Below are 72,089 nucleotides of genomic sequence, written 5' to 3' on the forward strand. Positions count from 1 at the left end.
ATTGCTAGCAAATTGTAAGTCTAGAGGACCCCAGGTAAGTCTCGTGACTTCTAGTTTCGAATTGTGGATATTGTGCATGTGTTAAGCTTAGAAGTAGTTAATTTATTTGCAAGCCCTTGTTGAGGCTATATTATTGTTTTAATTTCGTGTTCAAGCATCGGTCCTTGTCGTGGCCATTTATTTCCTATCTTGTTGATAATTGAGGAGAAAGGGATCATTGAATGTGGAGTTGATGATAAAGAATTGTTATATTGATTATGTTGTGTGTTGTTGACGTTTAAGTCCTAGATGGAGGGTAGTTATCTTCCAACTCAATTCTACACACCACATGAGTTTTGTGCATTTTGCTCTAGTAATTCACATCATACAAGAGATTGTCTTCCAACGAGACAATTCTCGGACTTTTATCTAGAGCAACCAAATGAGAATTTCTCTGAACCGGGTAGTGATCTATACTTCAATGGTTATGACTCGGGTAGGGGAGATCACCAAAATTTCTTGTGGCATGACATGGAAAATTCAGCCCCACAATCTCATGGGCAACATTTTAAAGCCAATTTTCAACCCAATGATCATTATTTCTAGCCTTCTTCTCCTTTTCCACCGTCTCCATTGGATGAGCTAATTGTTGCTAACAAACAAATGATGGAGTCTATGCACATGCAAATGATGGACTCCAACAATCAACTATTGGCTTCCCTTGCTAGCATGCAATCCACAGTAGAGTCTATCAATCAAGTGGTACCATATCACCAGTCCCAAGTTAGTGCAATGATAGATGACCAAATATCTCAAATTCAACAAAGGATTAATGCTAAAAATCATGAAGAGGAGGAAACATTTTCATTTGAATTTATGGCCAATCCAAAAGAAAATTCTATGAATGATGAGATTACTCCTAGTAACTTTCATCATGAGAATGATCAAGTTGTTATTACATGTGAAAATGATGAAATGGTGGTTGAAGATCAAATTCTTGCCCCACATCAAAATGAAGCAATTGTGTTTCAAAATGAGGAAATTAATGATGATGAGATTGTATCCTATAAAAATCCAGCACAGCCCCTACATAATCCGTTGCTTGATGCACCTCCTTTAATGGAGGATCCTCTAAAAACATGCTTAGCTCATTTTAATTATGAGGATTTTGATGTTGCCAATTCTGTTTGCGAGGTCAATTCTTTGCTTGATATTCCTCCTATTCATTCTCTTCCTTTGTCAACATCAAATGTATCTCTTTCTTGGGAGCTTGCATCTCATCCCATTCCCTCACTTGAGTTATCTCAAGTTGTTGAGCCCGAACCACCGGATAAGTGTGGGGAGGATGTTGAAAGTTTGAAGGACAATTCTCCAGGCATTCCCGTGCTAAATATGATTTTTCAAAAACCTTTGCTAGGTGTGCCCTCACTTAATCCATCTTCCCATAATCCAAATCAGCCCCATAATCCAAAATTCTTCATTGAGGATGAAGAGTGGATTGAGGTCTTTCCATTACCTATTTCCAACTTTTGTCTTCAAGCTCTTTTTCTTCCGCTTCCAAAAGAACTTTCTTATTTAGGGAAGCTTGAATCTCTTGAGAGACATGGTATAGGGTGATGAGGACTAACCTGATCTCGGTGCGTCTAGCTATCGACGTTAAATTTAGCACCCATGGGGAGCAATTCTTTCGACTTCAATGCCTCCCTAATGTTCAATTGTCTGAACCATGAAATTTTCTAGGAAATGGTTAAGAAATGCCAAAATTTAACTTTCTCTGGAACTATCTTAAGCTGTGTTCCACATTTGTAGACTGGCTTCTTAGACCTTCTCAACTCTTGTTTTCATTCCCAGAAGTGTCCGGCTCTATCAGGCAATTTTCTCAGACTTTCGACATGGCACTCACATGCATAACCTCTCATCTTCAATGCATTGTTGAAATGTTCTTAATCTCATCCATGCATTGAAGAGATGTTCTAAAGTTTGAAAATTTTCTCAAAATCATCCATGCATTGTGTGAGGTTGCAAAAGTTGGGAAATCTTCTTGAAATCATCCATGCACTCATTGAAAAAAAAAAAAAAATTTTGCACAATTTGAAAAATTTTCTAAATTTTCCATGCATTGCAATGAAGTGTAGAGTTTGACAATTTTCCCTCCTTGCATTAGAATGGATTGAAGTTCAAAAGTTGAAAGTTCATCCATGCAATATTGCATTTTTGCATGCATAGACACCTTGCTTGCATGCATTCCATTCATTTCTATGTTGCATGCATTTTTTTTTATGTTGCATGCATTTCTATGTTGCATGCATTCCATGCACTTCTTTGTTGCAATCTTACATGATGGATGGTTGGTTGGAAGCACCATGCATGGCAATCCATCCATGCAAGATCATCCATACATTCAAGTTGGCTGAAACATTCCATCTCCAAGTGCCAATTCATTTCCAAGCTACTGAGCCAATTTCGTGCCCTCCAAATCCCATTCAGATTGCTCCAAATTACCACACCAATTTTGCATGCTCACTGCCCAAGTTTAGAGCGCTCTAGCTTCCATTTGGATTGCTCCAATTGTGAACCAAACTTCCATGAGCCTACTGCCTTCATTTAGAGCACTCTAGCTCCCATTTGGAGTGCTCCAAATTTTCAGCCCAACTTCCGTAACCTTCTGAGCCATTTTAGAGCACTCTAAATTCTGGTTTGAGTGCTCGAACTCCATGCACCAACCAACCCTCACTCTCTGCCAAAATCTCGAGCACTCGCAATACCATTTCGATTGCTCGAAATTGCTTGCACCAAACACTCGAGACACTGCCTTCATTTCGAGTGCTCGCAGGCTCATTTTCGAGCACTCGAAGTTAGCCTCTCACTCTCTTTTAAACTCACCACTCCACCTCTCTCTCTCACCACTCAGCAAACCCAAGACCTCCATGCTTGCAGCAACCACCTCACAACCATCTCATCAACCACTCCATGCACCAACCCTCTCCAACACCATCCACCCTCTCGGCATCATCCTCAACCTTCTCTCTCTCTCTCTGACCACTCTCGGCCACCTCAACTTCAACCCACCAACCTCTCACCATGCATGCCCTCAAGCACACCACCCACACCCATGCACACCTCCATGCATGCACACCATGCAAGCCACCACCATCCCTCATCAACTCTCTCTCATTCCACAACCCACCATCACCAATCTACACCCCTTCAACCTTTCCCTCACTCACTGCCAAGACTTCGAGCACTCGAAGTCCCATTTCGAGTGCTCGAAGTGTGCAGCACAATACACCATCCTCACATTCCGAGCCCTTGCAACCAACCTCCCAACCTCATGCATCTCCTTCCTCTCGGCTTCTCTCCATTCCCTTCCCTCCCTCGGCTTCAAACACCAAACCAACCTTCCTCATCTCATTTCTCTCTCTCCACAGCACAACCACCCCCTCAACACCATGCACACACCACCCCCAAGCAACCAACCTCCATTCCCCAAACCAACCACTCTCGGCATATCTCTCTGCAACCCAAAACACCAACCCCACAACCTTATCTCCATAAACCATGCATGTATTTCAACACCACCCCATCAACCATAAACCAACCTCTCGCAGCCAACCATGCAAACCAACTTCTCTCTCTTCCACCATCCTTCCTCTCAACCCCAACATCAACCAACCAAACCCACAACCCAACACCACCATGCTCGGGCACCCCTCCTGCATGCACACATCTCTCGGCATCTTCCACTATTTGTCATCCTACAGAAATTAATAGTACTAATAATAATAATAATACTAAATAAATAAATAAATTTTTTGGCATTATTTTGTTTTGCATTTTACGCTTATGGCTAATGTCAGCATTTGTCTTTTGTTTGGATTTTTTATCTTGCACTAAAATTTAGGTTAGTGTTATAATTTCTGTTTTGGTTTTTCTTACGAGACCTATGCTTTTACCTGTGTACATTAGTTGTGTTTTGATAGGTCTTCATATCCAAGTTTGTGGGACGCCGTTGCGCACTCACATGGCTGAACATCTACGTCGTCGTCACTCCACTTGGTATTATTGTTCCTTTCCCCCCTTTTTGCTCTTATTTTGATTTACTTGTCTTCTCACATTGAGGACAATGTGACATTCAAGTTTGGGGGTGCATTTATGCATTTTTGGTTTCATAATTTTTGCTAAGCAATGATAGTATAACTTGGAACTTGTCGGAGACAAAGCATATGTTTAATACCTTGTGTATAGAAGCAATGGACATTTTTGAAAATAAAGAAAAATTTGAGTTGAAATGATCATGTAGATTCAAATTAGTCCGTATAAATGTCTCAATTAGATTCTTACTGGATTTACACTCTTATAAGCTTCACAATGCACAGATGCACATTGGAAACTTAACTGTGAGGCATGCAACTTGATCAACCTTGACCTTGGCCTAGTTAATCTGATTTGATGAACCTGATAGATGAATATCTTTGGCATGATTTAAGTTGTCTAAAAAAAAAAAAAAAACTGAGAAAGAAAGAAAAAAATGACCAGTTGACGTTCGTAGCCTTTCCAACTCGAGCTATTAAGCCCTAGGAGTGTCTCTACACTTAACACCCTAAAGCCGTCTGGTTTCGAAGTTGTTGGCCTAACGCTTGCTACAAGGGTTGGTTAGAAAGTTTAAAGGACTTAAACATTGCACGGTCATTCAAAACAAAATTGTAATAAGCATGGTTCGCTGGAGTTCGGAGCCTTTCCAACTCGAGCTATTAAGCCCTATAGAGTGTCTCTACACTTAGCACCCTAAAGTCGTCTGGTTTGGGAGTTGTTGGCCTAACGCTTGCTACAAGGGTTGGTTAGAAAGCTTAAGGGACTTCAACATTACACAACCATTCTATGTTTCGCTTATGAGTTACAATAAATTGTCAACAAGCAACAAAAGTTGTCTTGTAAATAAAATCATGCCTTAGGGACCTCATTTAAAGGGGAATTCAATGATTTGAAAACTTGTGCCTTGGAATTGGAAAAGAAAGTAAAAGCCGCATGTTAAGAATCCAATTCACTTTCACTGAAGTAGAGTTGATTTCCATTCAAGAGATGATAATTGAGTTATTTATATACTCTATGATGTTGATACATACATGTTGAAATGTGTTTAGTATCAATGCTTCATATATGTAAGGTAGTCTTCCCAATGAGCCCATCTCCAGTTCTTTGTTGTTTCAAGTTGTATTTGAGCTATGTATCTATTTTATTTTACCATGGTAGATATTTTTGTAGTAGCAGTCCCATGTTTGTCATTCCATTGAGTTTTACATTTTGGTTTTGCTAAGGGACTAGCAAAATGTAAGTTTGGAGGTGTGATAAGCGCCGAATATTGTATATTCAAGCGCCCTAAATTGCATTAGTAAAGTCCGTTGTATGTTAATTTATGTAGATTATCTTCATTTCTATGTTTTTATGTATTTTCAGGTCCTTTTGCCAAAAAGGAGCAAAAATAAGACTTTGTGGATTTTAAACCATCAAAAGGGCACAAGGCTGAATTTCTGGCAGCAGTGGATCTTGGACTTTGCTCGCCATTATGACCTAGAAAACTCAAGAACTGGACTCCCATCATAACATGACATATTTAGAGCTCTGAATCAGATTTCCAAATCTTCAAGCAGTTCGTCATTCGGAGCTCGGAGCAGAGAGTTATGGCCTTGTTACCAGAGGTGCGCAGAACTGCCTGGCAGCAATGAAATTCTGCCTTGATCTTCATTTTTGACCAACCATCCTTGAGAATTGGATCTCCACCAAAACATTAAGTATTTAAAGCTCTGAATTATCTTTCCAAATATTTAAACGGTTCATCATTCGGAGTTCAGAGCGCAAAGTTATGGCTGTTTAACCGAAGTAGGTCTGGGCGGAGCAAGGCAAGAATGGAGCATTCTGCTCCAATTTCGAGTGCTCGAGCCCTTATTTTGAGTGCTCGAAATTAGGGCAGAATTGCATCCAGAAATGGCCCATTTTCAGCCACTTGCATCTTGGGTTCCTCAATTCTAATTTCCCTCTTTAATGGTTGGTTGGAGATGTTGGTTGGTGGGGGTTTCTAGAGCCTTATCTCTAGAAGAGAAGAGAGGGAAGCCACACAATACATTAAGCTTCATTCTACAAGATTAAAGGAGAGAGAAGAGAGCAAGGGGATAGAGTTCTTCAAGCTTGAAGAAGGGAGCACGAAAATGGAGGAGGTCTTCAAGCTTCTTCCTTCTTCCATTGCTCCTATGGGTAACTAAATCTTCTCTAGGGAGGTGATGAAGCCTCCTCTTTTGATCATGTTCTAGATTAGGCTATACTTTTGGGGACTATAATGTATAATGTATGGTAGTTTCATAGTCTAAGAGCATATTCCTTCTTGTAATGAATTTTAATGTGTAAACGGTTGATGTAAGTTCATTGTCATATCTTTGATGATTCTTGGATCAATCTTATTGCTTTTATTTTCATAGTGACAATGAAAATATAGACTATGAATGTTTTTCAAGGCATGTTGATTTTGAAACTTGATATTCCATTGCTTAGGTACCTCCTTTGATGGGTTATACTTGATTCCTACCTTCATGTGCTTCACCATTTGATTGAAAGCTTGATGGTCTTTTGCTTGAAATAGTGTATTTGATTCTCCACCTTAGTTTAAGTAGTTCAACTATGGTAGCTTTTGATGGATCATTCTTGTTTTGATTAAGTGAACTTCTTGATGATTATTAAGCAACGGAGTTGCTTCATATTTCTTGACCATTGCATGTATGCTATTTATCCCCAAATTTAGACCTAATCTAGCATGTACTTAGGGTGTAGTGTGGATTCATCTCCCTAGTCTTCTCTACTTGCATTTCACCTCTTTACATTCCTTGCAATCTACTAGTTTATGTATCTTTACATTTCTAGTTTAGTGACAAACAAACAAACCCTTATTACCCCTTATCATTCTAAGAATGATTCTAGACATTTAGGTTGCCTTAGACTAGCGCAGTCCCAGTGGTTCGACTTACCCGACCAATAGCCCTATTTTACAATGATTCGTGCTATTGCGAAGGTTGATGTTTAATTAACCAACCGATCATAGAGGCCTACATAGGAATACGTGGGATGTTGATTTCATTGTGTATTCACTATTTGCTACTTGCTTATTACTTGAACAAGCATGCTTAACTGCTTATGTGCTTACGTGCTTAAATGTCTACGGTAAAATGTTTCTTGCATGGTTTTGCATGCTAAGTGTCATTACGACATCATTTCACGTTGAGTTGTCTATAGTAGACTTTAGTGTTATGTCATTGAACCGTTTTCTCATTTTGTAGCACGATGTCATAGCGTGAGGAACAAAGGGAAGTTGGCTCCAGGCCGACTAAGGGTGATGTTGGTGAGAGCTCCAGCTCCAATCCAGAGGAGCTAAATGATAAGGACACACTTCTTAGGGACTTGATTCCCTCAAGAGTTATCCCCACAAAGAGGGATAATGTTGAAACACCCGTAGAAGTAGGTGAAGGTTCTGTGGCACTAGAGTTGAATCGTTTATTACAAAATGCCGTGAGGGCAACGATTGCTGCTCAGTCACGGTCGGCACCATAACCTATAGTTCAAGTTGAGGAGACGCTAGCTCAGAAGCGTCTCAAGATTATTAAGGGGTTTTCTCAGCTGATGCCGGTTATGTTTGAGGGCGGTGCGGATCCAATGATAGCAAATGACTACATGGAGCAAGTTGAAACTCAATTGATTTTAATGGATGTGATGGAGGATCATTTGAAGATCATCCTAGCTACTTCTAAGTTTGCTAAGGATGCCAAATTATGGTGGAAATCGGTTACGAGCCGGTACAAGGTGGAGGAGATGAGTTGGGATAAGTTCAAGGAATTGTTTTATGAAAAGTACTTTCCACTTTCCAAAAGATAGGAGTTACAAAACCAGTTTCATAACCTTATTCAAGGGACCATGTCAGTGGCGGAATATGAGAACAAGTTCACTTCACTTTCTCACTTTGCTCCAGAAATGGTGAGAGATGAAGTTAACAAGACTTAGAAGTTTGTTTCTGGTCTTAATGATCGGATGAGGCCGTTGATCACGGCACAGTTCATTAAGGTTTATTCTGAAGCAGTGGAAAGGGCTTTGATGCTGGAGGCTGATAATAAAGAGAAGGATGCAAGAAGAGAGCAGTTGAAGCAAAAGAGGGGTGTAGGACCATCTTCAGAGAGATATTCTTGGAAGAGAAACAAGAGTGGTTCATTTCAATTTCAGGAGCAGCAGTCTACACGATCTGCTTCTACCATTCCGTTGTCAGCTGGGTCTGATAGGAGTGCAATTGTTTGCTTTCAGTGCCAGCAGCTTGGACATTATAAGTCCAATTGTCCCATGAGATTGACTTCAGTTTCTTCAGCTCCGAAGGCTTGTTATGGGTGTGGCCAGCAGGGCCATTTGATTTGGAACTGTCCGAGTCAAGGAGCAGGCACCACAAGTGGCAGAGGCCGTCACAGTCGGCTAGGGTTCAATCAGGTTTTAGACCACCGCCACCACCACAGCCTACCTTGTCTTCTCAGGGTTCACGACCAGCTAGGAGGGATACTCCTACTGTGTCGGCACAACAGTCTGGTGTTCAGATTAGTAGTTCACAGGCACAGGCACCGCAGGGGAGTGTCTTTGCCCTTGCACCGACTGATACATCTCCTGGATCTTCAATTCTCCGAGGTATATATCCAGTGTTTGGTTCTTGGGCCCGTGTTTTGTGTTGATTCTGGTGTATCTCATTCTTTCATTTCATCATCATTTGCACTTGCATCGAGGTTAGAGGTCGATTTTATGGATCGGGCGTTGTATGTTGAGACGCCAATTGGAGTTTTAGTGTCTTTGAGCCGAGTCGTGAGGGACTGTTCCATTATGATAAAAGGGCGGACTTTTGTGTTTGACCTTATCCTCTTGGAGATGACTAGCTTTGATGTCATTCTCGGGATAGATTCGTTAGCTTCCTTTCATGCCACGATCGACTGTTACAGAGGAAGGGTTACAGTTTATACTCCCGAGGGGGACTGTTTCTTTTTCGTGGGAGATCGAAGTGATTCCCACATTTCATCGTTTTATGGAATTCGTGGACGGAGTCGTGGTGATTACTTTTTGGCTAGCCTTATAGCCGAAGAGGATGATGTTGTGGAAGAAGATTATCTTGCAGTTGTTCGTGATTTTCTAGATGTGTTTCAGAAGGATTTGCTAGAGTTGCCTCCACACCGAGAAGTGGAGTTCTCTATTGAGTTAATGCCAGGTACCGCGCCGATTTCTATGGCACCGTATCGTATGGTACCAATTGAATTAGAAGAATTAAAAAGGCAGCTTGATGATTTGAGGATGAAGGGTTTCATCCGACCGAGTGTGTCACCATGGGGCGCACCGGTCTTGTTTGCTAAGAAGAAAGATGGTTCTTTGAGGTTGTGCATTGATTACCGGAAGTTGAATCATGCCACCATCAAGAATAAGTATCCTTTGCCAAGGATAGATGATTTATTTGATTAGTTGAGGGGAGCCAGTTGTTTTTCGAAGATTGACTTGAGGTCTGGCTATTATCAGTTGCGGGTTAGGGATGAGGATATCCCGAAGACAGCATTCCGTACACGGTATGGAAACTATGAGTTCCTTGTTATGCCTTTTGGCTTGACTAATGCTCCAGCAGCATTCATGGACTAAATGAACCACGTCTTTCACGATTACTTGGAACAGTTTGTCGTAGTTTTCGTGGATGACATTCTTGTGTATTCACGATCTTGGGAGGAGCACGAGATCCATTTAAGTATTGTTTTACAGATTTTGCGGGAGCACCGGTTGTATGCCAAATATGAGAAATGTGAGTTTTGGCTACAAGAGGTGAAGTTTTTGGGACATGTTGTTTCAGAAGGCGGAGTGTCAGTTGATCCATCAAAGGTTGAAGCAGTTTTGAATTGGGAGCAACCCAAGAATGTGTTTGAGATCCGTAGTTTTCTTAGTCTAGCGGGTTACTACCGGAGATTTGTGAAAGATTTCTCCCGTTTGGCAGCGTCTATGACCTGTTTAACCCGGAAAGGGATTAAGTTTGCATGGAATGAAGCCTGTGAGTCATCTTTCTAGGAATTGAAGACAAGGTTGACTATGGCTCCAGTGTTGGTGATACCTGAGCGTGGCTTGGGTTATGTGATCTATTGTGATGTTTCCCGTGATGGTTTAGGGTATGTGTTGATGCATGATGGCAGAGTAGTGGCTTATGGGTCTCGGCAATTGAAGACTCACGAGCTTAACTACCATACTCATGATTTGGAGTTAGCAGCAGTTGTATTTGCCTTGAAATGTTGGAGACATTACTTGTATGGTAAAAGATTCGAGGTCTACTAGGATCATAAAAGTCTCAAGTACCTTTTCTCCCAAAAGGACTTGAACAATAGACAGAGAAGATGGGTTGAATTCTTAGAGGACTACAATTTTGACTTACAATATCATCCAGGCAAGGCAAATGTGGTAGCAGATGCCTTAAGCCGGAAATCCCATGGAACTTTGGCTAGTCTGGCTATTCGGAAGTGGAAGATGCTTAAGGATTTGGTAGAGATGGGATTGTATTGTTTTGATGATGATGTTGACAGTGAGCCAGCATTCTTGTTTAGTCTTGTGGCTCAGCCTACTCTTATTGTACGAGTGATTGAGTCACAGAGATAGGACCCGGATTTAGATGCCATTCACGCTTTGATCTCCAGTGGTGAGACAGTGAAAGATTGGGCCTTGCATGCAAATGGGGGTCTACGATTCAGGGGTTTGTTGGTGGTTCCTACGGTTTGTCGTGAGGACATCTTACGGGAGTTTCACACTTCCCGCTTTGCAGTTCATCCAGGTGGTACCAAGATGTATCAAAATTTGAGACGTCAATATTGGTGGAACGGGATGAAGAAAGATGTTGCATAGTTTATGGCTAGATGCCTTACCTGTCAACAGGTGAAGGCCAAGCATCAGAGACCAGCCGTTTTTTACAACCATTGCCTGTAGCGTAGTGGAAATGGGAACATATCGCTATGGATTTTGTGACAGGTCTTCCAAGGTCACGGAGGGGCAATGAAACCGTATGGGTCATCATTGACAAGTTGACCAAGACGGCTCACTTTTTGCCTATTAAGGCAACAGATGATGCAGAGAAGCTTGGTCTACTTTATGTGAAGGAGATTGTAAGGTTGCATGGAGTTCCAGTAACCATTGTTTCAGATAGGGATGCCAAGTTCACTTCGAAGTTCTGGGAAGGACTTCAAGCAGTGTTTGGCTCAGCGTTGCATCTGAGTACGGCATTCCATCCACAGACTAATGGTCAGTCGAAGCGTACTATCCAGATTTTGGAGGATATGCTTCGAGCATGTATGCTTGATTTTGGTGGTAGTTGGGAGGATCACCTTCCACTTATTGAATTTGCCTATAACAACAGTTATCAGGCAAGCATTCAGATGGCTCCATTTGAGGCATTGTATGGTAGACCTTGTAGGTCTCCTGTTTGTTGGACTGAGATAGGCGAGACAGCCGCCTTAGGACCCGACATTGTACTCGAGACTACTGAGAGGATTAAGTTGATAAGACAGAGGTTACTTACAGCTCAGAGCCGACAGAAGAGTTATGCGGATAAGCGGAGACGGCCTTTATCCTTTAAGATGGAAGACCATGTTTTTCTACGAGTTTTTCCATGGAAAGGATTGATGAGATTTGGGAAAAGTGGCAAGTTGTCATCACGATTCATTGGACCGTTTGAGATTTTGGACCGTGTAGGAGAGGTTGCCTACAGACTTGTTTTGCCGCCACAATTGGACAGGGTCCACAATGTTTTCCATGTATCGATGTTACGGAAGTACGAGCCAGATCCATCTCACATTTTGAGTTGGGTTGATGTAGACATTGATGAGGATGTTTCCTACGAGGAAGGACCAGTTTAGATTCTTGACACATAACAGAAGGTATTGAGGAACAAGACGATACCAATGGTGAAAGTTCTTTGGAGACACCATGGAGTCGAAGAGGCTACTTGGGAGCTTGAACAGGAGGTTCGCTCCAAGTACCCAGCGTTGTTTTCTTCCTCAGGTATGTCTTGATTTCAGGGACGAAATCTTTTTAAGTTGGGGAAAATTTAATGTTTATTAATATGTATATAATTAGTAAACAATGACTTTTTTCCACTGTGGGGCCCACCTGTGATATAAGGGTCATTACAGACCCATTTATTTTTCAATCTGCTCTCTCTCGGCTAGCTTTAGTCACTCTCTCTCGCTGCCTCTGTATTTTCTTTTTTCTTTTTCTTTTACAACTTCAAATCTTGATTTCTCTCTCAATTCTTGGCGGATTAAGGTGCCGTTTGAGGCAAAACGAAGCCCACTACGAGCTCTACGCATCCATACGAACAATTCCAGATTTGGTGCCCTCCTTAGAGTTCAAAATTCAAGACCCATTTTAAGGGTTTTGTGCAAATTTGAGGTAGGGACACCTTAATCCACTACCTTCTTGTTCCATTGTGAGTTATACTCCTTTGTTGTGCCAAGCATGCTTAATTAGAAGTTAATTGTATCAATGATTATTTTAAATGTTGTCTAGAGAAATTTATGTGTATGAATGTGAGTTGTTTTATGTGTAAAGCATGCTTAAATATATTTTATTATATCTTAATGTGTTAATAATTACTTGGGAGATGTTGAATGTTTAATTTTATAGTGTAGAATTTCAAATGCCATGACATTGAATGTATGGAACATATATACATGCACATACCATTAGGTTTGCATGAAATGAGAGAAATTGTTCTTGAAATAAATATGGGGAATTTTAGGGAAGTGTTTTTGATGAAATGGTTTTATGTGAAACACGGTCGCTGCGGGGTTACCAACGGGCCAAAGGTTTATATAGCGTAGAGGGGACTAGGGAGTCGCCCTAGCGTGGTTGAGCTAGCTGGCCCATAATGACGCCGCGGGGTTACCAAGGGTCAGGGACACTAGTCAATCCTCCTCTCGTGTCACGGCGGGACTACCAAAGGGCGGGCTATATTAACAGTTTAGAAACGATGTTTTGGATTATGAAAATGGGGAGCAACACTAGCATGCATTGCATCTCATTGCATTGCATTGGATATACTTGAGATTAAATCGTTATGCTGTATTATTTCCTGATATTGTATGATCCCCATTTCCCATTGGCCTATGCTTTGTTTGGATTCACAATGACACAAGATGTGTGTCTTAAGTGTCACCTGCTGAGCTTTATGCTCACCCTACTATTTATATTATTTTTTTTCAGGTCTTGGAAATGAACTGGTGGACGACAATCCACCTCAAGTTTGAAAGTTGTTAGAAGGTTGTTTGCTATTTTGTATTTTGACCATGCTATGTATATTCATAGTTGTGGAAATGTAACTAAGTTAGTATTCATGGCCTTATAACTTAAGAACGAACTTATCTTTTGTTTGATGTAAATGAAACTAATGGAATTATGGTATATATTTCCATGCAATTATATCATGTAACGTTGTAAGACAGAGACTTTAAATCTTAACCATGTATTTTGGGACTGTAATTATGATAATTTAGATTAATTGGTGTGTGGATGTTCCACCATGAGAGGAATTATGTTGAGGTATAATGAACGGATGAATGGGATGCTGGAGTATATTATGTGTTTTGTGTATTGGGACAGGTTATTGAAGGACCATTTTTAGGGGAGGTTATGCCGATTTCTTTTAAAAATTTTGGCATCAGCTTGGGTCGTTACAGCAGCGTTTGTAGATCCGCCATAGTCACATACGACGACCGCTACGCAAGATCCTATTGATATTAGAGCTCCTCCGAACCCGTGTCCCTGTGATGCACCTCCCTTCAGCTAGTACTTGGCATGCTCAACCTTGCGAGTGCCGTGAGAAGGGTACTGAAAAGAGTTCGGCGAGCCCGCGGCGGTGTATCTCGTGACCGCCTGCATTGGCCAGTAACTCGCCTTACCTCGGCTGATGATGAGAACTCATGTCGTGCCAAGTAATCTGGGGTCGCATGCCCCCTAGTGAGCTCATCAAAGGGGTCACCGATCGTATCTGCACCTGGCCGAGGTACCCCTCGGTCAACAATCTCCCGCGGCAAAGTCACCACCTCTCTCTGTGTGCCTTCCAGCTGTTCCATTCTGTGCGATAGCGCGTTATGGGCCTCGAATAAGGCATCAGGATAGATAATCCTAGTTCCGGGAAAGTACGACCCAGGCATACTCACAGATCCATCATAGCCCTCGCCTAGGGCAGGCTAGTTTAAGAGGGTGAACTGATCTCTCGTATGCTTGACATACGTGAAGCGCTCTTCCCCAGTGAAGTCGCCAAAATGTTGAAGGTGGTTCGTGAGTAGGATTAGAAGATTGTTCCACGTAAGCCAAGAATCTTGAGACCAGTATCTAAGTGGAGATCCAAGTAACACAAGGGATTCTCTGGGTATGGAGATTAAGAAAGGGAAGGCCGACCTCGGTACCGTATGAGCTTGAGTTTGTCAGAGAATAGCTATTAATGTGGGTAGTTGTTGTCTTAAAGGCTGATTAACACCCCTATTTATAGTGTTTACCTCCTCGGTCAATGTCTTTTAATCCTTTGGGTGAGCCTGCTCTTACCCAAGGATTCGAGGGTCTCTTCTTCTAAGGGATGAGAAATTGATGGATGGGTTGCAATGCTTTGCCCTCCAATCAAAAGAGGTAATGGCGCTCCCTAATTAATATAGGTCTTATCAAACGTCTTTTGCAATTAATGCATTTTGTATCCTTCCTTGTTCGAGCTTAGGTACCGAGTATCATTTCCCCCTTGTGTTGGCCTCGGGATGAGGAGAGCCCCTTGGATTTCAGCCACCTATCCACATGTCCTCAGATTCCTGAACTTCAGAGAGAATAGATCCCTTTCGAGGTCCTACCTTCATGACCTCGCAGGACTCTATCCCAATTTTATCCCAAGGCTTCCTTAGCCAAGAAGGGAAGCGCGTAAAGCAGGTTAGCCGAGGTCGCTCTTTCAGAGAACACCCTCGAGCGAGCCAGGGGGGAGTAGCCCATCCGACTAGAGCGGGGCACGTCCACAGTAGAGGAAGGGTAGCAACCCCTTCCTCGACCAGTGAGTTCAGTTATTGGATAGGTAGTTCGAGAATACCTAATCCACCATGGACACGCTAGGTAAATGCTGGCCAGTTGTGCCTATGTTGCAGAGGTGGCGCCACTTAATCAACTATCGTGGCGCGGTTATCAACAACAACAAACACAAATTTTGGACTCAATGGGGTCAAGACTCAACTCATACGAGGTAGAGATATCTGGGAAATTGACATACCTCAATCCTACTCTTGGAACTGGAGGAAGATGCTTCAATTGAGATACTGATCAAACACAAGGTGGGCGATGGCAGCTAACTCCATTATACAATCAACTTGAATTTCCCAAAAAATATCTGATAAATTGTCCTTTTAAACCCAAGTTATCAAATTTCAAACAAAAAAATTTCAGATTGGATTCAAATTAGCCAACTTGAATTGCAGCCCTTCCTGACTCAAATGCCAGTCGTTTTACTTTTTTAGAGTGAGACTTATATATGTGTGTGTTTTGTCATGTGCATAAAGATGGTATGAGTGAAACAAATAGACTAATCCTACCTCCAGTGTGAGTTGAGGCATTCTTGGATTGAGTACATTTTTAAAAATATATATATATTTTTGAATCATTATTTATACCCTGACAAAAAATTCACACACTTACTTTATTTATATATATATTTTTTAATCATTATTTATACCCTGACAAAAAATTCACGCACTTACTTTATTTTTATAGATAAATAAATTCTCAATCTTATTCTTATATATTAAATCACGAAAAAGACATAAAAACGTTTACATATTAAAGATATATGATGGATATAACGTATAAAAAGCTAAAGAGCATAAGAAGCCTGGACCCTCGTCTTTGGTATCATAATGGTATTGGACACTTTCAAAGCATTGATTTTCTAATCATTGTCTAAAAGAATTAGATTTAATACAATTTAATATAAAATAACAAATATCTTACGAATTATTTATATATATAATAATATATTACTATATTATTATTTTTTAAAAAAAAAATAGTATACAAACGATTATTTTTACTGGACTATACAATCAACTTAATGTGATAATTAATAATTACTATAAACATATAGAAAAATGCTTCTATTTTTTAAAAAGTTGACTAGAGTTTTAAAATTTCTATATGAAATAACTACAAAAATCATATTTTTTAAACGTATCCACACTCCTACCTACCTGCATCAAATTAAGAAAGTAAAGAAACTCAATAATAATGCTTAATTAAATACCACTTACAGCACACCCAAAAACGAAGGAACCGGAGGCAGCAACAAAGATGCTGAGGACCACCACCCCTGTGGTGGCGGAGGAACCACTCACTTCTTTGCTGCCGCCACGGCCAATACCGCCAACTTCAGGCTTTGCTTCAAGAATCAAAGACCTGCTTAGTAGTGCTTCTTCCATGCTTAATTGCTCAGTTCATAAGCTGCTCTGCTTCAGGACAGGACAGAAGAGTTGGGGAAGTTGAGAAAAAAAGTGTTAGTAGTTGAGAGAGAGAAAGAGAGAGTCTGCATTTGAACAAACAAGTGAAACCAGGAAACTTAGTTGAGATTTGAGATTTGAGAGAGGTAGTTAATTATTTTATTATTATTGTTTAATGCTTTTTTATTTATTTATGGGCATGTGAGGCACCTCTGATGAAGTTTTTTATTGATAATATTATATTATTTGTCACCAACCATGTGGGGGGTGTGAATGTAATATTCAATTAATTGCAGAAGATCAATGTACATTAGTTTTAATGGCATGCAGGATGAAAGTGATACTTTGAAATTACAATCGTAGAAAATTAATCTAAATTTTGAATTATTTTTCTTTACTTTTAATTTCAAGACACCAAGTTTCTTTCTACCATTCATAATATTAGTACTTTTTGTCAACTAAATTAGATTGATGATTAGTACCGGTAAAAAATGTCCATTAAATTTAAGAAATTATATCATTCTTGTTCTTTTTTGAGGTTATGATTTTGGAAAATTATATCCAGTGAGAGAAACCTACGAACCCATCTAATTGGTGAAATTTATCACCATCAATGGTAACTCGTGATACCAAAATGGTGTGAAATGGTGAAATTTGTTACCATTTGCTTCCGGATGCATTTCACACCATTATAATAGCCTGAATTACCATTGATGATTTTAGAGTTTTTTTATCCCATGATTTAAGCCAACAGAAACATGATTGCGAGGGAAGGTCTAATCCCACGTTATGTAAGTTCTTGATGCTAGCCCAAAAATAACGGAAAATATTAAAGGTCTTCTTAGTTTTTTTAAAAATAAAAAAATTGTTTAAAAATTTTGTTTGGTTTAATTTTCTAAAAACTTGGTTATAAAAAATATGAAGTCTTTTATAATTTTAAAAAATTAATTTTTTTTTTATTTTCTAATTTCTTAAAAACTGATTTGTAAGTGAGAAAATAAGAAGACCCTAGTGGGCCTAGTCTTCTTTATATTTTAAATCCAATGCAATATCAAGTCTTGTAACAACCAATCACTCTCTATCTCTCTAATTACAACTAGAGGGGGATATTATATAGGAAAATGCAAACCATGTGAACACACACATACCACTCCTTGCACAATTACAATTAAATTAATTTAATCAATACATTTGTTTCAATCAATTAATAAATTGTATTAAGAAATGTTAGGATCTTGCTTAAGCCTTTAAAAGTTTAAAATGGATATTGGGTATCTTTTTAAATAAGGGTAAAGTACATAAAATATTCCTATTGAGTTTATATTTTGTGCGCACAACATGATTTGTCTTAAAATGTTGCAACAAAGGGCCTTCCGTCAGACGGTGCAATATTTTTTAGATACCTTCACATATTTTATATATATATATATATACACCCACTAATATCTGTTGTCTCTAGTCGAAGGACCCCACAAATCTCTTGCTTGTTCAACTCTTCTTCTTCTTCTTCTTCTTCTTTATTTTTTTTATTTTTTTTTGTATTGAATATTTCTGTTGTTGTGCTGTTGCATTTGGATTTTTATTGGGCCTGAGATCTTTCAAGTGGCTGGCTCGGTCCAGTCATTTGGTTTTAAGAGACGAAAGTTAAATGATGTAACGTAGCCCAATGATGCATGCTGATTAAAAATAAATGACTCATCACATTAGAAACTAGAAAGTAAACAAGAACAATACTAACATAAATAATAATAATAAATAAAATGAAAAACAAAGAAATTGATGTTATTAGAAAGTAAACAAAAACAATACTAACAAATAATAATAATAATAATAATAAATAAAATGAAAAACAAAAAAAGCTGATTTTATTGTTCTAAGCTTGATTCCAGTGATTTTTCTTCAGCAAGGCCCCTGGGTAAACACAGAACAGTATCTGCAGATATATGCAAATAAAAAAAAATAAAAAAAAAAAGATCTGGATTGTAATATAACTTCAACAAAACAAGTATATGCCAACCCAAAGACAATTCTGAAAATGAGAACAAATTTTTTGAAACAATTTTTGCTGTTGAAAAGGCTGTCTGTAAAGAGGTTGTCTTATAAGAATTAAAAGCAAGACTTGCACAATTTCTACTACTTTCGGCTTCAAAGCCGAAGGCCACCAATGGCCATAAAAATGGCAAGAATGTTGCACAATTTCTACAAGTTTTGGGGTTGTCTCCTTATCTAATTAAGGTTAACCCTCCTACTTAGTATTGGTAGAAGATTGGTGGAAGCAAATATTTTACATTTTGAAATAAAGTGTTGAAAAGTGAATGACTGACAAAATATCAATGTGCTTTATGAACAAGAGTTGTATTCATTTCTCAGGTGTGCTTGTATTTTATTTCCAAAACAGTATTTCAGTGGAGAAGATCAATCATGGATGCTTGTATTTCTTCTAGTGTTCTTCCTTTTGTCTCTGGCACCAGGATTGCAACAAATACGATGACTAAACCGGAAAATATTGTGTAGATGAAGAATACTCCTGAAGCAGTGTGGCCTTATTAGTACCATATAGAAAATACACAGATACCATATATATATATATATATATATATAGAGAGAGAGAGAGAGAGGCATCACCTGCTGAGCTCCATTCAAATAAGAAGTTAGGAAACAACCCAAGAACCAAGCCAGTTGGTCAAAGTCACCAAGCTTCCAGCTGAACCCTTAATGTTAATAGGGAATATCTGAAATGGCAACACATAAATGTATTCACATTCATGCCATATTAGACTCTAGTTTGCAATTTATAAGTATAATATATATATATATATATATATATATATATACACACACACACACACACACTTTTACGACCAGTAAATAAACTACCTCTGACATGATAACCCATGGTGTACCACCCACGCCGGTTGAAAAACCAACAGAAAACACCTGGTTTCAGAATCAGGACACACACAAAACAAGAAATAAATAAATGATTAACAAGCTTTGGGCTATTTTACTTTAAATTTGACATAGTTGAAAAAGAAAAGCGCACACAAACACACAAGAATTTAAATGAATGGCCATGGGAGTAACTACGGCCATTCAAAGGTTTACAAAATCAGCACAGAGCAGTGCATATTGTCACGGGCCTAGAGATTCGGCGCAGCGGCACGGCCCGTGCGGCACCAAAGCGTTGCTTCAGCTCGCGCAAGCGCCCTGATCAGCCACCACGACCTGCCCTCCCAAGGATACATGCTGACTGGTTTCGGCCTGCCATGGCCTCGTCAGGGGAACGGCTCCAGCTCCCGACCAGTTTGTGCAGGGATGGCCAACTCCCTTCTTCATAGTCAAGTCCACGACTAGCGACAAGCACCTCGAACTGAACCGAGTCGACCTGCCTGAACTCTGAAGAGGTACCATCCTGTGGTCCTGCACGCCCCTTCCCTGGAACCATTCCCAGTCAATGAATGTTCTTAGCCAACCAGCATGCGTATCTTCTATGCTCATGGCGTCGTTAGGAATCGGATCGTGACATTCTCCCCCACCCAAATCCTGCGACGCCCTCGTCGCAGTGCGGCGCTGACTCCGCTGCGTCCAACAATCCAAAGCCTGTCTCCTCCAAGTGGTATGCTCGCCTGCCCACCATCGCTTTCTCGTACAACCCCTGGCTGCACTCGCCCAATGATAGGGTTTCGGGCTAAAGGGACGCCCACTTCTTCGGGACGCAACCCCACGTTATGCCGCCTCCGCGACACCCCGAGCAAACAAGCGCCCTCCGGCTGACTTGATACCCGCCCTTCACAACGGTTTGCACGCCTCTTGAACTTGCAAGAACTTTGGTGCGCGCGGCCCTCCCGCCATCCGATGCGCGCAGCCCTCCGGCTTAAAGGACGCGTCTTCATGGGGAGATGGAGGCTCTCCTCCAACAGCATTGATTGCCCACCGACGCTTTTCAGTGCACCGTCTTCATTCTCAAGACCCCCGGATCGACAAGGGGGCACACCTTTGTGTTTTTCCCCAAGTCCTGCTCTGATACCATTTGTCACGGGCCTAGAGATTCGGCGCAGCGGCACAGCCCGTGCGGCACCAAGGCGTTGCTTCAGCTCGCGCAAGCGCCCTGATCAGCCACCACGACCTGCCCTCCCAAGGATACATGCTGACTGGTTTCGGCCTGCCATGGCCTCGTCAGGGGAACGGCTCCAGCTCCCGACCAGTTTGTGCAGGGATGGCCAACTCCCTTCTTCATAGTCAAGTCCACGACCAGCGACAAGCACCTCGAACTGAACCGAGTCGACCTGCCTGAACTCTGAAGAGGTACCATCCTGTGGTCCTGCACGCCCCTTCCCTGGAACCATTCCCAGTCAATGAATGTTCTTAGCCAACCAGCATGCGTATCTTCTATGCTCATGGCGTCGTTAGGAATCGGATCGTGACAATATGCTCGTTTAGGCCCCCACATTATATTCATGGGGAGGCTGTAATTTTTTTCCCCTTGGCAAGAAACTCACATGCCCATTTGCCTATACGGGGACTTAAACCCTCGCCTCTCACCTTCGGAGGTTGAGAAAATACAAATAGGCTAGAAACCTTGGTGGTATGGATGTTGTAAGTGAATGTGAGAAAATAAAAAAAAATAAAAAAATAAACATATTTTTGGTAGGTAAAGAGAACACAAACATAAGACCAATATCTTAAATTAGATCTTTTTCACTTTCATAATATCAAGACAGAGGATAGAACTATTGTTTGGTTAGACATGGTACCAGTATGCCACTCAGAACCAATGTGGCAGTGAGCTCCTTCCGTTGTTGAAAATCCTGGTCGCGGTGAATTAATGTTTTAGAACATAATTATTTTCCGAACATAGAAATGTAAAGATATATAGTTTAAAAGAAACCTGCAAGAGGAATGCCAATCCTACAAGAAAGGCTCCCAAGCATGTTACTGCTGCAGTAACCTACAAAGACTTCAGTTACTGGCTCATCTATCAACTAAATCAAAATTCCCAACAAAAAACAAAAAACAAAAAACAAAAAAACAAAAAAAACTAAACAAAAAATGTCGTTCACATTCTAACCATCAGAAGTGGCCGTCGTCCAATTTTATCCATCAAGTATAAACCCAAAAAGGAGAATGGAATCTGCAAAAGAATGTCAATATCATCTAGGAAGTGCCTTGAATAAAATCCCACATTAAAGTTACACTTAAAAGAGTTAAGAACCTGAATAATAGCCATTGCTGTAGTGCCAACACTAGCCGAGCTACCTGCCATATGTAAGATACAAATTCAGATATTCATTACTCAAATAGCTCTTTCAATTCATTAGTTACTTACTGACATTTCTAAAGATATTTAACTTACCAGCAGCTTCAAAAATAGAGCTTGCATAAAATGCAATTCAACTGTTCCCTCCAAATTGTCCCAGTAACATTAGCCCACTCCAACCTTGTGCAATTTGTTGTATTCGTTAGAGGTCAGAGAAGTTATGGAAAAAGTAACAAGCCACAAATAATTAGGATTAATGTTGAGGCATACAATGAGTGAGTGAGCATATCTCCGCTCAAACAAGTCTAAAATTCTGGATTGTGAGAGTCTTTGAAGAATTTCTGTGCATTCCTGGAAAACAACAAGGACTTATTTTCTTCTTCTAGACAGTGAGTTTTGAATTGACTTGTGAAGTTCAAATGTTACCTTGATTTCAGCTGCTTCTTGAGAAATATCACATTTTTCACCCCTCAGACGTTGCAAAGTCGCTTCTGACTCTTTTTCTTTACCAATCATTGTCTGCAAAGTGCAAACGAAATTGCATTTTAAATGATGAGTCATTTAAAAACCTAAAAATAATTCCGTTAAACAAAAATTGGAGCACTCCATTTTTCTTTTCAATTTTACTTCACTCTTTTAGACTAAAAACATTCCTTGTAACGCTCACCTAAATAACAAGATTAAATTTTGAATCAAACCCACCAACCATCTTGGAGACTCTGGTATGAAGAACAAACCAACAACTTGAACCAGACATGGTACAATTCCTAACATTGAAACAAAAAAATGCAAACTCGTATTAATGGAACCGCCTTCAGACTGTACTAAACAACACAAAAGTGAAGCAAGGTACCTATTACAGCCAAGAAGCGCCAAGTGATGAAATTTCCAACGAAAAACACCAGTGACATGCCAAATAATTGTGACAACTGTAGAATTGCCAAAACATATAACAGAAGAGTTGATCCTTTAATCCAAATTTATGATAATTTTGATCTATTTTAATTTTGGTTTACCAGATTAAATGATGAACATTGTCCTCGAATATTCTTAGGAGTGATTTCTGCTATATACACGCCTGCCTGTTTGGCCATGGGAATGTAAGCCAGATATGCTGATACAAGGACAGAGAAAACAATAATCTGCAACACTTACCACATAATAATTAATCCCAACTCCAATTCCCAATGATAGTCTTCCAATGTCAAGCCACCAAGCTCCCTTTTGACAAGCACCGAACAATTAATATCAATCATGCAATCCAAAAAAATGAAAAAGAATATTCTACTGACTTGATTAAGATTGAGTAATCTGTCACTTTCTTTCTTTCTTTCTTTCTTTCTTCTTTTATTTTATTTTATTATTTTATTATTATTATTATTTTTTTTTTTGATGCTATTATGAACAGTAAAAACACATATATAACTTAGTATCTTTCTCGAGCAGCTTCATAAAAAGTTACGTTTAATGCTGCTATTTTTTAGTGCTGTCATCTTATTAAAATGAAAATCAAGTTGAAGAGTGATCCCAGCTTGTAAGTTGAACAAAAGAAAAATGAAAATAGGTTCACTTGGAAGTTTTTCGTAATTGCACTTGGTTTCTCTAGGAAGTAAATTCTTATAAAGTTGCTTTATGGGCACCTTAAAAGCCCCTTGATTGCTAAGATGTGTGAAAACATATAACATTGCAGTATGAATAGTTCCTCTTGGCAGTTTAATGAAGTATAAATGAATTAAATTATAGTTGTGGGAAGGCAAGTGTAGTAAACCTTTGCGAAAATTATTGAAAGCCACCCCATGATGCAAAATATTTGCAGGAACCACATAGCCTGCATAACAACATCAACCAAAATTCAAGAACGGTATAGTGATTGGACCAAGAATTTATACTATGCTGCCGAGAAACATCCAAAGGGTAAGACGAAAAAGAAAGGGGAAAAAAAAAAACTTACACCTCTCCGACCAATGAGATCTGCAACTTTTCCACTTATTACTGCACCTAACATTCCTCCAATTGTCATTATTGAAATGAAAACTGAGTACTGGACAAAGAGGAAACAGAATAAACAAAATCAATGAAACAGAAAAGCATATGACTCCTATTGACTGGAAACAATCTAGTGCACTGCTTGACTCCATTGTCTCAACGAGTGTATTCAATATCAATTGGCTATGTACATTCAAATTCAAGTAGTGGTGATAAATAGAGCTCAGCCGTTTAGTAAATTCACTTTATTCAGTGTAATTTTTCTGTTCCAAAGCCTTGACTATATTCTTGTTCTGTAGACATTAAACATATCTTATCCTTACCAACAAAAAAAAAAAAAAAATTTCCCCACCGAAAAAGACATGAACAATTCTATAGCCCCTTCGCTTCCTATCAACTGAAAGGCATGAACAATAATTCTATAGCCCCTTTGCTTCCCATCACAAATGACATACATTTTTTATTTAAATTCGGCAATGTGACAGGAATGCTTACAGTCCTGAAACAATGCATGGTCACAACCTTCACAAACAAAACCATTTTCACAAGTACTTTGAGACTGCCATTCATGTATGTGCAACCCATTTAAGTAATACTACCATGTTTCCTAAAACAAGAGATTGGTACACCCCAATTATTTTAAATAAGAAAAGGCAAATGATAAGTAGTTACCTCTGCAGTAGAGAGGCCTAGGTCATTCATGATACCAGACTCAGCAGGAGATGAATATCCGACCTACAAAGCAAACATAAACTACTGACCAGTTAGATTTCAACTTATCAAACAACCAGTGCCAGTTCCATGAACATATACAATCATCGATTGTTAATTAGGTTATCCAAATTGATGGGCTCTATTGTTTTCTATTTCCTTTTTCCTTTTTGGTGTTGATAAACAAGAGGGAACAGAAAAAAAAAAGAAAAAAAAAAGGGCAAATGTAACAAATTAGAGTAGTTAGACAGAACAACCATCAAGAGTCAAATGGGTGTGCTTGTGTGACTTATTACCGAAAAAGAAAAATAAATAAAGACAGAAAATAGTTTTCTTTAAGCAGAACTCCTACTCAAGTGGGACTAAATACATTCTAGCAAAAATCAATTTTCTTCCGTGAAAATCTGAGGCCATTCAGTGAGATAAAACAGTTTTACAACCATGCCAACGAAAGAAAGAATTTTCAAGAAATTAAGTAGGAAAAGGACGATATTTGAAATTGAAAGTGGAGTTTCTTTCTCTTTTTTTTTAAGTCTGTTTTTTTTCATACAACAGTTTTGTGTTATATAATTAATGTGAACAACCATGCCAGCACCATACTTCATCACGATTTACTCAATATGCAAACAATACAAATATCACAAATTACCTATCAAGATGCAAGCAATACAAATATATATACCAGGATCCTCTCCTGTGCATAATGAAACAACTAGATGTGCTAAATTGTCAATTTAATGGTGTTATAATGTTGCAACGCGAAGTTGCATTTTGTGACATAGCTATGTTGTGGCTAACCTGTTTGTACGGGTTGAAGGCAAGGATAATAATGATGAGCTGTGTTGCATTATGATATAACCGTGTTGCCCTATAATTGACCTCAACCAATTTTCTTTTGTTCATGGTAAAAGGATCAGTGACAACATATTGCTTGCCCAAGAAATTATGCGTGGATACCACAAAGACTCTCTCACTCCTAAATGTGCTTTAAAGGTCGATATTAGGAAAGGTTTTGATACTATTAGGTTGGACTTTATTATTGCTTCTCTGTCCCTCTTTGGTTTCCCTCCCACATTGATCATCCAGTGGGTTCAAGCTCGTTGAACATTTCCATCATTCACTATCGATTTAAATGTTAATTCTATGGCAGTCGTTAAAGAAGCTTTGGATCAGTTCTCTTCATTGTCTGATCTTTCTATAAACCACTCCAAGAGCCTGCTTTTTTGCTCGGGAGTTGATACGAGCACTGAATTGTCTTTACTGAATCTACTTGGGGTTGAAAAGTGTTATCCACCTATCAAGCACTTGGGCATTCCTCTCATCACCACCAGAATCAAAGCTACAGACTACAGAATCCTTGTGGAGAGGATCACACAAAGGATTGGGCACAAGACCTCAAAAGCTTTATCCTATGTTGCAAGGCTTCGATTCATCAACTTAAAACTCTCATTTTCATTCAAAGTTTCTAACTTTATACATTAAAACACTCTCGTGACTTCAAATGTACCTTGAATAAAGTCATTTTTAACTCAAAACTCTCATTTTCGTTCAAAGTTTCTAAACTTCATACATTAAAACAATCTTTTGACTTCTAACGTACCTTGAATAAGGTCATTTTTAACTCAAAACTCTCATTTTCATTCGAAGTTTTTTAACTTTATACATTAAAACACTGTCATGACTTCAAAGGTACCTTGAATTAGGTCATTGTTAACTCAAAACTCTCATTTTCATTCAAAGTTATTCTAACTTTATACATTAAAACACTCTCGTGACTTCACTTGAAGTGACAAATAAGGTTGGGACACTCAAGACACATATGAAATATTGTCTCCGACAACAAACACAGATTATGGACTCAATGGGGTCAAGACTCAACTCACACGAGGTAGAGATCTCTGGGAAATTAACATACCTCGGTCCTGCTCTTGGAACTAGAGAAAGATGCTTCTTCAATTGAGATGCATTGCAAGACAATTGATCAAACACAGGGTGGGCGATGGCAGCTAACTCCATTATACAATCAACTTGAATTTCCGAAAAAATATCTGATAAATTGTCCTTTTCATCCCAAGTTATCAAATTTCAAACAAAAAATTTTCAGATTGGATTCAAATTAGCCAACTTGAATTGTAGCCCCTCCTGACTCAAATGCCAGTCATTTTACTTTTTTAGAGTCAGACTTCTTAAGAGCATAAGAAGCATGGACTCTCGTCCTTGGTATCATAATGGTATCGGACACTTTCAAGACACTGATTTAATAATAACTCTAGTCATCAAATTAAGAGAGTAAATAAACTCAATAATAATGCTTAATTGAATACCACTCACAGCACACCCAAAAACGAAGGAACCGGCGGCAGCAACAAAGATGCTGAGGACCACCACCCCTGTGGTAGCGGAGGAACCACTCACTTCTTTGCCGCCGCCACGGCCAATACCGTCAACTTCAGGCTTTGCTTCAAGAATCAAAGACCTGCTTAGTAGTGCTTCTTCCATGCTTAATTGCTCAGTTCATAAGCTGCTCTGCTTCAGGACAGGACAGAAGAGTTGGGGAAGTTGAGAAAAAAAGTCTTTGAGAAGTTAGAGAGTGTTCAAACAAGTGAAACTAGGAAACTTAGTTGAGACTCGTAGTTAATTACTTTTTATTATTGTTTAATGCTTTTTTTATGGGCATGTGAGGCACCTCTAATGAAGTTTTTTATTGATAATATTATATTATTTGTCACCGACAATGGGTGGGGGGTTTAATGTAATATTCAATTAATTGCAGAAGATCAATGTACATTTGTTTTAATGGCATGCACGATGAATGTGATACTTTGAAATTAGAATGGTAGAATATTAATCTAAAATTTGAATTATTTTTCTTCACTTTTAATTTCAAAACACCAAGTTCATTTTACCAAACATAATATTAGTATTTTTTGTCAACTAAAATAGATTGATGATAAGTAATGGCAAAAAATGTACATTAAATTTCAGAAATGTATATCAATCTTGTTTTTTCTTGAGATCCTGATTTTGAAAAATCATATCCAGTGGGAGAAACCTACAAACCCATCCAATTGGTGAAATTTATCACCATTAATAATAACTCGCGGTTCCAAAATAGTGTGTAACGGTAAAATTTGTTACCATTTACTTTCGGGTGCATTTCACACTATTACAATAACGTGAGTTACCATAGATGGTTTTAAACTTTACCAATTGGATGGATTGCGGATTATTTTATCTCATGATTTAAGCCAACAGAAACATGACTGCGAAGGAAATGTATGTAGTCCATGATGTTGGTCCAAAAAAAGTCTCTTAGTTTCTCACTTAGAAAACAGTATTTTTAAATAACTGAAAATAAAAAAACTACTTAAAAATTTTGCTTGGTTTGATTTTCTAAAAATTCAGTTATAAAAAATATGTTTTAAGTTATCAACTGTCTTTTATAATTCTAAAAAATTATTATTTTTTTATTTTTCAAATTCTTAAAAACTGTTTTGTAAGTGAGAAAATAAGAAGACCCTAGACTTCTTTATATTATAAATCCAATGTAATACAAGTCTTGTAACAACCAATCACTCTCTATCTCTCTAACTGCAACTAGAGGGGATATTATATAGGAAAATGCAAACCATGTGAACACACGCATACCACTCGTTGCACAATTACAATTAAATTAATTTAATCAATACATTTGTTTTAATCAATTAATAAATTGTATTAAGGATTGTTTGGATCTTGCTTAAGTCTTTAAAAATTAAAAAATGGATATTGAGTATTTTTTAAATAAGGGTAAAGTACATAAAATACCCCTATTGGTTTTTTTTTTTTTTTTTAAATCTGAAAATTCAAAAATGCCCTTCACATATTCTATATATATATATATATATATATATATATATCTCTCTCTCTCTCTCTACCTCCCACTTCTCTATGTTGTCCCTAGTCGAAGGACCCCACAAATCTATTGCTTGTTCAACTCCTTTTTAGCACATATTTTTTGTATTGAATATTTCTTCTGTTGTTGTGCTGTTTGCATTTGGATTTCAAGTGGCTGGTTCGGCCCAGCTCATTTGGTTTGAAGAGACGAAAGTGAAATGATGCAATGTAGCCCAATGATGCATGCTGAACAAAATGACTCATCACATTAGAAAGTAAACAAGAACAATACTAACAAATAATAATAATAAATAAAATGAAAAGCAAAGAATCTTATGTTATTGTTCTAAGCTTGATTCCAGTGATTTTTCTTCAGTAAGGCCCCTGGGTAAACACAGAACAATATCTGAAGATAAAAAAATAAAAATAATAAATAATAAATAAATGATTTGGATTATAAAATAACTTCAACAAAACAAGTATATGCCAACCCAAAGACAATTCTGAAAATGAGAACAAATTTTTTAAAACAATTTTTGCTGATGAAAAGGCTGTCTGTAAAGAGGTTGTCTTATAAGAATTAGAAGCAAGACTTGCACAATTTCTACTACTTTCGGCTTCAAAGCCGAAGGCCATCAATGGCCATAAAAATGGCACGAATGTTGCACAATTTCTACAAGTTTTGGGGTTGTTTCCTTATCTAATTAAGGTTAACCCTCTTACTTAGTACTGGTAGAAGATTGGTGGAAGCAAATATTTTACATTTTGAAATAAAGTGTTGAAAAGTGAATGCCTGACAAAATATCAATATGCTTTGTGAACAAGAGAGGTATTCATTTCTCAGGTGTGCTTGTATTTTATTTCCAAAACAGTATTTCAGTGGAGAAGATCAATCATGGATGCTTGTATTTCTTCTAGGGTTTTTCCTTTTGTCTCTGGCACCAGGATTGCAACAAATACGATGACTAAACCGGAAAAAATTGTGTAGATGAAGAATACTCCTGAAGCAGTGTGGCCTAATTAGTACCATGCAGAAAATACACAGATATAATATATATATATACATATACATATATATAGAGAGAGAGAGAGGCATCACCTGCTGAGCTCCATTCAAATAAGAAGTTATAAGTATAGGACACTATCCAAGAACCAAACCAGTTGGTCAAAGTCACCAAGCTTCCAGCTGAACTCTTAATGTTTATAGGGAATATCTGAAATAGCAACACATAAATGTATTCACATTCATGCCATAGTAGACTCTGGTTTGCAATTCTATAAATATATATGTATAGTTAAGGCCAGTAAACAAACTACCTCTGACATGATAATCCATGGTGTACCACCCACTCCCGTGTAAAAACCAGCAGAAAATACCTGGTTGCAGAATCAAGGCGCGCACACATATAACTCAACATGTTAAAATTTAGTAAACACACACATACATCCAAGAAATTACATGAATGACCATGGGAGTAACTACAGCCATTCACAGTTGAAAAACTCAGCACAGTGCACAGCACAAATTCATTTAGACCCCCACATTATATTCATGGGGAGTTTGTGTGAGAATGTGAGAGATGTTGAAAAACATTTTTTTGGTAGGTAGGGCGAACACAAACATAAGACCAATTTCTTCAGTTAGATGTTTTTCACTTTCATAATATCAAGACAGAAAATAGAAATATTGTTTGCTAGACATGGTACCAATAAGCCACTCAGAATCAATGCGGCACTGAGCTCCTTCCATTGATCAAAATCCTGGTCACGGTGAATTAATGTTTTAGAAGATAATTATTTTTTGAACATAGAAATGTAAAGATATATACTTTCAAAGAAACCTGCAACAAGAATGCCAATCCTGCAAGAAAGGTTCCCAAGCATGTTAAAGCTGCAGTGACCTACAAAGACATAATAGAACTGTCTCATCTATCAACTACATCAAATAGCCAAAATAAGAGAAATGTCTTTCACATTCTAACCATCAGAAGTGGTCGTCTTCCAAATTTATCCATCGAGTATACACCAAGAATGGAGAATGGAATCTGCAAAAGAATATTAATTTCATCTAAGAAGTGCCTTAAATAAAATCCCACATTCACATTACACTTGAGAGTTAAGAACCTGAATAATAGCCATTGCTGTAGTGCCAACACTAGCCGAGCAACCTGCCATATGTAAAATACAAATTCAGACATTCATTCCTCAAATAGCTCCTTCAATTCATTAGTTATTTGTTGACATTACTAAAGATCTTTAACTTACCAGCAGCTTCAAGAATAGAGCTTGCATAAAACGCAATTGCACAGTTCCCTCCAAATTGTATCAGTAACATTAGCCCAACTCCAACCTTGTGCAATTTGTTATATTCGACAGAGGTCAGGGATGTTGTGGAGAAGGTAACAAGCCACAATTAATTAGGATTAATGATGAGGCTTACAATGAGTGAGTGAGCATATCTCCGCTCAAACAAGTCTAAAATTCTGGACTGTGAGAGTCCTTGAAGAATTTCAGTGTAATCCTGTAAAACAACAAGGAATTATTTTGTTTATCGTTACTGTTCTTGGAAATAGGCAAAAGGGAAAAAGGAAAGCATAAATTTTCTTCTTCTAGACAGCGACTTTTGAATTAACACATGAAGTTCAAATGTTACCCTGATTTCAGCTGCCTCTTGAGAAATATCGCATTTTTCCCCCCTCAGACGTTGCAGAGTTGCTTCTGACTCTTTTTCTTTACCAATCATTGCCTGCAAAGTGCAAACAAAATTGCACTCATCAGTTTAACATTCAAAGATGTGTTTCTTTTATGTGTTTTGCAGAATTGGCTCAAATTGAAAAATAGAAAAATAAGAAAAATGATATGTCTAAAATTGTAGGTTTCTTTGTTTTATCATGCTTTAGTTCAAACTAAAAGCACTTTTAAATGATGATTCACTAAACGAAACCTAAAAATAATTCCGTTTAACAAAAATTGAGTACTCCATTTTTCTATTCAATTTTACTTCGCTCTTTTGAACTAAAAACACTCCATGTAACACTACCTAAAAAACGAGATTAAATTTTGAATCAAACTCACCAACCATCTTGGAGACTCTGGTATGAAGAACAAACCAACAACTTGCACCAGACATGGTACAATTCCTAAAATTGAAACAAAAAATGCAAGCTCATATTAATGGAAACACCTTCAGACTGTACTAAACAATACGAAAGTGAAGCAAGGTACCTATTAAAGCCAAGAAGCGCCAATTAATGACATTTCCAACAAAAAACATCACTGACATGCCAAAATATAGAGACAGCTGTAGATTCGCCAAAACATATTACAGAAGAGTTGATTCTTTAATCCAAATTTATGATAATTTGGATTTTTTTTTAATTTTGATTTACCGGATTAAATGATGAACATCCTCCTCGAATATTTTTAGGTGTGATTTCTGCTACATATATGCTTGCCTGTTTGGCCATAGGAATGTAAGTCAGATTATGCTGATACATGGACAAAGAAATCAATAATCTGCAACACTTACCACATAATAATTAATCCCAAATCCAACTCCCAATAATAGTCTTCCAACATCAAGCCACCAAGCTCCCTTTTGATAAGCACTGAACATTTAATATCAATCATCCTTCCAAAAAAATTAAAAACAAAATTCCACTGACTTGATTTAGATCGACCAATTTTTCACTTTCTCTTTTATGACCCGCTTTTAAAATGAAAATCAAGTTGACGAGTGATTACAGCATGTGAGTTGAACAAAAATGAAAATAGATTGACTTAGAAATTTTTAGTAATTGCACTTGGTTTCCCTTGGAAGTCAATTCTTATAAATTTGAATTATGGATACCTTAAAGGACCCTTGATTGCAAAGATGAGTGAAAATATATAACATTTGCAGTATGAATAGTTCCTCTTGGCTGTTTAATGAAGTATAAATGAATTAAACTACGGTTGTGGGAAGGAAACAAGTGTAATAAACCTTTGCAAAAATTATTGAAAGCCATCCCATGATGCAAAATATTTGCGAGAACCACATAGCCTGTATAACAGCACCAACTAAAATTCAAGAATTAGTATAGTAATTGGAATCATTGGATCAAGAATTTATGCTATCCTGACGAGAAACATCCGAAGGGTAGGAGGAAAAAGAAAAAAAACTTACACCTCTCCGACCAACGAGATCTGCAACTTTTCCAGTTATTACTGCACCTATCATTCCTCCAATTGTCGTTATTGAACTGAAGACTGAATACTGCGCAAAGAGGAAAGAAAATAAACAAAATCGATCAAACAGAAAATCGTATAACTCCTATTGAGTGGAAACAACATAATGCTCTGCTTGATTCCATTGTCTCAACGAGTGTCTTCAAATAGAGCTTGAACTTTTAGTGAATTCACTTTAAGTCTTTAGTGAATTCACTTTAAGTTTTAAACATATTTTATCCTTACCAACAAATTTTTTTCCCGAAAAAGACATGAACAATTCTGTAGCCCCTTTGCTTCCTATCAATTGAAATGCTGGACCTCTAATGGCATAAAAAATACATAACATTGGATTTTCTTTAAACCCCAACTTAAAACTTGTTTTTCATTATACAGTTGTTAAGTATTAGTTAAATTTGGGATCTGCTGTTTATATGGTGACAATGTTCAGCTGAAATGTATTACATTGCATTTCACAGTCTCACTCTCATGTGTTCAGCTGAAAGGTAATGAAATCTTTTCCTCACAAATGAAACACATTTTTTATTTAATTCGGCAATGCGACAGGAATTTTTACAGTCCTTAAACAATGCATGGTCACAAACTTCACACACAACCATTTTCACCAGTATTATAGAACTGCCACGCACACGTGTGGAACCCATTTAACTAATACCATGTTTCCTAAATCAAGAGATTGTTACACCCCAATTCTTTTAGATAAGAAAAAGCAAATGACAAGTACTTACCTCTGCAGTAGAGAGGCCTAGGTCATTCACCAGTATTATAGAACTGCCGCGCATGTGTGTGGAACCCATTAAACTAATACCATGTTTCCTAAATCAAGAGATTGGTACACCCCAATCCTTTTAGACAAGAAAAAGCAAATGACAAGTACTTACCTCTGCAGTAGATAGGCCTAGGTCATTCATAATACCAGACTCAGCAGGAGATGAATATCCAACCTACAAAGCAAACATAAACCACTGACTAGTTAGATATCAACTGGTCAAACAACCAGTGCCAGCTCCATGAACATATACAATCATCAACTGGTAATTAGGTTATCCAAATTGATGGGCTCTTTTGTTTTCTATTTCCTTTTTGATGTTAATAAACAAAAGGGAGGGGGGGTGTCAAATGGGTATTAAGAGTATTAAGACAAATGGGTGTGCTTGTGTGAATTATTACCAAAAAAGAAAAATAAATAAAGACAGAAAAAAGTTTGCTTTGAGCAGAACTCCTACTCAAGTAGGACTAAAGACATTCTACCAAAAATCAATTTTCTTCTCTACAAAGCAGAGGCCATTCAGTGAGACAAACAGTTTTAAGACCATTTCAACGAAAGAGAGAATTTTCAAGAAATTAAGTAGGACGAGGACGATCTTTGAAATTGGAATTGCAGCATATGTTTTTTTAGGTCTGTTTTCACATAACAGTTTGTGTTAACATAATTAATGTGAAACAACCATGCCAGCACCATACTTCATCGCAACAATTGACAAAAATACTGAGCTCAATATGCAAACAATCCAAATATCACAGATTACCTATCAATACAAATATATATACCAGGATCCTCTCCTGTGTCATTTTCCTTTTGTGCCTAATGAAAACAACTAATTGTGTTAACTTCTCCATTTAATGGTGTTATGACGTTGCATGCATTGGTGTTGCATTTTGTGATGTAGCTGTGTTGCATTGTGGCCAATCCCATTTGTACAGGATGAAGGCAAGGATGATGATGCGCTGTGTTGCATTGTGATATAACTGTGTTGCACTATAATTGTGCTGTATAGGATGAGTGCACAGGATCTCCTAAACAAGAGGGGACCCGAGTTCATACATACATATATACATACACATATAAAATGACTTATTATGAGCCTAGTATATAATCAAAATGAGGGCATCAATGTAATATAAAAAAGAATCCAAAATAGCAATGCCATAATTTTAGGAAACAAGGATGGTTCCTATTCGAATATTCTTAAGTGAAGAACACGTTCACTGAATCTAGCCGAATAAATGTCTTAGTTTTTCCCTCTCTATATAGGAACAGGTATTAAGTACCCCATAGTATCTCAGCCAATGAACAATTGTCCTTTATGTTGCAAATTTAAACAGAAAACACAAGAAAGATATCAAACACACACACACAACAAGAACACATAGATTTTACTTGGTTCACCCAAATTTCAGGGCAACGTCCAAGGGTTGCAGGGATTTCACTATGATGATTAAAACAACTGCGAATACAGAGAGTTCAGAATGAATAAATACCCTCGCACTAGGGTAACATAACAAGTGCGGAAATTACCGAAATACCCCTCAAAAAATTCGGGATCTGCGAAGTTGGGCCTTGGTGTACAGTATCTATTAGGCTACACACTACCCATCACTTTACTATTATCAAGGGAAATGGGGACTCTTTCATTGGTAGGAGCACATGGTAGTTACCCGGAGAATTTTTTTTTTTTTGGGATAAGTGTAGTTACCCAGAGATATTAATATATATATATATTCCTAGTCCAGTGCATATTGGGCACGGGTTCAGATTGGGCCTCGAGTTGCCTGACACATGAACTTGAGTCCGAATCGAAGTGAATTTCCTCCTTTTCAGCCCAATTACTGATTTTTTTTTTTTTTTTTGATAAGTCAGCCCAATTACCGAATTTCAAACAGAATTTTCGGATTGGATTCAAATTAACCAACTTGAAGTGCAGCCTTTTGTAAATGAGCCAATGTGAGTCGTTTACTTAGAGTCTAAGTGATATATATATACACACACATATATATGGTATACAATGTATTTATTTTTGTAATGTACATGACACGGTATGAGTGAAATAAATAGAGTAATTCTACCTCTTAGTGTGAGTACACACATTCATCCATTGGATAGAGTAAATATCTATAGTGATTGATCATCAAATGATGACAACACTAAGCCCCCTCTTTATAGTAGTATATACATATATATACACACACATATATTTGTTTTCATTGAGAAATAACACCTCAATCTTATGAGCCCGGATCCTTTGTTGTAATTTTCGGTGGTGTTGTGGTGTTGTATGGTTTTTCAACACCATTATATTTGTTTACATGATTACATCTATTTATTTCAACCAGATTTAATGCGTTGAAAAATAGGTGTAATGTGTTGAAAAACAAATGTAAAGTTGTTGAAAATCACGAGTAATGGTGTTGAAAAATTACACCACCACTATAGCAGGGGATTTCAAGCAGGGACACTTCTCCTCGGTGCCGCGGTGGTATTGGATGCATGTCGAACATTCGGACAGAGCCTAACATATGTCAGACACAACTAGAAATGTCCAGAAATTTGAATATTTTATTTTCTAGTTGAACATGACAAGGGCACGTTTTGGACAGTTTCAAGAGAAGGTGGGGTGATTTGGTAATTATTTTTTTAATAAAAAATGGATTTAATGCAATTTAAAATATATTATGGGCTAATTAAAAAAAATGATATAAAATTTTCAAAAACAAAAATGACAAACATCTAACTCTAAACTCCAAATTAGTGATTTCATTCACGATTTCATGAATAAAATGACTAAAATTTATTATTTACATATATAACAATATATACATATTAATGCCGTAATTGTGTCCTATTTTTTTTTAGATTTGTGGCCATATCATGTAGTATTCGTGTCCGTGCTTCCTATGTTCAAACCACAAGAATATCCCTATATGCATCAAATTAAGAATGTATACAAACTCAGTAATGCATAATTAAATACCACTTACGGAGCAACCATATGCGAAGGAACCGGAGGCAGCCACAAAGATGCTGAGGACAACCACTGCTGTGATGGCGGAGGAACCACTCACTTCTTTGCTGCAACCACCACCATTAATGCTGCTAACTTCAGGCTTTTCTTCAGGAATCAAAGAACTGTTTAGTAGTCCCTCTTCCATGCTTGCTTTGTTCATAAGCTGCTCTGCTTCAGGACAGGACAGAAGAGTTGGGGAAGTTGAGAAAAAGAGTTTTGAGTAGTTGTGTGTGTGTGTGTGTGTGTGTGTGAGAGAGAGAGAGAGAGAGAGAGAGAGATTCTGCATTTGAACAGAAATGAAACTAGGAAACTTACTTGAGACTTGAGACGGGCAGTTAATTACTTTTTTTTTTCTTCATTTTGTATTTCATTTGCAAGAAACTCACACCCCCATTTGCTCCTATGAGGACTCCCCTCGCCTCTCAAATTGGGAGGTAGAGGAAGAACAACTAGGCCACGGCCTTTGGTAGGTAGTTAATTACTTAAATGTTTTTTAATGCGTTTTTCTGGGCATATGAGGCACCTCAAATGAGGTTTTCTATTGATATAATATTTGTCACCAACCCAGTGGGGGTGTGAATGTGAAATTCAATTAACTGCAGAATACCAATCGACATTAGTCTAAATGGTATGATCTCTTTTTCTCAATCGAATGAGAAGTTGGGTGTTCGAATTGTGTGTGTGTTTGCATACACCGGGTCGTATAACCAAGAATTTCATTTCGAAAACAATGATCAAGCTCATCTCAACTACACCTGTCAAGCAACTATATTCAATAACAAGTCTTGCATATTCCTATATCATATGCACCTTTAGTTGCAATTAGAGAGAGAGGGAGAGAGAGAGAATGATGGGTTGTTACAAGACTTGTTATCGAATTGGATTAAAATATAAAGAAGTCTAATATTTTTCTTTCTTTTTTGGCCAACATGAACTACACAATCTGGGACCAGACCTTTCCCCTCTCAATCATGTCTCTGTGGGCTTAAATAATGACCTCTCCAAGAAGGAACAAGATCAACAATATACATTTCTGAAATTTTGTGGGCATTTTATGCCATTATTGATCACCAGGCTGATCTGTTTGGTAAAATGGGCTATTAATTCAAATTTTAGATGAATTTTTCTACAATTCCAATTTCAGAGTGTCATTTTCATCCTTCCAAAAAAGAAATAGCTACTTTAATAGCTAAATTAATGAGGTACTGTTCAACTATTTTAATAGCTAAATAAGTATAAAAATCAATGATTATATATAGTTATGTAAGAGAAAATTTACCCAAAAGAGTTTGATCCTTTCTCGCTCTCTGTGTGTGGCTGTTTGTCGTTCAGGGGAGGTGGCAAAGGTATGTAATGGAGATGTAGTGGTGAAGAGCTGCAGAAGTAGGAATGGCCGGACGTGAAGCGTCGTAGTCCAGTGTCAGAATCAGATAGCCGCCCCTTTCTCTCTTTATGCAGCCTCGTGGACAGACGAAAGAAGGGTAGTTACAGAACGTGCAGTGAAGGCCACCGGTTTTTTCGTCAAATTTTATAATTTTTAAATTCTAATTCTATTATTATAAGAGGTGAGGACCACAAAATCTTGTGACAGGTTGCTGTTTTTATTTGTGGGGACAATTAATATGGTGAGTACATTCTTGTAATTTTAATAATTTTTTTTTATAAATTTTTTAAAAATTAGAGTATAAAATGTTTAAAAAAATAAAATAAAATAAAATTAATGGGGACAAAATGTAATTTTAGTGGGGCATTTTCATAAATTCTTAAACATTTGAAGTATAAAATATATAAAAAAAAATTTAATGGGAGCAAATTGTAATTTTAGTAAGATCATCTTCATAAATTTTTATAAAAATGAGTTATAAAATAAATATATAAAAAATCCACCCCACTCGTTGCTGCGTGATTAGAAGGCATGTTTATTGTAATTATACTAATATATACGTATCATAAAGATAAAAACATAATTATATCAAAATCGTCATCCACCTAATAAAGCTGAGGTGAGTGTAATTTGACAAACAATAAGAGAAGTTAGTGTATATTGACGAAGCCTTAGGTGAGATCGGTGTTATTAAAAAAAAAAAAAATCATCTCACAACTTTTACAATTCCATAAAAAACTTCTTTGAGGTTTTTAATGTTGTACAAAACTCCCTTATACTATTCCAAAAATATACAATCAATATTTTTTAACTTAAAATTTTTATAATACCTTTATTTGTTTATCAAAATGGTCTTGAATCATTCTTAGATCCATAAATCAACTCATAATGTGAATGAATTATATATATTACCCGTCAAATATATATATAGATTTATTTGTATTTATTTATTTTTGTCATTACGAGTTCTTTTAAGTATCATTTTACGACTTGTTTTTTATTTATTGAGAGATAAAATAGATTTTTCCCATAAAAGTACTTGATTATATTGAAAAGATGACGTATTTTTACTTGCTTAGATCCTTTTAGATTAATATTAATGTTCTGATGTTCACAAATCTTTTTTTAATAAAATTCGGACATAGTGGTTAATATGGGTTATATGTGACTTTCACGTGGGTTTTTTTTTTTTTTTTTGTTTTCGTTTTCTTCACCTTTCACGTGGCTTTCGCCCCATCAATTTTGGACTTATACTCATTAAGAAAAGAAAATTGACTAAAGACCAACTTATAACAACTTGTGAGTATCATTTTTTTTGGTGTGACCCTCATTTTCATTCTTTGTCATTTTGCAATGACGATGTACAAATATTAAGAAGTAAATTTAATCATTTAAAAAAAATTATATAAGAATTATATAATCAAAATTCATACTAAAATTCATTAAGTCACACAAGTCCATCAAAATTTTACATACTCCTTTTGACCAAATTACACCATTAACTTTGACTGTCTTGTATGATTTTATTTTATAATATTTTGAATTGAATTTTTTATATTTTTTTACAATGTGATCATTTTAATATTGGGAACATGATGATATATTTTTTGCATATATATATATATTTTTCCAAAAAATTAATATTTTGAAGGAAAGCTCATAAAAAGTGTAACCTTGTAGCAGCGATACTCTAAAATAAAATAAAAACCATGGGCCAGAAAAAGACATGTGAGGCTCCTTTTTGAAAGTCCAAATGATGAATACTGAAAGATGTTATCCAGATGAAGGGTGGAAAATAATAATAAATAAATAAAAAGTGAAATGATGTAATCTAGCCAGATGATGAATACTGAAAGATGTCCTCCAGATAAAAATGAACCATCACACTAGAAAGTAAACAAGAATAATATTTAAAAAAAAAAAAAATTTGAAAAACAAAGAAACTGGAGCTTAAAGATAATATGTGAGTACCCAAAAAAAATGGAAACATTGTAGCATTGATTTTATTTTCAAAACAGTATCTCAGTGGAAGAGATCAATCATGGATGCTTGTATTTCTTCTAATGTTCTTCCTTTTGTCTCTGGCACCAGGATTGCAACAAATACAACGATTAATCCGGAAACAATTGTGTACATGAAGAATACTCCTGAAACAGTGTGGCATTATTAGTACCATGTAAAAAATACACAGATATCATATATATATATATATAGAGAGAGAGAGAGAGAGAGAGAGAGAGAGAGGCATCACCTGCTGAGCTCCATTCAAATAAGAAGTTATAAGAATAGGAAACAACCCAAGAACCAAACCAGTTGGTTAAATTTGCCAAGCTTCCAGCTGAACCCTTGATGTTTATAGGGAATATCTGAAATAGCAACACATAAAATGTATTCACATTCATGCCATATTAGACTCTGGTTTGCAATTTGATAAATATATGCACACACATGACACATACAAACACACATAGTTAAGGCCAGTAAATAAGCTACCTCTGACATGATAACAAATGGTGTACCACCCACGCCCGTTGAAAAACCAGCAGCATATACCTGGATGCAGAATCAGAACACAAACACACACACACACACACACACTCACATTACTCAGTTTGTTCCATCAATATGTTAAAATTTGGCTAAGACAAAACAAGAAAGAACTTAATGACTAACCAGCTTTGGGCTATTTTACTTTATATTTGACATACTAGACTAAGAAATACACACACAAACACACACGCACACAAAAGAATTTATATGAATGGCCAAAACATGTTAAAAATGGCCATCCATATGAAGATAATTGCTCAAAGGATGTTACAAATAGCCCCACATTATATTAATGGGAAGGTTTTGTGGGAATGTGAGAAAATTTGAAGAATCATTTTCTTTGGTAGGTAAAGAGAACACAAACAGATGACCAATATCTTCAATTATATCTTTTTCACTTTCACTTTCATAATATCAAGACAGAGGATAGAACTATTGTTTGGTTAGACATGGTACCAGTATGCCACTCAGAATCAATGCGGCAGAGAGCTCCTTTGGTTGATCAAAATCCTGGTCGCGGTGAATTAATGTTTTAGAAGATAATTATTTTTGGAACATAGAAATGTAAAGATATATAGTTTCAAAGAAACCTGCAAGAGGAATGCCAATCCTGCAAGAAAGGCTCCCAAGCATGTTACAGCTGCAGTAACCTACAAAGAATTTAGTACTGGCTCATCTATCAACTACATCAAAAAAACCCTAAGAATAAATAAATAAAAAGCAAAAGAAATGTCGTTCACATTCTAACCATCAAAAGTGTTCGTCGTCCACATTTATCCATCAAGTATACACCCAAAATGGAGCATGGAATCTGCAAAATAATGTCAATATCATCTAGGAAGTGCCTTAAATAAAATCCCGCGTTCAAATTACACTAGTCAGAACCTGAATAATAGCCATTGCTGTAGTGCCAACACTAGCCGAGGAACCTGCCATATGTAAGATACAGATTCAGATATTCATTCCTCGGACTTGCTCTTTCGATTCATTAGTTACTTGTTGACATTACAAGAGATCTTCAACTTACCACCAGCTTCAAAAATAGAGCTTGCATAAAATGCAATTCCACCGTTCCCTCCCAATTGTACCAGTAACATTAGCCCGACTCCAACCTTGTGGAATTTGTTGTATTCATTAGAGGTCGGAGAAGTTGTGGAAAGGCAACAACCCACATTCAGGATTAATGAGAAGGCTTACAATGAGTGCATGAGCATATTTCCGATGAAACAAGTCTAAAATTCTGGATTGTGGGAGTAATCGAAGAGCTTCTGTGTAATCCTGTAAAACAGAAAGGATTTAAATTTTTTGTCGTCGCTGTTCTTAGAAATAGGGGAAAGAAAAGGCATAACTTTTTTTTAATCTAGACAGTGACTTGTGAATTAACATGTGGAGTTAAAGATGTTACCCTGATTTCAGCTGCTTCTTGAGAAATATCGCATTTTGCTCCCCTCAGACGTTGTAGTGTTGCTTCGAACTCTTTCACTTTACCAATCTTTGCCTGCAAATGCAAACAAAAATTGAACTCATAGCTCATATGTTTAGCATTCAATGATTTGTTTCTTTTACATGTTTTACTGAATTAGCTCAACTTAAAAAAAAAAGAAAGAGAAAAAAAAAAAAAATTATAGGACTCAAATTGTTTTGTTAAATTAGTTTTTTATTGTTGGCTTGTTGCAACACTCCAATTTTCTCTTTTGGACTAAAAATATTCCATGGAACAACACCTAAATAACAAGATTAGATTTTGAACCGAACTCACCAACCATCTCGGAGACTCTGGTATGAAGAACAAACCGATAACTTGTACCAGACTTGGTGCAGTTCCTAAAATTGAAATCAAAGCAAATCCATTATAATGCAACTACCTTCAGGTTGTGCTAAACAACAGAAAACTTGAGAAAGGTACCTATTACAGCCAAGACGCGCCAAGTAACGACATTTCCAACGAAAAACATCAGTGATATGCCATAACATATGGATAACTGTAGAATTGCCAAAAATAAATAAAAGAAAAGTTGATTCTTTGATCCAAATTTATGATAATTTTAATGGTTATTACCTGATTAAAGACTGTACATCCTCCGCGAATTCTCTTAGGTGTGATTTCAGCGATATATACATTTGCCTGTTTGGCCATGGCAATGCAAGCCAAATTATGCTGATATATGGACAAAGAAATCAAAAAGACATGTAAATCTACAAAACTTACCACATAACAATTCATCCCAGCTCCAATTCCCAATGATAGTCTACCAATGTCAAGCGACCAAGCTCCCTTTCGACAAACACAGAGCATTTATTATCAAGCCAACCAAATAAATGAAAAACAAAATTCTATAGACTTGATTTAGATTAAGTGATCTCTCTCTCTCTCTCTCTCTCTCTTCTTTTTTCATTTTGATGTTCTTATGAACAGTCAATATATATATATATAGGCATATGTGTGTGTGTGTGTCTGGAGCAACTTCACATAAGAGTTTATAATAATGCTGCTACAATGGTCCCTATTTTCTAGTCTTGTCATATTTAAAATGGAAATCAAGGCGAAGAGTGAACGAGCATATAATCACTTAAAAGTTCTTCATATATCACGCTAGTAGTTTCCATAGGAAGTTGTTTAATGAACACCTCAAAAGCCACTTGATTGCTAAGATGTGTGAAAGCAGACAAGAAGTTCCAGTATGAATAATTGTTCTGGAGTGTTGAATGAATTAAATTATGGTTGTGGAAGGGAAACAAGTGGAATAAACCTTCGCGAAAATTATTGAAAGCCACCCTGTGATGAAAAATATTTGCAAGAACCACATAGCCTGCATTACAAGATCAACCAAAATTAAAGAATTTGTGTAGCGTTTGCAACAAGAATTTATGCTTTGCAAGGTAGGAGGAAAAAGAAATAAAAGACTTACTCCTCTCCGGCCAATGAGATCTGCAATTTTTCCACTTACTGCTGCACCTAGCATTCCTCCAATTGTCAATGCTGAACCAAAAAGTGAGTACTGCACAAAATGAAAAGGGAATAAACAAAATCGATCAAACAGAAAAGCAAATACATTCTATTGACATGACACAATCTAATGTGCTGCTTGACTCGATCAGTTGTCTCAACAAGTGTCTTCAATATCAATTGGCTGCGAACAAGTATTCAAATTCAAGTAGCAGTGATAAATAGTGTTTGAAATTTCAGTAAATCCATTTAACATGGAAATGGTGTAGCCTAGTTGTTCTGTTCCAAACCCTCAACTATGTTAATGGGCAAAAGACATTAAAAACATCGAAAAGAACACAACATTGTATTATTTTCTATGAAACCCGAAAATTGTTTTTCTTCATCATCAGACAGTTGTTATAATTAAATTACACAAATTTGACATCTGCTGTTCAAATGGTTAAAATGTTCATCTGAAGTGTGTTACATTGCTTTTCAGTCTCTCTCACCTTGACAAGCGATCAATAACGAAATTTTATTCTCACAAATGACTTACATTCTTATTCAATTTCAGCAATGCACAAGAATTGATTAGAGTTCTCAAAGAAAGCATGGTCAGAAACTTCACACCACCATTTTCACAAGTATTATAGAAATTCTATTCAATGCATTCATGCATGTTCAACCCTCTTAATCAATACCATGTTTCTTAAAACAAGAGATTGGTTACACCCCAAACACCCTAAGAAAGGAAAATGGAAAGTACTTACATCTGCAGTAGAGAGGCCCAGGTCAGTCATGATACCAGACTCAGCAGGAGATGAAAATCCAGACTACAAAGCAAACATAAACCACAGACTAGTTTAGATGTCAATTGATCAAACACCTGGTGCTCAGCTCCATCAACATATACAATCATCATTTTTTAATTAGATTATTCAAATTTATGGGGTCTTTTCCTTTATTTATTTTTCTCTTTGTTACTGTGTGCACATTTGGTTGAATTTGAAATTTAATCTGAAGTTGTCAATTCAAAGTCAAACCCAACTTGAATTCTCATACGTGAAATTCAAATTCAATCTGAAATATTAAACATGGGATACATAATTCAAGTTCAAGAGTCAAGACCATACTCGGTTTGACTTGGATTGCTGATTTCATAACGAGTTAAAACTTTTTGCAACTGGCTACTGAATTTGAAACTTTACAACAAACCAGCAATCTGGTAACCCAGCCCAATTTATGGGCCTTAATCCAAGGACAAACCTGGCCCAAACCAAACAATACAAACAAGTTAAACAACCTAGATTAACGGACTAATTTTTGGCCGTTAAACCAAAAATATTCGTTTTGGATTTTCATTTTAATAAAGAATATATTTCACTTTCCTCTCTTCTACTTAGGGTTATTACACTCACTTCTCTTATGTTTTTGTTAATCATAATTACTTTCTTCTAGTCACATATGTGTAATTCATTCATTGAGAGATGATCAATTTTGATGTAATAATTTTTTTAGTTTTATATGATAAATATGCCTTTCAAACTATTGTGAAGACACTTTTATCCATAAAAAGACAATTATAAATCGCATATTTGTCCGATAAAGTAAAAAAACTTATAACATTAGCGTTGAAAAAAATGGTAATTATAATTATTTAAAACACAAAGGAGATAAACTGTATTAGTGTAATTTATTCTTTTTAGTAATAAATTAGTGACGTGACATATTTTGTCTGCTATGTACATTAGTTTCTATTTTGATGGTGATCGGTAAGGATGGCAATTAATTTTCCCAACCCGTTGGGTTGGTGGAAAATTTAAATATTCAAAATAAGTATGCCTTTTTATTTTGCTAAAATTGAAAGTAAATATATTAATATTTATTATTTAGTAATTTAAAAATCAGATTAACTTATTTATCAGTTCGATTTGAATATATTGAACTATTTTTATTTATTACATAATAACAGTGACAAAATCTACCCGCAATTAAATATACACCAAATGAAATCGATACTTTAACTACTTAAATAAAAACAAAAATAATATACTAATTAAAAACTCGTCCTGAAATAACAACAACGTGGCCTGATAAATTTTGTGAAATAGGTTTAGGCAAACCCGTTGTCATCCCTGTTGATTGGTCCGAATTAGGACACCATCATTTTTCACATATATGACATTTTTGTCTCGTCTACACGATATGACAGATGACCAGTTGCCTCTCCCTTGATACGAGCGCGTGACTTTATCCCATTCGAGCAATTATTATACATACTTTAATTATCTATAAGGATACGAGATCTTGAATGAAAATGACGGCATCATACAGCTACAATAAAAAATCTAAACCCTAGGACATAATATTTATTTTAAATTAAAAGCTATATAAATAAATAAAATAAATAAGGTGGAAATTATTATTTTTTATTTTTTATTTCAATGACAAAAACACACACCTATATGAACTTTCGTTAAAATAATAATAAAAATACAAAATCAAAAACTCAAACCACGTATAGAAACTCAACACTGGTTTAAAACACTTACAGCACACCCATAAGCGAAGGAACCGGAGGCGGCGACAAAGATGCTGAGGAGAACCACCCTTGTGGGGGCGGAGGAACCGCTAGCTTCATTGGCAATGCCGTCAAGTTGAGGGTTTTCTTCAAGAGTCAAAGACCTGTTTAGTAGTACTTCTTCCATGATTGGTTAGTTCTATGCTTTCTCGATCTGCTTGAAAAAAAGACAGAAGAGTTATGAAGTTTGAGAGTTTGAGAAAAGGAGTTGATCAGTAGTTATGCAAGGTGGTGGTAGCAGTAGTAGGAAAGAGAGAGACGAGAGAGAGAGAGAGAGAGAGAGTCAGGTTTTGGACACGTGAAATTAGTTAGTTGAGAATTATCGAAAAAAAAAAAAAATTAGTTGGTTGAGACTAGACAGTGAGAAAGTTGGTTAAAATGACGTTAAATGCCTTTTTTGGGCCTACAATTATTCAACTTCAATATCCATATGGAAGAATGGAACATGAAAAAAACATGTCACTTTGATCAATTGTTTTCCCCCTTTTTTTTTTTTTTTATATTTATTTTATTCAAAGTTCCCCTCTTTCATACATAGTAACTTTCTATATAAATGATTATTTTCCGGTGGTAAGTGCAAAAAAATCTTGAAATATATTTTTTATATCATTTTTATTCTCTATTAATTAAAAAGGTATGTAAAAAATATTCTTATTTTTTTTAATTTGCATAAAAATACCTCTCAATTACCAATTTGACTCTTCCAAAAATGCCCCTACCAGAGGGAGAGGTGGAAGTTACGGGCGATCAGGAAGAGGCTGCTGGAGAGGTAAGTGTTCACAAGGTTGATGGCGTTTTGGAGCTTGTGGTCGGGGAAGAAAAAGAAAGACGTGGGTTTCTCGGTGAACAACAGTAATCAAACCCGACTGTTCACAGCAATCAAACCAATATATTGTTCATCCATCTGAAAACCATAGCCACTGCTAACCAAACCAAAGTCCTCAAACACCAAAATCTAGCCAACAAAGCGAACCACCAAAAGCTGTAAGACCCATTCGCAAACCCCACATCACCATAATCTATCACCACCGTTCGCCTGCCTTACCATCACCAAAACCTAAACAAACCCACCTAATCTGAACCCCAATGAATAATATAGCAAATCCCATAGCGGCGTTGATCCGGTGGCGCCGCTGACGTGCGCCGACCTCTCGCTTCTCATCAACCTCAACTACTGCGGCCGCCTCGATTGCGTGCCTGTTCAGATCGACGCCAACACCGCCGTCTTGGCGGCTTACGAATCAGCGGAGTGAAGAATTGTGTTGCTGCATGAGGCTCTTTGGTGGACTCCGGCGTTGTAATTTTTGGTGCGGTCTTTTTCTCTGAGGATTTGACGAAGCTCTACCTCTTCTTTGCCGGGTTTGGTTCTCAGTGAGTTAAGCTGCTCATATGGGGTTGTGGGTCAGTTTGGAGCATAAAGGGTTATGAGATTGTGGTGGTGGTGGTGGTGGTGATTGGTGAACGCTGTTGTGGAGCATCGGGGGTCATAGAGGGCGGCCGCCGTTCCGAGCTCGCCCCGTTGTGGTGGTCTTCTCTCTGTTCTCTTTTATATATATACGTGTGTGTGTATATATATATATAGAATATAATACTACCTCTGTGTGTGTGCAAATGTATGTGTACTGTATATGTGATGGAAGAGGGAAGCAACAGTGGTGGCGTCGTCGGCGACCATGAACACAATCATCAGTGCCCTAAAAAAATTATGGACATTTGGGGTTGCGAATTGGTGGTCGGTTATTGTTTGGTTGATCAATTTGTTTCTTGATTGCAGTAAGCCGAATTGGTAAATTAGGTTGTCATCTTCTCTTCCTCCGGCGAACTGGGCATGGTGTATAGATTGTGAGTTTTTCTTAGCGACTTTTTTTTTTTAGTCATTTCACAAAATATTATTTTTTTATATATATTATTAAATGTGTAGTTAAATGCATTTTAGTCTATTTACACAAATGTCATATATTTTTTACACGTAAGGAATGCTACACATATTATAATGGTGTTTTTGATATGTACTTGACCCTTATTTTCAGATACATAGTATAAATGAATATTTTTAGATTTATTTATTCCAGAAAAGAGTTTGAAGGCAATACAAACATGAGACATGTGATAATGCCAATTGTTACTTGGGGAAGCAAATTTGAACGAATTTTCTTTTAATTTTAACTCCAAAACAACGTGTGGCTGAATGTAGGGTTATTATTATTTTTTGGGTGACAAAATTGGATACAAATAGTCAATACGACTCGAAATTAATAAAAAGTTTGTAAGTTTATATTCACTTTAATCGTGTTTGTTTTATAATCGTGCCAATTCGATTAACCCATTTAGTTAATTATATTGTATTTGTGTTTTGAAACTCAATCCGTTTAACTTGATTAGACTCATTTAATCAATGTGTCACCCAATTAACTCTCAACCTGTTTAACACAATTACTATCAAAGTATAAATTCAATATGAATATTATTGTATTTAGCATTTTTTTGTCATTTAAAATGAGTTTCGTTTTCGATTATTTAATTTTTTTATTATATTTTTATTTTTAAAACTTAAATTAATAAATTAGTTACATGACTCATTTAAATCAAAGGATTTAAACAGATTACTTGTTTAATTATTTAATAAACAAATATTTGAATTGACCTGTTTAACATGACCGAATCTGCTGTCACATTTAGTTTTTTTTGGTTAACTAAATTAAATTGATGTTCATTCAAATGCATACTGTCCACAAAAGTTGAAACAACGGATTTCTTAAATATGCACTTTATAACTCACTTTATATATATATATATATTTATTGTGTTTCTCAGTTGTGAGGTCAGGGTTGAATTGAGATGGATAGTCCTCTTTTAGAGTATCGTATGGTTGACTGGTGAGTAATTGCACATGGAGAATGACAGTTCAATAATAAAAATAAATAATAAGTTGCTTCTCATTTATTTAGTTGCCTATGCCCTCGGGTTGTGAGTATATTCTAGTAGTGTTCCATTTCCGGATTTATATTAAGTGAGTGATAATTTTGTTCCTTTCTTTATATCTTCTTGAGAGATTGGTGGTGTGTCTCGACTCTTAAACCTACTTGTAATGTCATTTTTTATTAATTTTTTTATTTTTTATTTTTATTACTTCTTTTTTCTTTACCTACCAAAAAGAGAAAAAAATAAAATATGAAGGCTTGGTTCAATAGAGGCTATAAAAGTGATCCAGCAAATGAACGCTGGATTTGAATAGATTTTAGACACTTCTAATCTAACCATTAAGAATCATAAGAGTTTAAAATGTTACTTCATATTTAAGTGCTCTAAATACATATTTTTACTTGCGATTGCGATTGTTTTCAATCTTAAACATGCTTTCTAACTTCAAAGTCACCAATAATTAAAATTAAAAATACTTATTGAATTAAAAGAAGGTTACACTAAGAGAGGGTGTGTTAGAGTATTTAAATATTAAAATTACACATTCTATAGCTTTTAAGCCTAATTTAGTAGGCATGAAAGGAATAAAATGGAATGGATTAAGCATTCCATTCCAACCATTCCCTTATTTGATATGACATTTAGAATGAGAATGAAAATTCATTCAACTTCTAAACGTATGGAATGAAGTTCTTGACTATCATCACCCCCACCACAACCACCGCCACCACAAATCCATATTCCACCATCACCACCACCTTCTTCTCCCCACAACCACTGCCTTCCACCATCATTGCCTTTTTTCACCACCACCACCTTCCCCCACAGCTACTGCCGCCTTCCACCGCCATCGTCCTTGCCACCGACGCCACCCTCCACCACCACCACCATCACCACCACCACTACTTAGAATAGTGATTTTTATTTCATTCTAACATCATTTCATATTTGCAATCAAATAAGAGAATGTGAAGATCATTCTATTCTATTCCATTCCATTCACATTCTCACTTCATTCCCAACTTTATTCCAAACTAGGCCTAGAGTCATGATTGTTAACACTGGCCACATGATGAAGACCGAAAAATGTCATCCCGATAAAAATTGACACATCATACTGAAATTTGCACAAGAAAAAGAAAATTGGAAAAACACATGCATCTGAATAATGAAGATTTCGGCCATACATGTTGCTCCCACAAAACCTTATGGTTTCAAATAATTTGTCCTACCTAATTCAAAAGTTTTGCATGTATATGTATACATGTGCCTAAAATGATCTCCTGCCTTAAACCTCATAACATATAATTGCCACAGGTGGTATTGGCCACTAATTTTCCAAGTTTAAGAACTGATTAAATCATTAATAGAAACCAAAAAAGAAAATTTTAAAGGAGCACTCTACACCAAGAAATCCAAATTTTCTCAAACTTACAATGAACAAATGTTGTTTTCCATCATTTTACTTTATATACTGGAGAGACCAATACACTGTAAAATTAATAAGCAGTCTAGAGTTAGCATACCAGAATGTTCAGTGTAAGGGTTAAAAGACGTATAAACAAATTTTATCATTTCTATTGTTATTATTTTTTTTTTTTTGGTCTAGGCTCCCTAATTATAGAAATTTTGCCAACTTTATCATTTCTTTTAAATGTTCAGTGTAAGGCTTAAAAGACATATACACTAATGGTTGCTTTTACTCCAAGGTAACTACTTAATCACCTGAACATTCCACCACTATAAGATGCACTATCTTAACAAATGGACTTTTAACAGTCCTTATTAAACGACCTTTATTGATAATATTTGGATGCTCACAACTATCCCAAGTAGGTTTATCATGGAAATCACAAAAAAGAAGAAGATGGATACATTAGAACATTTATTTAGTTTTCGTAACAGTATCGATCTCATTGGATGAGATCAATCATGGATGCTTGTATTTCTTCCAATGTCCGTCCTTTTGTCTCTGGCACCACTCTTGCAACAAATAGAACAACTAAACCGCAAATGGTTGCGAACAAGAAGAATACTCCTAAAGCAATGTGGCCTTATTAGTACCCTGTGAAGAATACACAACACACACAAACATACAGACAGAGGCCTCACCTGCTGAGCTCCACTCAAATAAAAAGTTAGAAGTGTAGGTAACAATCCAAGCAACGAACCAGTTGACCAAAGTCACCAAGCTTCCAGCTGAACCCTTAATGTTGATAGGAAATATCTGAAATAGCAACAAATATTTAAGCTATATCTGTACTTTCTTTCCATTTCAAACTCCGTTTAGAAATTCTTTAAAAATGTGAGTTCAGGCCAACGAAAATAAACTACCTCTGACATGATAACCCATGGTGTACCACCTTGGCCCATCGAAAAAGCAGCAGAAAATATCTTGTTGCAGAATCAGGAGACATATGCACATAAACACATACACATATCTCAATTTGTTCCATCAACATGTTTTAATTTGGCTAAGACAAAACAAAGGTAAATCAATGACTAACAAGCGTTGGGCTATTTTACTTTAAATTCGACATGGTGCAAAAAAAAAAAAAAAAAAAAAATCAGAAGAATTTATTTGAATGACTATAGGAGTAACTGTTACATACACTCATTTGTACCCCAACATTATATTCATGGGGAGATTGTGTAGGAATGTCAAAAAAAAAGTGATAAAAACGTTTACAGTGTTTTTTTTGGGCTAGGTATTAACACAGACATAAAACCGAATCTTCAATTAGAATTTTTCTGCTTTGATATATATCGAAACAGAGGATAGAACTATCATTTGATTAGACATCGTACCAGTATGCCACTCAGAATCAATATGGCAGTGAGTTCCTTCTGTTGGTGAAAGTCCTGGTGGTGGTAAATCAATGTTTTAGGAGATAATTATCTTTGAACATAGAAATATAAAGACATATAGTTTCAAAGAAACCTGCAAGAGGAATGCAAGTCCTGCAAGAAAGGTTCCCAAGCATGCTGCAGCTGCAGTAACCTACAAAGACTTCAGTGCTGCTCATCTATCAACTACATTAAAATACCCAAAAAATAAAAAAGAATGGAATATCAACATCATCATCATCGAGAGTACACCCAAAATGGAAAATGGAATCTGCAAAGAATATCAACATCATCTATGAAGTCAAATAAAATCCCACATTCAAATTACACTTACGAACCTGAATGGTAGCCATTGCTCTAGTGCCAACACTAGCCGAACAACCTGCCATATATGAGACATAGGTTCAGACATTCATTCTTCAAACTAGCTATTTCAATTCAGTAATTACTTAATGACATCACTACAGATCCTTAATTTACCAGCAGCTTCAAAAATAGAACTTGCATAAGATGAAATTGCACTATTCCCTCCAAATTGTACTAGTAACATTAGCCCCACTCCAACCTTGTGCAATTTGTTGTATTCGTCAGAGGATCGAGAAGTTGTGGAAAAGGTAACAAGACAGAATTAATTATGATTAATGTCGAGGCTTACAATGAGTGAGTGAGCATATCTCCGCTCTAACAAGTCTAAAATTCTGGATTGCGGGAGTCCTTGAAGAATTTCTGTGTATTCCTGTAAAACAAGGACTTTTAGTTCATCGTTGCTGTTCTTGGAAATAGGGATAAGAAGAAAAGGAAAGCATAAATTTCCTTCTTCTAGACAGGGACTTTTGGATTAACATGTGAATTTCAAATGTTACCTTGATTTCAGCTGCTTCTTGAGAAATATCACAATTTTCCCCCCTCAGATGTTGCAAAGTCGCTTTTGATTCTCTTTCTTTACCAATCATTGCCTGAAAACAAAATTGCACTCATCAGTTTAGCTTCAAAGAAAATTTTCAATTAGCTCAAATTGAAAAGTAGGAAGAGAAGAAAAATGATATGTTTAAAACTGATTTGTTAAATTATGTTTCATTGTTTTAACATGCTTTGGTTCAAAAGAAGCAGAAAAACATGTATGTAAATATATATATATATAACCATTAATGTTCAAACAAAGAATACTCCACTACTAGAACTTTTAAATGACGAGTCATTTAACAAAACCTTAAAATAATTCCGTTTAACAAAAATTTTAGTAATCCATTTTTCTTTTCAATTTTAGTTCACTCTTTTAGACTAAAAACACTCCATGTAACACCACCTAAATAACAAGATCAAATTTTGAATCGAACTCACCAACCATCTTGGAGACTCTGGTATGAAGAACAAACCAACTACTTCCACCAGACATGGTACAATTCCTAAAATTGAAACAAAAAATGCAAGCTCTTATTAATGGAACTATTTCAGACCATACTAAACAATACAACAGTGAAGAAAGGTACCTATTAAAGCCAAAGAGCGCCAAGTAATGACATTTCCAATGCAAAACATCAATGACATGCCAAAACTTATTGACAACTGTAGAATTGCCAAAACATAAAACAGAAGAGTTGATTATTCAATCCAAATTTATCATAATTTTGATCTATGTTAATTTTGATTTACCATATTAAATGATGAACATCCTCCTCAAATATTCTTGGGTGTGATTTCCGCTATATATACGCCTGCCTGTTTGGGCATGGGAATGTAAGCCAGGTACGCTAATACATGGACAAAGAGATCAATAATCTGCAAAACTTACCACATAACAATTAATCCCAACTCCAAATCCCAATGATAATCTTCCAATGTCAAGCCACCAAGCTCCCTTTTGACAAACACTGAACAATTAATATCAATCATGGCATCCAAAAAAATGAAAATCAAAATTCTACTGACTTGATGTAGATTGACTGTCACTCTCTTTCTTCTTCTTTTTTTTCGGTTTTGATGCTCTTATGAACAGTCAAAATACATATAACTTAATATCTTTCTCAAGCAGCTTCATAAAAAGTTACGTTTAATGCTGAAATTTTTTAGTTCTGTCATATTTTAAAATGAAAATCAAGTGGAAGAGTGATCCCAGCATGTAACTTGAACAAAACAAAAATGAAAATAGGTTCACTTAGAAGTTTTTCGTAATTGCACTTGGTTTCCCTGGGAAGTCAATTCTTATAAAGTTGCTTTATGGACACCTTAAAAGTCCCTTGATTGCTAGGATGTGTGAAAACATATAATATTTGCAGTATGAATAGTTGCTCTTGGCTGTAGAATGAAGTATAAAGGAATGCAACGGTCGTGGGAAGGAAACAAGTTTAATAAACCTTTGTGAAAATTATTGAGAGCCACCCCATGATGCAAAATATTTGCAAGAACCACATAGCCTGTATAACAACATCAACCAAAATAAAGGTATTTGTATAGTGATTGCAACAAGAATTTATACTATGCCCAGAGGCATCTGAAGGGTAGGAGGAAAAAGAAATAAAAAACTTACACCTCTCTGGCCAATGAGATCTGCAACTTTTCCACTTATTACTGCACCTAACATTCCTCCAATTGCCAATATTGATCCGAAAACTGAGTACTACACAAAATGGAAAGACAGTAAACAAAATCGATCACACAGAAAAGCATGTAGCTTGACTCCGTTGTCTCAACGAGTGACTTCAATGTCAATTGGCTCCGTACAAGTATTCAAATTCAAGTAATACTGATAAGTAGAGCTTGAACTTTTAGTAAATTCACTTATGACTTAACATGGAAATGGTGTGCTATGGACATTAAACAGCACATTTCTTATCCTTAGCCTCACTCCCCACCCCAAAAAAAAAAAACCATAGTTTAATTTGGGATCTGCTGTTTATATGGTTACAATGTTCATCTGAAATGTGTTACATTGCTTTTCACAGTCTCACTCTACCTTGACAAGTGAATGGTAATGAATTCTTTTCCTCATGATTGACATACATTCACATTTAAATTCAACAACGCGCTAGGAATGCTTACATGGTCACAAACTTCATAAACAAACCACTCTCACAAGTAGTATAACACTGCCTTTCAATGCATTCATGCATGTTCAAGCCCAAACAAGAGATTGGTTCACCCCAAACACCCTAAGAAAAGGAAAATGATTAGTACTTACTTCTGCAGTTGAGAGGCCCAGGTCACTCATGATACCAGCCTCAGCAGGAGATGAAAATCCAGTCTACAAAGCAAACATAAACCACTAACTAGTTAGAAGTCAACTGAACAAACACCTAGTGCCAGCTCCATGAACATATGCAATCATCAACTATTAATTAGGTTATCCAAATAAATAGGCTCTTTTGTTTTTAAATTCTCTTTCTTCTGGTGTCAAAAAACAAGAGGGGAAAAGAAAAACAAAAGCAAAGGAAAAGAGTTTAAGACACTAAAAAACTTGCTTCAAGCAGAAACTCCAAATCAAAAGGGACAGACATTCTACCAGAAATCAGTATATATATACATATATATATATATTAAAATAAATAAAACAGAAGTACGCACTCACACATCCCACTGACGCATGTAGGGCTCAAACCAGCCCCTTCCCTTTAGGGAGGAGAGCTCGTATCACCTGGATCAAGGGTCTAATGGTACAAGGAATCAATATTATTCTGTAAATTCAATGAGACCGTCAATAAGTTTTAAGAACTACAACAACAACCAAAAAGAAAATCAATAAATTAAACTCGGGGTCAGGCTTATATTTAAAGGTCCAAATTCATATTGAATTCTGTTTTGGTTTGGATTGAGGTATTGGTCAAATACAAATCCAATCAGTAGTTGTAAATTCAAACTCATCTTGAATTTATAGATATATATATATTAACACACTATAATGTGAACATTTATTAATATAAGGAAATAATTAAAGAGTTTATATGTTTTCTTAATAATATAATTAGTATTTTAAAACAGTTTTAATTACTGTATACTTTTTAAGTAGAATGATCTTTAGTATACTCTCCTAGAATCAACCAAAAATTTTGAATCTGTATTTTCCAATCCGACCCTATTTTCAACCTTTGTTTTCCAATCTAAGCTCAAATATTTAACATGGGATAGATAATTCAAGTTCAAGGCCATACTCAGTTTGACTTGGACTGAAGATTTCATAATGATCTCAAATTAGTTCATCAATTGAAGAAGAGAGCTTGTGGCTGTCGTCAAGAGAGGCTCTCTTGATAGCATTACACTCTCTCTCCAGCAAAGTACATAGCAGTTCTGCTCATCCTCTTTCCCCAAACGATACTGCTTTGGCCACACACACCATCCGCTTCTCCAACCCATCTCATTATCTTCTTATATTCCTCCTCTCATACCCTAACCCTAACGCTGAAGCTATCGTCGCTCTCACCCGAGACGATAATGGTCCATTCTTCATCTAACTCGTCCCATGTAATTGTTATATATTAAATGTAATGTATATATATTTGTGTTAACAGGTCTGACTAGAGTGAATGTTCGTGTCACCGGTAAAAAAGCAATAAATATATTTTACTTGTAATCGTTTTTATCTATTATATATATATATATTCTTTTTTCATGACTTTAAAACGCGGGTAGTTTTTCTTAAGTCTGAATCTTCTGCACTTAAACTCATTTTAATACATTTGTTATGGATTTCAACCCATAGAACTAATAAGTTAAAATACGATTTAAGTATTTTGAAACTTGAAATAATGATGCTAAAAAGGAGATTTCAACACATGGTAGGAATTCGGTACAGTACACATTCAAACATGTATTAAATCCCTAGGATCATGTGTTGTAGTGGGTCGCTCTTATACCTTGTTCTAGAGATGTTCAACCCAATTAATCCTAGTCAGGATCCTCTATTTACTGTAGCAACTATCAGGCAATGACAATTTGTATTTGCGAGTTATAATCGTGTCGTGTGGATGTAAGAGAATTCGATAATTAATCGTTCAGCCCGAACACGACCCATTTTGTAGGAAGGAAGAAAATTGGATGGAAAGGAGAGAAGAAGAGAAGAATGAGACTTCCCTAGGAAAGAGATTTTCTCTCTCTCTCTTTTTATTTGGTTTGATAAAAGAGAAGAGAATGAAATAATGTCTTATTTTGTTTACTATGATACAAAAGAAAAGAAACAATTAATTAACCAAAAAAAAAAATTATAATTTAAAATATTTTATAATAATATATATATATATTTTTCTTACGTATAACATTTAGGACCCTCTATCACTTTTCTTAACATATAACATTTTCGTCCTGACATGGACACACTGCCTCTCAACATGAGTCATGCGACCGAAACGAAAGCATTACAGTGCCTCACAACATGAAGCAATGCTAGCTCACATACACAGTATGAGCTCGTGGCTTTATCCATTCGATCGAGTACGATAGATTCTCTCCTTTCGTTAGTTTGTTAGAATTATTGTATTAGCCTTTTCTTGAAACCATCTCGTCAATAAAAAAAAGAAAAAGGAAAAGAAAAATCTATTAATTTTATTTAAATTCTTGCATGTCAAGTTATAATACAACAGAAGTAGGTATAAAATCCCAAAGTCATGAGAATATCTGCATCAAATAAGTATAGAAACACAACAATGGCCGGTATGTTTAAATTCCACTTACAGCACACCCAAAAGTGAAAGAACCGGAGGCGGTGACAAGGATGCTGAGGACAACCACGGCTGTGGTGGCGGAGGAACCACTCTCTTCTTTTCTGCCACCATGGCTAATGCCGTTAACTTGAGGGTTTTCTTCAAGAATCAAAGACGTTGTTAGTACTTCTTCTTCCATGCTAGCTTGCTTAGTTCTATGCTGATCTCCTTGAAGACAGAACAGAAAAGGAAGATTGAGAAAAAGAGTTTAGGAGAGAGAGAGAGAGGAAGAGAGTACACGTGTGCGCCTTTTTATAGAGAAATGAAACTAGGAAACTTAGTTGAGATTTGAAGGGTAGATATATATATATATATATACACTTGGTGTTCATTGCCTTTTTTGGCCATACATGTCACCTTGAATAAAGTTCCAGCCTGTACATATTAACTATCCAGCCATATCCGTCCCAAAGGGTAGATAGATCTCATATTATAAATGTCTCAATGATCTGTACATATTGCGTTTTTTTTTTTTTGCGAGGGCCAGATATCATATCGGCAAGTTTCATAAAGAAATCTAAGAATGATTGAAGAAAAAAAAATTAGCTCCCAAAAAGAAAATATGAGAGAAGGTTTTTCTTCGGATTCGAAAAAAAAGTTAATTATGCCACGTCTCATTAATAATGAAATCTTGAAAATACTTCATTTACTAAATATTTTATGGGGGTGGTGTCCTGAGAAGCATGACAACACTATTGGCGAAAATATATATATATATATATATACACACACCAATAGGCTTGGTTGGATTTTGATACATATTTCATTCATATATCTATGGGATGCAGACCGAGTCACTCCCAGACAATATTTTCGGTAATTATTTGATGCCTGTGGGATGAAGAATTGCTTGTATTCGTTGATAAATTATGAGATACAATGAGAAGCACTGTATCAAGTTTCTCTCTCACTTAACCTATATGTACAAAAGAGTAATGCTTGGATCCTGCTTTATGAGGACAAGTTTTGTCCTACAACCTGACGTGGCCCTATTAAAATTTGACACGTGTTCCACAATAAAAAATTTGAAACCCACATAATCAAATTCTCTAACCGGGTAAAATCCAATTAAAAACCCAATTTTTTTGTTTCTCTCTCTCTCTCTCCTTCGCTTTCCCTTTTTTTACTTTTCAGGTCCAACACTGATATGAGAGAAAGTGAACTCAAAGCATAACAATGGCCTCTTCGGTTTAGTCTCTACCACTACCCCTCTCCTCCCCCACCGGTGCTACCGTTTCCCAGTCCCCACCCCCCGCCCCAAAACCATCATATGGTCCGAACTCAGCGACTCCATCGGTGACCTCGGCACCACCCCCACAAAAATCCGTTTTCACCACACAAAAAATCTGTTTTCACCCCCACAAAAAAAAAAAAAAAAAAAAAAAAAAATACCCGCATACTTCTTCATTCTCTCTTTTCCTCTTCAGCTCTCTCAACAATAAGCCTTAAAATTACCTCTGAATTTGTTAAAGCTATACATTTAATTTGTACAGTATATTGCATTCATAATTGGGTGAAAAAATATCGACCCAACACTCCAACACTAATGGGTAGAGAGAGAAAGTATTGGGAAAGGTAGTAGAAGAGTTGTCTGGGTTTGAAGGAGTGAGAAGAATTGAGTCTGAAAAGTAAATAAAGGGAAAGTCAAGAAGAGAGGAAGAGAGAAAGAGAGAGAAAAAATGGGTTTCTAATTGGATTTTACTGTGTTAGAGAATTTGATTCTGTGTGTTTCAATTTTTTGTTAGTGGGACACGTGTCAAATTTTGATAGGGCCACGTCAAGTTGTAGGACAAAACTTGTACTGATAGGGCCGTATCCAAGCATTACTCTATAAATAATTTTTCTTTTAACTCATTTAGTTCAGAAAATAGTTCCCAGCATATCAAATACAATATATGGTAATGCAATGATTTTACATTTGGAATAATGGAATTGTCTTTTTAGAATTGCTGAAAATAATTTTTTTATTTTTATTTTTCAAAATAAAGGGTTGATTTTACTGACACCTCCTTAGATTTGGCCAAATATCACTCTGAAATAAACCTCGAAAATTACTATCACTTAGGTCCAAATTCACTTTTTCGTCACTAACACCGTTAAAAACATGCGAAAAGACAAACTACCCTTAATTTTAAACTAAAATATCAAACAAATTGAAAAAGACAACATTGTGTGCATATATATATATACACAAATAGGCGTGGCCTTCCAGCAACGACGGCTATGGCTATGGCGACGACGACGGTGATGACGGCGATGGCGGCTATGGCGACAGTGAAGGCGACGACCTCTCCTTTATCTATATATAATACACACAGTTATATATATATATATATACACGTGGATTCAGATGAAGAAGGAGAGGAGTACCCAAATCACTTTATTTTCTAGCACCTAATGTTCGAATTCCATTACTTTACTCATTTCCAAATTGTTCTTTTTCATTGATACAACCCATACTTGATACTCTTACAGATTATTGCACCCAATTCATGTCCTCATCATTATTGCAGAATCCAAAACCAAACCCAAATCACTTTGGAAACCATTGGGGGAATGTGAAATTAATTAAATAATCATATGTAAACTATATATCCGGATGTATATGGGCTATGTGTGTGTATATATATATATGCATCGCGATTGCATATTATCATATATTTGTATACCTTCACAAACAAATGAAAAAAGAATGTGTAAATTTATATGAACATGTGTATAAGGGTTCCGATATATGAATTTGTTGGAACCCTGGTGGAGGACAAAGAATTTGAAAAGGTTGTTGGGTTTAGTACTAGTGTAGAGAGAGAAACACCAATTACATGAAAGTCACTAATGAATTTATTTCATAAAAGCAAACAAAGATGACCTTTAGGGTCAGTTTGGTGCAATGGAAAAGGGAGGAAAGGGAAGGAAAGGTGATGGAGGGGATTAAAAATTTGTGTTTGGCAAAAATTGGTGGAAGGAAATGGAAGGAGAGGGAAGGTTTTGGAAGGTTATCTCAAAGCTTGAATAGTGTTTTGCTTATCATCCAAAAAATGGAAGGAAATTGAAGGTAATGGAAGGAAAGGGAAGGCTAGGGTTGATGAAGTAATTCTGATTCCAAATTTACCCTTCACAAAATCAAGATACATATAAGTTAGTAGTTCCAGCGAGAGGGGGGGTGGGGGGGGGGGGGGGGGTAGCGGCTGAAGCTTGCGAAAGGCGAACCCAAACTGGAATAGCAGGCAATGAAAACTGAAAGATATGGGATTTGATTTTTTGAACAATCTAAAATGATATGCCGATATGGGTTTTGAACTTTTGATTCTTGATAGATAAACTGAAATATATGGGTTTTGAACTTCTCATACTTGTAGTGCGCAGAGAGAGAGAGAGAGAGGGCAAGTTCAGAGTTGTGAACGAGAATAGAGATGGAGGCAGAGAGATTGGGGAGGCTGAAATGATTTGCCCTAAATCTTATGGCCCATCTTACAGATGCTATTTTACTTTTTATTGTTTTTTTAGTTTTGGCTTAGGAGGTATGTACTTGTTTGTGTGTGTTAAATTTGTAGGAGACAATATGTATATATAAAATAGGAAAGGGTATAATAGTAAATTTCATTACTTTCCTTTCTTTTCCCAAACATGATTATTATACTTCCCTTTCTTTTCCTTTATTAATCAACCAAACACGATGGGGGGTTAAAATTATCCTTCCCTTCCTTTTCCCTCATAACTAATGTTATCCTTCCCTTTCAAACCTACTGTACCAAACATAGCCTTAGTTTTTCTTGTTTTGTTTATGAAAATGGAAAGAGAGACAGAAAGGGTGATAATGGTGGATTTTATAATTGAATATAATTGTAAATTGTAAAATATTTAGGAATAATTTAGTCTTTTAATTTAGTTTTGTAGGTTAAAGAACCCTTTTGACAAAGTTAAAGGGTATTTTAGTTAATTTACATGGTGTCAGAGCTCTACATTTGACGGTTGGGGTGTGGGTAAAAAACGAAACAAACATTTACAGTATAGGTGATAGTAATTTTTAAAAGTTGTTTCAGTGTAGTTTTTAGCCAAATCTGAGGGGTGTCAGTGAAATTAACTCAAAAATAAACTAATTTTCTTTTAATTTAAATTTTAAAACAACAGTTCCATGTTGCCAAACTTAGTATTTAAAAATATATATATTATTTTATTTATTTATTTTGTAATTGAATTAGATTGAGATCATTAAATGTATAAGGATAACGCTTGGATCCTGTAGGACAAGTTTTGTCCTGCAATCGGACGTGGCCCTATCAAAGTGTCATAATCTGATATAATATTAAAAAAGAGCAATTTGGATCAACCAGTTACAAACGGGCCTTTCTTCCCTCATTGGTCAACACCCATAGGCTCCATGGAAGAGAGAGAGTGTAGAGAGAGAAAGTACACGGAAGAGACGAAGCACTAATTGTCTTTATTTGAGTTTGGTAGTCTTTGTTCACATTGTCTTTGAATCTCAGCTTCAATTTTACTACCACCCCCAACACATGACTTTCACAATTTTATTTGAGAGTGTAGAGAGAGAAAGTACACGAAAGAGACGAAGCACCAGTAGTCAATCTAAGCACTGAACTTTGCCTAAGAAAAAAACATAACAAAACCAACTATGATTTGTGTTCTTAAATGGGTATTTTATAAAAATTTCATAGTGAGAGAAAGTAGAAAGAGAAAAAGATACGTTTCAATGGCAGAATGACAGAGACTTGGGAACAAGGAGAGGAAACAGAGAGAAAGTGGGAGAAAAACTCTGTAATCCATGAGAAAAAAATGGTGGTTTTTTAGCAAATTGAAGATTTTGTCGAGTATGATGCTGCAACAAGAAGGTTGGATTTTATTTGTTTGTTTGGCGAGCGAGAAAATTCAAAGCAAGTGGGGTGGTCTTTTGGACTCTTCTTTGGGTCTTCCCTTCAACTTTCTTCTTCATTTTCTCATTCAAAGCTTTTATTTTTGCTCATTTAATGGGGCGCCCACTGTAATTAAAACCAGAAAACTGCGAGTACGAGTCCACCGAGGACAACCACCGCCGAAAAAACGATGATGAAGAAGAAGTGCGTGGGCGCGAGTGAGTTTTACTCACAGGAGTGTGTGGGCGTGTGTCGCTCCTGGCGAATCTCTGAAACTGTCATTCTTTGTTGTTGCCGTCGACTTGACTTGCCTTGGGTGAAGAAATATCAACCCAACACTTCAACACTAACGGATAGAGAGAGAAAGTCATCGGAAGGTGTAAAAGAGTGGTCTGGGTTTGAAGGAGAGAGAAGAGTTGAGTCTTATGAGAGAAGGGGAAGCATTGGATAACACTAGATCAAGTAGAGACTAAGCCGAAGAGGCCATTTTTATGCTTTGAGTTCACCTTCTCTCTGTATATCAGTTTTGGTCTGAAATGTAAAAAAAGGGAAAGCCAAGAGAGAGAAAGAGAGAGAAAAAATGGGTTTCTAATTGGATTCTATCCAGGGATCCGGGTTGATCCGAATTACTCTTTTTTTTAATATTATATCAGATTATGGCATGTGTCAAATTTTAATAGGGCCAAGTCAGATTGGAGGACAAAACTTATCCTCACAGGGCAGGATACAACATTATCCAACGTATAATTCCCCCAAAAGTTCAAAGAATGATTTATTTATCATGCACTTTAGAACTCAAAACTATACTGATGTGTTTCGCCCTTGTGACTCGTGACTCGTGACTTGTGAGGTCAGGGTTGAAGTCTTCAATTTAGAGGGCTAATAATGGGCTGGGAATGGTCTGTCCCATACTATATAGCCCACGATATTGGCCAAAATATAAAATAAATAGGGTAATTTACACAGACTTCCCTTATGGTTTGTCATAATTACAGCTGGCACCCCTCTTGTTTCGAAAATTACGTGGACCTCCCTTCCGTTACGGTCAACGCCAGTCAACGACGGAAATTGATGACGTCAGCACCTATTTTTACTAAAAGCCCTAAAATACCATTGGCTATATAATTTCATATTATAAAAGACGCCCGTCAAAGTCAAGCAACCAGTTTTCATAGACAAGGGCTCATCGATTTTTTATACCGTCTCAACACCCAACCCGTCAATTGTGTACTACAAAGCCCTGTCGATTTCATGTAGCTGTTTTTTTCCAAAATCGCCAACACTGGTTGATTTCTTGCCACCAGTGTTCACGATGACCATTGGAGCACTTATCAAACGCTAGTTAAATTCTTGCAAACCGTCTGTCAACATCGATGGGCGATTTCCTCATACAATCGTTGATCTAATACAATCGTTGACAAAGCTCGTCGACCTCGTGCAATCATTTTCATCGATACCAATTGATTTCTTGCAACCTTCTGTTAACGCCCGCTTTTTTGTTCGACAACCTGTCGATTTTACACCCTTGGTCAATTACCTGTCGATTGCCAGCAGCAGCCGTTGACTTTAAACTGTTATAGACAAAACCCGTCAATCTCATGATACTATTTTGACTATTCAACAACTCACAAGGAACAGGTGTGTGTGTATATATATATATATATATATATATATATACACACACACCTGTTCCTTGTGAGTTGTTGAATAGTCAAAATTCAGTCATTGATCAATCATAATTTTGCATTTCTTTAATTACCCACATCGTAGTTTCTTCAATTTCTGAAATTTGGAAGTGTTTTGATTATGTCTTGCTAAGTAATTATTTTGTTTGATGCCCAGATTGTAATTTTACATTTCTTGAATTACCCAAGTTGTACTTTTTAAGTTTTTGTACTACAAAGTGTTATTGTAGGTGCAAAATTATGCTCAACCAATAATAATTGAGAAAAATAATACAACACACTCAAGAACAGTAAAAATAAATAAGAACAGTGTCTAGAGAAGCGTAGAATTGCTTGGATCCTTTTATTGGAGGTCTGGGCCTCTATTTATATACAAAAGTTAGAAGAATTATGGTAGGACTCGCGTTGCTTGTCCTCTAATTCTTTCCATATATCAATTTCTTTACAAATAGAATTCTTTCCTCTTTATAATTCTTCCCTTACTGGATTTTCCTTACACAGAACTTACTTCCTTTGATGAATCCTTTTCCTTGCAGGACTGGCTCCTTCTTTAAATGGATTTGGGCCGCATTTAACTTGGTACACATGACTGCTGGTGTCTTGATTCGAGTTTTAGTAAAGCTGGTAGTTAGATAACAGTGGTTTTGGGCTAATGACCAACTCAACTTGGGCTTCTGACGAGATGGGCTTTGACCTTTATCGAAGATAAAGTTATATTTATGATAACGTGGACTGCTATTATTGGAGGGAGATTTTTCCCTCCACACTTTTTTTGGCGCCGTCTGTGGGAATCGTGTGCAAATATATTCCCACTCTTATTTTTGTTTCACAAGTGAATCTTGCAGCTACCATCCAGAATGTCGAACGGAGGATTTTCAGCAGATCAACAGACGGAGTTGATGCAAAAGATGCGTGAAGAGTTTCTGCACTAGTTTAACGTACTTCGTTAGGCAAACAAAGCAAGCGTGGCTCAGATCGCCTTGCTTCAACAGCAGAATAACGCTCTGCAAACGATACTGGCTCAGTTGGCACCACCGCCACCAGTGGGTGACACGGCAGCACCCCCTAGTCAGAATATTCCTCCGATTACTGGACTTCCGCTTGATGGGGTTCCACCTAATGGGTCACGACCCAATGAGGTTCAGCCGAATGAGGTTCAGCAGCAACGGAAGGCAAGATCCAAGGCTGCGGCTTCAGATAACGTCCCTCGTCGCACGCAGGATGAGCAAGTCGAATCCAGCCATAAGCTTACGGTGTGGTCCAATGGAATCCCGGATGGTGCAAGTGTTCAGGATGCCTTTGACGAGAAGAGACTCCTAAAGATTCAGACACCTGCAGAGATGGCTATAGAACACAAAAATTCTTTGATCAAAAATCCTTTCACTGACGATGTGTATTTGGTTGAGAGGCCCAAGAAATTCACCATGCCTTCTTTCACCCAGTTTGATGGAATAGGGGATCCTTCTCGGCACCTAGATTATTATGCTCAAAAGATGGCTTTAGATGATCGTAATGACCCTTGGATGTGCAGAGTTTTTCCTACTAGTTTGACAGGAGCAGCACTAGAGTGGTTCAGGAATAGACCGCATAAATCCATCCCGGATTACGTAACTCTATGCACTATGTTCCTGGCACAGTATTGCGGAAATAAGAAGCAAAAGAAGAGCATTGCCAGCCTCTTCACCGTAAGGCAGAAAAGGGGGGAAACATTGCAGGATTTCTTATAAAGATTCAACATGGAGGCATCAGAAATAGCGGATTGTCATCCCGCAACTGCTATAGAGACATTTAAACTCGCAATGATTCAGGGGACGAAGTTCCACACTTCCCTAGTCAAGTATTCTTCTCCCGACATGCAGACTCTAAATGCCAGGGCCCAGATCTACATTCGGCTTGAGGAAAATATAGCCCACTGAGCGCAGCATGCTACCCTCGTGACACTGGAAAACAAGCCTCGAGAAAGAATTCCAACTCCAAAGATTCAAAAAAGCCAACGTTCTTCAACGCCGGTCACCCAGGCACTTGAAAAAAGGCAAAAGGTAGAGGAAGGATTTACACATCTCCGAACTACCTTGGCTCGGCTCTTCCAAAAGAATAAGACGAAGTTCACAACTCCACAGCCAATAAAGTAACCCCTGGAGCAAAGGGACAAAAGCAAGCATTGCGTTTATCATCGAGATTATGGGCATTCAACCAACGATTGCTAATCCCTCAGGTGACAGGTGGAGAATATGATCGTCAAAGGTGAGTTGACGGATTATCTCATGACAAAGGAGCATGTAAAGCCCCGTGAGGTCTATCCCCGTAAGGTAAAAGGTACGCAAGTAAAAGTCATCCACGCAATACATGGCAGGTTTGAAGATGATCAAGAGTCCGAGGAGGTATACAGATCCAGATTGAGGGCGACCCACAAGCTCAGGAAGATATCCTCGGTCAATGCTATCCATTCGGGTAGCATTAGTATTGGATTCGGAGATGGCGACCTATCCAGAGTGCAACTCCCCCACAAGGATCCATTAGTCATCAGTCTTTTAGTGGCTAATTGTATGATCAGGAGGGTTTTGGTAGATCCAGGAAGTAGCGCTAACATAATCACAAAGACGGTCTTTGATCAGTTAGAGATCTCGTCATCATCTATTCAACCTACCTCCAGCCCGTTGATGGGATTCGATGGCACAAGAGTAGATCCCCTTGGAGTAATAGACTTGTCCGTAACCGCGGCGAAGAGGACTCTGAAGGAGAACTTTGTTTTAACAGAGATCCATCCTTCTTACAATCTCATCATGGGAAGAGGCTGGATACATCGGATGAGAGGAGTTCCGTCCACCCTCCACCAGGTGATGCGGTGCTTATCTCCGGACGGGAAAGAAGTAATTAATCTATGGGGCGATCAAGTCGCAGCGAAGGAATGCTATATGTTGACACAAGTTGAGGTGAAGAGGGTGTCGACTCAACAACAACTAGGTGTGGCTTCCAAAACTGGACCCAAATAGCAATTATAGATCCCTCTGCCCAAGTATCTTAAGGAAAAGGTGGAAGAGGAAATTGCGAAGCCCACCGAGGAGACCCTCGAAGCTGTGGAAGTTATCCTTGGCGACCCTCAGAAGGTCACTTATCTAGGCTCTTCTTCCATGTTCGAAGAAAAGAAGGCATTAATTGATGTTATCCGGAGCAATGCAGATGCCTTTGCGTGGGATCACTCGGATATGGTAGGGATCGATCCCACAGTTTCCTGCCATAGCCTGAAGGTGGATCCGGAGTTCAAACCGGTCAAGCAGAAACACCAAAGATTTGCCCCTGAACGCAATTACATTATAGCTGAAGAAGTGAGCAAATTGTTGCAAGCAAGTTTCATTCGAGAAGTGCAATATCCGCAGTGGTTGTCGAACGTGGTAGTCGTACAAAAGAAGAATGGAAAATGGAGGGTTTGTGTAGATTATACCAACCTCAACAAAGCCTGCCCTAAAGATAGCTACCCTCTGCCCAAGATGGTTGATGCTACCACCGGTTACGAGAGGTTGACATTCCTAGATGCATACTTGGGATACAATTAGATTTCAATGAACCCGGAAGATGAAGAAAAAATGACTTTTATTACAGAAAATGGGACTTATTGTTACAGGGTCATGCCCTTCGGACTGAAGAATGCTGGAGCTACTTATCAACGCCTTGTCAACAAGATATTCGATAATCTGCTGGAAAAGACAGTTGAAGCGTATATAGATGACATGGTGGTTAAAAGTGTGAAGAAAGAAGATCATCCGAAGCATCTACAGGAAGTTTTCAATACTTTGAAGAAGTACAACATGAAGTTGAATCCATCCAAGTGCTCCTTCGCGGTATCATCAGGTCAATTCCTCAGCCACATAGTGAATAAAAGAGGGATACAGGTAAGTTCGGCTCAGGCTAAGGCCTTCATCCAGAATCAAGAACCAAAAAATCACAGGGAGGTCCAGGTTCTTACTGGTCGGATCGCAGCACTCAGCTGGTTTATATCCCGATTGTCGGATAAGTGTAAACCATTCTTCGATGCTATACGATCTAAGTATAAAGATATATGGGGACCTCAGCAGCAGGAGGCCCTCAGTCGGTTGAAAGGTTACATGGCTGAACCACCAATTCTATCCGCTCCAAAACCTGGGGAGGTTCTTATTATGTATTTGGCAATTTCTAATATAGCAACAAGTGCAGTATTGATTAGAAAGGAAGGAAAGAGGCAATATCCAGTCTTCTACACAAGTAAGACCATGACAGATGTGGAGACGCGATATAGTAAAGCAGAAAAAGTCATCTTAGCTTTGATCTATGCCAAGAGGAAGCTTCGGCATTATTTTGAACCTTATAGCATTGTGATACTCACCAACTATCCTATACGGGGTATACTCTCTAAGCCCGATTTATCTGGGTGAATTATCAAGTGGGCTATCGAGCTTAGTTCCTTTGACATAACTTATGAGACAAAGGTGTCGCACAAAGGACAAGCCGTAGCAGACTTTCTTCTCGAGTATGAAGATACTCCCGAAGAGCTGGCACACCCTGAACCACAGTGGGAACTTCGAGTCGATGGCTCTTCAAATCAAGCAATTGCAGGAGTAGGCATTGTAATGTCAACACCCGAAGGCACCAAGCTGCAGCAATCTATTTGTTTGAAGTTCCCAGCTACGAACAATGAGGCCGAGTACGAGGTATTACTTGCTGGTCTTCGATTGGCTAGCAGTCTCCAGGTACGTTGCTTAAAGGTTTTAAGTGACTCACAGCTTGTTATAAATCAAGTGACAGGTCAGTACCATCCCAAAGAGGAGAGAATGAAAACATATAAAGAAGCTGTAGAGAACGTTGCATGAGGAATCGATCAGATCGAATTCTATCAGGTACCTCATGTTGAGAATGCCGAAGCAGATCAATTGGCCACATCAGCGTCATCTTCAAATGAGGATCTGATTTGGATTGCGCCGATTGACGTTCTGGACGAGCCCAGCATTAATCCTCCGCAGGAAGTAATGGTTGTAACACCCCCACATTTTCCACGCATAAGTTGATCAGGCTTATACACGAAAAACGAGGGATATCAAAAACAATTGGCAATATACAAGCATGGAATACAAAATGATGGAAATAAAAGAATTTAGACAGGAAAGGAACATTAAATAATTCAACATCCATCCATCCTTTATTTAATACAGTACTTCATTACAACTTGGAAATCCTACGTCAGGGATCCCTAAATATAACCCTGAGAGTTCAACGTCAAAAGTAAATAAAAACTGAAACTGAAGTATTACATAAAACTTCTACCCTGCACTGGATCGTAAGAGTAGATGAGTTCGGATGATGGTCCCACACTGCTAACCTCAGCCTTGAAACGGATACTGACCGTATCCTGAAATAACAACAATGGTGGGTCAACCCCACGAGCAAGTCCTCTCTACTATGACCCAAATCAGAGAATCAAATAAATTAATCATTATGAATCGGATGAGTACTATATCTGTATACATCCTACGGGAACTATCCGATGTATAACATGACCTCAACCAGAATAGACGGTGATCACTTAGACTCACACTAGGTGGTTAAGTGTCGCCTTTCCCTACCCGGGAAATCAGCTATTATACATGGTGCACGGTACTGACAACACAGACTATAACGAACTACACAGTGATAACACCTCGCAAAGTACTGATGAATATACTGAGCATATAAATTAGGCAACACATGCCAACAATATTAAGAAATATACCGAGTATGTCAATTAGGCAACACATGCCAATAATATTAAACCACATACCCCGACAGCCACACATCTGTCTATCGCAACGAATGCATAAGGTATAAATGAGTCTAAACTTATTAGCCAGCTCACATGGTTCTATATGGCAACACATCCATACAATATAAATGCGACATAATAAACAGTCCATTTATTCCCTGAAATGCACACAGCATAATAATCATGGTTTATATATCAATTAACAGTATAAACATCCCATAAGATATTCTGGATAATTTATCTGACTAAAACCATGGCCTTATTTAATTTAACAGTAATGTTTGATACCATTTAATACGATAATAACACTATTTACATTTAACAATGTCGTTAAATAAATCACATTAGTATCCGTGCTGTGAACGAGCCGATAAATGCTTAGAAAAGATTAATCGGTCATAAGAATAAGTAACGGGTGTTAAAATAATAATTTCGTGGCCCGTTAAACCCGTAAATACCAACACAGTACCTAAAAATCCAAGTTTAAGATTCTGGAATTTACAAAACAGGCCCTAGGGGTATTCTGGTAATTTCCAGCAGCTGTAGGGACCCCACACGCGCCCTCACGCGCCTCCCAGAGCCTCCCCACGCGCAGCCAAGCTTTCCCACTCTCCTACGCACCTCCACGCGCGTCTGGCATCAGCCACGCGCCCGCACGCGCTCCCACGCGCGTCTGGAGAGTCCCACGCGCCCGCACGCGCTGCCACGCGCGCACTAAGGGTGCCTTGCTGACGCGGCGTCCTCCGGTTGGTTGGCTGCATCAGCTTTCCTGCATGCGCGCCACACCGGATCAATCCACCTGCATCTCCTCCATCCAACGTTCCCTGATCCGGGTGTACCGCGGTATCATGGACCGCGATGCACCGGATCAATCAGACTCCACTAATGGCCAGGATGCGCGCGTACACCCTCCTATGGTGCGCCGCGTTGCACCGGATCACTCCGGTTGTCTCCCCCACTGCCGGCGACCGGAAAACTCGCCGGAAATTGCAGAAAATGCCCGGAAAAATCTAGAAAATTCTAGAAAAATCCCTAAAGTCTTATTTAATTATTTTTAGCCATTATTAATTTCATAGGACATTAAATAAATATATACCATCCTATATAATTAAAATTCCATTAATTTAATAAAATAAAATTAATAATTTATTAACCTCCTAACCTTGGCTCCATGCATAAAAATAAGCTAAACAATTAATTTATTAATTCAAAGGGGAAAAGTAGATAATAACTTGCCTTTTTGGATTTAAAATAAATCCGCCGGTCTGCGCGTAGTCGGGTAAAATTGCCTACACCGGTCCAAGCTTCTTTCTCTTTCTCTTTTCCTTTCACTCTTATAAAATAGCTCTCTAGAATTTATACTTTGCTTCTAACTCCCTTTTATTTTCTTCTAAGGCAAGCTAGTTAATTTATATACAAAATATATAATATAAATATTACAAATATCTTATTTTTTCATCAACTAACCATCCTCCCAACCATATGGCTTCAATTCCAACCATAACCATTGATGCAATCCTATCCTAATCTCTAATTTCATCATGACTTTGGTTTAATACTATTATTATTATTATAACTATTATTAAACTAATATAATTATTATTATTGTTATTTACAAAATAATATATTATATCATCATAATACTTTATAACACAAATATAATATTCTAATTAACTAATATTGCTTAATTAAACATAATCAACAAATAAAATTAATTATAATAATACATGCACAATTAAATGAATAAATTTACTATTTTAACATACACAATTAATTTACATGCACCATTAAATGAACTTAATATAACAATGAAGCATGCACAATAATAGGTACCGGAATCCACACATAATTGAATTTAAATACACTAAACTCTTTAATTAATTACGGGGTATTACATTCTCCCCCCCTAATAACGGAATTTCGTCCCCGAAATTCACTACATACCTGTATTAAAAAGTTCTGGATACTTGGCGCGGATAATATCTTCCCGTTCCCAAGTAGACTCTGTAGCACTATGATGACTCCACTGTACACGTACTAACTGAATAGTCTTCGTGCGCAGTATCTGATTCCTACGATCGAGAATACAGTAAGGTTGTTCCAAATAGGTTGCATCGGGTTGCAACTCAATCTCACCCACATCAATGTGTTGGTATCGATCTTCATCCCGTAGAAATTTTCGCAGCATAGATACATGAAAAACATTATGTACTCTATGAAGATTATCTGGTAGAGCCAGACGATAAGCTACTGCCCCAATCCGATCTGTAATCATAAAAGGACCCACAAAACGAGGCGATAACTTACCCTTTGACCCAAACCGCATTACTCCCTTCATAGGAGAAACCTTAAGCAAAACCTGATCACCAACCTTAAACTCCAAAGCACGAGTTCGACGGTCAGCATAACTTTTCTGTCTGCTTTGAGCTGTACGCATCCGATCCCTAATGATAGCGATCTTTTCTGACGTGTCCTTAATAAATTCAGGACCCAAAAAG

The 72,089-nt window shown here is 37.0% G+C and overlaps 4 protein-coding genes and 1 pseudogene across 8 annotated transcripts; 1 reads left to right on the forward strand and 4 right to left on the reverse strand.

The window, feature by feature from the left end:
• Nucleotides 1-17,941: 17,941 nt before the first annotated feature.
• On the reverse strand, nucleotides 17,942-26,973 carry LOC132301209 (sugar transporter ERD6-like 5; annotated as a pseudogene).
• Nucleotides 26,974-28,540: 1,567 nt separating this feature from the next.
• Nucleotides 28,541-37,856, reverse strand: LOC132299758 (sugar transporter ERD6-like 5). 5 transcript variants are annotated; one of them, XM_059796567.1, is made up of 19 exons: nucleotides 37,642-37,856; nucleotides 36,337-36,530; nucleotides 33,459-33,521; nucleotides 32,516-32,605; nucleotides 32,333-32,392; nucleotides 31,880-31,945; nucleotides 31,740-31,805; nucleotides 31,576-31,651; nucleotides 31,426-31,490; nucleotides 31,004-31,096; nucleotides 30,791-30,871; nucleotides 30,616-30,700; nucleotides 30,475-30,518; nucleotides 30,333-30,395; nucleotides 30,192-30,251; nucleotides 30,058-30,111; nucleotides 29,668-29,727; nucleotides 29,450-29,564; nucleotides 28,541-28,756 (listed from the first exon to the last, which is right to left on the reverse strand). In XM_059796567.1, exons 2-19 carry the CDS (start codon nucleotides 36,520-36,522, stop codon nucleotides 28,689-28,691), a joined length of 1,395 nt encoding a protein of 464 aa, XP_059652550.1. In that variant the 5' UTR covers nucleotides 36,523-36,530; nucleotides 37,642-37,856; the 3' UTR covers nucleotides 28,541-28,688. The 5 variants fall into 5 exon arrangements, with proteins under 5 accessions (XP_059652550.1, XP_059652547.1, XP_059652548.1 ...); XM_059796564.1 differs by lacking the exon at nucleotides 28,541-28,756 and adding an exon at nucleotides 28,819-29,351; XM_059796565.1 differs by lacking the exon at nucleotides 28,541-28,756 and adding an exon at nucleotides 28,819-29,351 and having other exon boundaries at nucleotides 36,337-36,533.
• Nucleotides 37,857-39,458: 1,602 nt separating this feature from the next.
• On the reverse strand, nucleotides 39,459-46,394 carry LOC132299760 (sugar transporter ERD6-like 5). Its single transcript, XM_059796570.1, has 18 exons — nucleotides 45,778-46,394; nucleotides 43,996-44,058; nucleotides 43,206-43,295; nucleotides 43,047-43,106; nucleotides 42,506-42,571; nucleotides 42,356-42,421; nucleotides 42,203-42,278; nucleotides 42,056-42,120; nucleotides 41,702-41,794; nucleotides 41,494-41,574; nucleotides 41,324-41,408; nucleotides 41,182-41,225; nucleotides 41,045-41,107; nucleotides 40,887-40,946; nucleotides 40,753-40,806; nucleotides 40,240-40,299; nucleotides 39,998-40,112; nucleotides 39,459-39,893 (listed from the first exon to the last, which is right to left on the reverse strand). Exons 1-18 carry the CDS (start codon nucleotides 45,931-45,933, stop codon nucleotides 39,769-39,771), a joined length of 1,422 nt encoding a protein of 473 aa, XP_059652553.1. The 5' UTR covers nucleotides 45,934-46,394; the 3' UTR covers nucleotides 39,459-39,768.
• A 3,872-nt stretch (nucleotides 46,395-50,266) lies between these two features.
• Nucleotides 50,267-55,747, reverse strand: LOC132301210 (sugar transporter ERD6-like 5). The gene is made up of 14 exons (XM_059798485.1): nucleotides 54,754-55,747; nucleotides 53,368-54,192; nucleotides 53,229-53,294; nucleotides 53,066-53,141; nucleotides 52,917-52,981; nucleotides 52,439-52,531; nucleotides 52,231-52,311; nucleotides 52,056-52,140; nucleotides 51,872-51,957; nucleotides 51,670-51,729; nucleotides 51,537-51,590; nucleotides 51,063-51,122; nucleotides 50,841-50,955; nucleotides 50,267-50,766 (listed from the first exon to the last, which is right to left on the reverse strand). The coding sequence occupies exons 3-14, from the start codon at nucleotides 53,229-53,231 to the stop codon at nucleotides 50,642-50,644; spliced, it is 903 nt and encodes a 300-aa protein (XP_059654468.1). The 5' UTR covers nucleotides 53,232-53,294; nucleotides 53,368-54,192; nucleotides 54,754-55,747; the 3' UTR covers nucleotides 50,267-50,641.
• Nucleotides 55,748-64,406: 8,659 nt separating this feature from the next.
• Nucleotides 64,407-65,548, forward strand: LOC132301211 (uncharacterized). Its single transcript, XM_059798486.1, has 2 exons — nucleotides 64,407-64,445; nucleotides 64,772-65,548. Exons 1-2 carry the CDS (start codon nucleotides 64,407-64,409, stop codon nucleotides 65,546-65,548), a joined length of 816 nt encoding a protein of 271 aa, XP_059654469.1.
• The last annotated feature ends 6,541 nt before the right edge of the window (nucleotides 65,549-72,089 follow it).

Source organism: Cornus florida, unplaced genomic scaffold (assembly GCF_030987335.1).
Source record: "Cornus florida cultivar Cherokee Brave unplaced genomic scaffold, ASM3098733v1 CherokeeBrave_3.0.0_Hap2_Chr03, whole genome shotgun sequence".
NCBI classification, from domain to species: Eukaryota; Viridiplantae; Streptophyta; class Magnoliopsida; order Cornales; family Cornaceae; genus Cornus; species Cornus florida.

Bases quoted from the DNA above. Each gene is read 5' to 3' on its own strand.
- LOC132299758 (XM_059796564.1), bottom strand. From the start codon at position 36,522: ATGAACAAAGCAAGCATGGAAGAGGGACTACTAAACAGTTCTTTGATT. The intron at 31,806-31,879 runs GTAAGTGTTGCA...ATGGCCAAACAG, and splicing joins TTGGGATTAATTATTATGTG to GCAAGCATATATGTAGCAGA. The intron at 31,491-31,575 runs GTACCTTGCTTC...TTTCAATTTTAG, and splicing joins GCGCTTCTTGGCTTTAATAG to GAATTGTACCATGTCTGGTG.
- LOC132299760 (XM_059796570.1), bottom strand. From the start codon at position 45,933: ATGGAAGAAGTACTACTAAACAGGTCTTTGACTCTTGAAGAAAACCCT. The intron at 44,059-45,777 runs GTAAGTGTTTTA...TTTGCTTTGTAG, and splicing joins CCTTCGCTTATGGGTGTGCT to TCTGGATTTTCATCTCCTGC. The intron at 42,279-42,355 runs GTAATAACCATT...GCAATTCTACAG, and splicing joins GATGTACAGTCTTTAATCAG to TTATCCATATGTTATGGCAT.
- LOC132301210 (XM_059798485.1), bottom strand. The intron at 51,958-52,055 runs GTAAATTAAGGA...CATATATGGCAG, and splicing joins TTCTATTTTTGAAGCTGCTG to GTTGTTCGGCTAGTGTTGGC. The intron at 50,956-51,062 runs GTAGTTTATTTT...TTGCTATTTCAG, and splicing joins CATGGGTTATCATGTCAGAG to ATATTTCCTATCAACATTAA.
- LOC132301211 (XM_059798486.1), top strand. From the start codon at position 64,407: ATGACTGCTGGTGTCTTGATTCGAGTTTTAGTAAAGCTG. The intron at 64,446-64,771 runs GTAGTTAGATAA...GTACTTCGTTAG, and splicing joins TTCGAGTTTTAGTAAAGCTG to GCAAACAAAGCAAGCGTGGC.